The sequence below is a fragment of the Sycon ciliatum genome, chromosome 4 (assembly GCF_964019385.1).
Source record: "Sycon ciliatum chromosome 4, ocSycCili1.1, whole genome shotgun sequence".
Lineage (NCBI taxonomy): Eukaryota > Metazoa > Porifera > Calcarea > Leucosolenida > Sycettidae > Sycon > Sycon ciliatum.
In genome coordinates this window covers 41771488-41843576 of record NC_088646.1, presented here as the reverse complement: position 1 = coordinate 41843576, position 72089 = coordinate 41771488, and the positions used below count along the sequence as shown (strand labels likewise).

At 46.7% G+C, this 72089-nt stretch overlaps 1 protein-coding gene and 1 long non-coding RNA gene across 2 annotated transcripts; one reads left to right on the top strand and one right to left on the bottom strand.

Annotated features, from left to right (window-relative positions):
- The first annotated feature begins 14875 nt into the window (after nucleotides 1-14875).
- Nucleotides 14876-22598, top strand: LOC135816231 (uncharacterized). The gene is made up of 4 exons (XR_010553360.1): nucleotides 14876-14972; nucleotides 16143-16283; nucleotides 16890-17137; nucleotides 21152-22598. It is a non-coding gene; the product is annotated as an uncharacterized LOC135816231 (long non-coding RNA).
- A 6321-nt stretch (nucleotides 22599-28919) lies between these two features.
- Nucleotides 28920-65418, bottom strand: LOC135813578 (uncharacterized). Its single transcript, XM_065326668.1, has 11 exons — nucleotides 65268-65418; nucleotides 64318-64747; nucleotides 57346-57350; nucleotides 56842-56864; nucleotides 54688-55015; nucleotides 53758-54123; nucleotides 49626-49937; nucleotides 39745-39843; nucleotides 37027-37233; nucleotides 33358-33705; nucleotides 28920-29076 (listed from the first exon to the last, which is right to left on the bottom strand). The coding sequence occupies exons 1-11, from the start codon at nucleotides 65416-65418 to the stop codon at nucleotides 28940-28942; spliced, it is 2406 nt and encodes an 801-aa protein (XP_065182740.1). The 3' UTR covers nucleotides 28920-28939.
- Nucleotides 65419-72089: the final 6671 nt, after the last annotated feature.

Sequence of the window (72089 nt, the reverse complement as noted above, 5' to 3'; positions counted from 1 at the left end):
GAAACATTGTCAAGGAACAAAAGTCTCTCGCAAGAGCGAGAGCTGCCGGGAGCTCAACCCGACAAACCAACACCATACCCAGAATACATACCCAGAATACATACCCCGAATACATACCCAGAATACATACCCAGAATACATACCCAGAATACATACCCAGAATAATAATAATAATAATAATAATACCACAGCACGCGTAATAATATAATTATGTGGGTATAATTATACGTTCCGCTTCTGTCCTATCTCCTATGATCAAATTCCTGTATCAAGGTAATTATTAACACGGCGCACTGATGACCTGTGACGCCAGATCATGGATTGTCGGCCAGATTTCTCCATGTAAGCTTGTCCAGAGCGATGGCCCTCACATTCCCCAGCTGACTGCTGCGCTTCAAGTCGATGTTCCTCCTCTGTAAGTCGCTTGTGATGCGCGTCGCAATGGATGTCCTTGGACGTCCACGCCCAGCCTTGGCATCTCCCGCAAAATAGCCCGTCAGCGCGATCCATGGCGGCGCATCCCTGTCCATACGGAGAATATGGCCGGTTAGCTGCCATCTTCTCCTGTCCACGATGTCAGATAGTGGTTCCGTGTTGCACCTCTCATACAGCTCAGTATTTGACATCCTGGCTGGGTAGACTATGCCAATGAGCCGTCGGAGCTGCTTCCGGTGGAAAACGTTAAGCGATTCTGCTTGTGCTGCCGTGAGCCCCCATGCGCCGCAGTTATACAAAAGAACGGGCAGAACCAGGGCATTATACAGGCGGATGCGCCTCTGCTCACTGACCTTCCCACGCCTCAGCCAGAATACATACCCAGAATACATACCCAGAATACATACCCAGAATACATACCGTATTTTTCCGGTTGTAAGTCGACCTTTTACGACTAAAAATAGTAGGAGAAAGGGTGGGGCCGACTTACAACCGGGATTCGACTTATAACCGGGAACTATCAGAATCTTACAAAAATGACCTGCCCTGCATGCATGAGCGCACCATGTGTACACAATGTTTGCCAGTTTATTGGCCTTTTTCAAGGATTGGGACGTTATACCCTCCAATAAGGAATGTATACATGATTTGTTGATGTGTTAGTAGCAGGGCGTGGTTGGTAGTGCTTCGTTGGGTGAAAACTTTAAAACGCAGAATTGAGACCTCCGGATACGGGGGTCGACCTATAACCGGGGTCGACTTACAACCCGTAAAATACGGTACCCAGAATACATACCCCGAATACATACCCCGAATACATACCCAGAATACATACCCAGAATACATACCCAGAATACATACCCAGAATACATACCCAGAATACATACCCAGAATACATACCCAGAATACATACCCAGAATACATACCCAGAATACATACCCAGAATACATACCCAGAATACATACCCAGAATACATACCCAGAATACATACCCAGAATACATACCCAGAATACATACCCAGAATACATACCCAGAATACATACCCAGAATACATACCCAGAATACATACCCAGAATACATACCCAGAATACATACCCCGAATACATACCCAGAATACATACCCAGAATACATACCCAGAATACATACCCAGAATACATACCCAGAATAATAGAATTAGCATTGACAGTAACAGTTACAGTGGTGAGGCTTCTTGCAGTTACTAAACTTTGTTTTTATTTTTTTATTTTTTTATTTCTGCACCTCGTGGCATGTCAAGAGAGCCAATTGGGCTTGAAAGTGATGACGTCAAAACGGCCAGGGAGTAGTAAGTTGACATCAGATTTCTATTTTTGGATCCACTAAGGTGTGACTTTGCTATTGCCTAAGTATGTGGGTGCATAGCAACCCACTCATGTCGCATGCAGGTGTGACTTTTATTTCGCCACCAGTTGTAACCCCGCCCCCAGTAGCCAAATCAGTCAGTTTCACTGGCTACATCACCATGCTGTGGGTAAGACCGCTTGAAATGTGCTTGGATCCATACAAAAACTGGATCCAAGTGGATCCAGTTTTTGAATTTTTGAAATTGTTGCTATGCTGTGACGTAGCACTTTCAAGCCCTATTGAATAGACCAATCCCGAAAAGATTGTCTGGGTTCGTGAAAGGGGGCATGCGTGCAAGCCAGAATGTGTGAAGTGCATCGTTTTGTATTCAGTTTGTGTGTGTCAGCTCATGGCGGAGGAGAGAGAGGCTTTTGCTCGCCGAGCTGAAGCGAAAGGATTTGATGGAGTCCTGCCAGCAGCTAGTCAAAGGACCTTCGGTACCTTAGGCAGACCCTGACGGAGTTTGGAGGCCAGCTAGCTCTCGGTGAGGAGAGAAACATTCGCGTGGCGATCGACTCTCCGTAAAAAATGCAAGCTACATAGCGCCGACATACTGCCGCGGCAACAGCTACGATTTCAGCTAACTTCTCGATCTGCTGCTTCACAAAGTTCAACTATTTACAAGTCCTGACTGTTGTAGTCTGAAGCTGGAGTCTCATCGCCCACCTACAGGTAGCTTTTGGAGCTGATGGATTTCCCGACTTGGACTCCTTCCGCAAACTCTCGCAACATTACTACAGTTTATGCAGTGTTTCCGCACGCTCGTGTCGACATGTCACCTATACTGTACATGTACCGGGTCGCGGAGGAGCTTGACGACCTCCGCTGACTCCAGGTTTTCGGAATACTGCCGTCGTCTTCGTTGATGTCGCTGGTGACATTCTCCCCTTGCAGGACGTGCGCATAGTTGTCGTCCCGGGGGTAAAGACTATGATTGTTGTCTTTCGAAATAGTTCTTCATCAAGCTCGTGCGAATGATGTTTCTCATCATGAACTCGTTCCGACGGTGTGACACGGCGATGGTCTTTGGTGGGGCACTGGCTTGGCGAAAACGATATCTTCTTGTGTAATATAACATTGATCGGCTGCAGATGAGTACAGTCACTTCGTGGTTGATCCTATAGGAGGGCAGCGGCCAGGAAAGAGGCAGGACTCATCGAAAACGAAGCGCTCGCAACAAACAATAGCACTCGAAATATCTCGTAAGATTTAGGGCCTATCGCTTTGAGCCACAGCGCTCACAGCCTTGCCTACTTCATCAAAGTGAGCTCTACATGTTCGTTATCCTCTTCACACTACCCAGAAGAGCGAAACAAGGATTATGTCTTAGCATTTCAACTCCAACAGTGTTGTAGTAGATATATTATGACTAACTTGCATACACAACAACTGCCCCCTTTCAAGAATGTTCCAGGGAATATTCTACCACAATTAAATACCTCAAAATCGTTGAAGCAACACATAAAATAAGTTCATCAATCCACCGTACATGAATTCTTAAACTTTGACACAGCACTACAATTACATAATCTGACGCAGGAATCCGTCAGTCAATATTAGCAATACCAAGGATCTTGCACACTATTGTACATGGTAATAATTACTAGTTCGCTTAACAGTCCAGCAATGACATATCAGGGAACGGCTCAAAACTGTTCAATCAGTCTATCCGGACGAACACTACGCCGAGACGAACGTCTAACAGTGGTTTCACAGGGAGTATTCTCGACCTGTGGTAAACCAACTTCAGGAGCAGACTGCTCACAAGGAGGTCTCGCCACAGTCTGCTACTGTACAAGTTGAGGCGGATCCTCCTTGTGAGCAGTCTGCTCCTGAAGTTGGTTTACCACAGGTCGAGAATACTCCCTGTGAAACCACTGTTAGACGTTCGTCTCGGCGTAGTGTTCGTCCGGATAGACTGATTGAACAGTTTTGACCCGTTCCCTGATATGTCATTGCTGGACTGTTTAGCGAACTAGTAATTATTACCATGTACAATAGTGTGCAAGATCCTTGGTATTGCTAATATTGACTGACGGATTCCTGCGTCAGATTATGTAATTGTAGTGCTGTGTCAAAGTTTAAGAATTCACGTACGGTGGATTGATGAACTTATTTTATGTGTTGCTTCAACGATTTTGAGGTATTTAATTGTGGTAGAATATTCCCTGGAACATTCTTGAAAGGGGGCAGTTGTTGTGTATGCAAGTTAGTCATAATATATCTACTACACCGTTTGCTACTGTATTGCACATGCTCGCATATTGTTGTTGTTGTTGCTTTACCTGACCAAGAGTAATGTCTTCCAAATGCTAGTGTTTGTGTGTGTCAGTGAGAATGCATGAGTGTAATGGAATGTTAGTCCGCAAGGGGACATAACAAACAGCAGACCATTACCAGTGCGAGAGAGAAAACTACAAAGGGCTTTGCTTTCTGTCGCATCGTCTCTTTTGCATGCAACTAACGAGAAAACCGTGTACTTACCCTCGCATTCACACGCGAACTATCAAACACGTCTTGTGCCGGATGCTGATCAGGTAGTGCCATTTATGTGTTGTACAGTGTACTCTCAGGTGACATGCCCCCTTTCGAACCCAGACAATCTTTTCGGGATTGGTCTATTGAGGAGAGGGTGAGACCAACCACGGAAGAAGAGAAAAAAGAAAATGAAGAGCACGTACACAAAGTGGGAAGGGATTAGCAACTTACAAAGCAATGGGATGCTCAGCGAGCTATGCAGCGGAAGTGGTGACTGTGACTTTGTTTGCTGGGAGATACTGAAGTGCTGTCTGACGAGGGTATGGAATTTGGGCACTGATATCTGGAGCTTGTCTAACACTGGGAGGCAGTTGGAGCCACGTGGAGCAGGAGGAAAAGAAAGGGGAATTCACGAATAGGGTAGACCTAGCTAGGGGAGACCCTTTTGAATTTTCGGTGAGCTATAACGGCTTTGAAAATTGAGATACAGAAATGGATACTTGGAATCAAGAGTACATAATAGTCCATCAGCCAAGAACTCAGAAGTCGTCAAATTCAAGCACCCTGTTGCACTAAGAAATCGAATACTTGATTTTGGCCCCAATGGGGAGTTTAGGTACCCTGCACACCGAATCCGCAAAGAAAAAGAGTAAACGACTTGCACGCTCTGCAGGGGGAAGCCGACAAAGTGACCTTTTTTGGCATTTCATCGACAGCCATTGTTGTGACCTAAACCCAATCTCCAATCAGTGCCATGCGCGTTTCAGGAGTGAACTTTTGATTTTTGTGAATTACGGGGAAATTCTTGCAAATCGAGAAGATTTTCTGTATAAACCATTGCAGATTCCGTATTACACGTGTGCCTGGATTCAAATTACAATAAAATTGTTGTTCGCCTACTTGTAGAGTGTTGTTCCATTACACATCTCTTTCACTGTTCTATTTAATTGAGCATCCGAATACATACCTTCAGGAAGATTACAATGAGCTAGTATTGAACATCATCCACCTTTGGGTTTCCGAAGTATGCACCCCGAGTCATGTCAAGTAGGTTTGAAGCGTAGTTTTTACTGTTTGGCAAAAGTGATCTACGCTTCCACCCTGAATGGAATGGAATGTCCTGATCCCTGGAAAAATAAGGAACTGGAGAGCTAAAAGTAAGGAATCTGCGGCAATGGATGTTGTACATCGAGTGAGTGCCCTGCAGTTCTCTTCTCCATTACGACCAACTAGCAAACGCCATGGCTCTGGGTGCTGACAGTAAACAGTTGAAATAAAGGCAAGGCTGCTTTGAGCTTGTTGCAACCAGGTAGTAGTGCAGTTACAGTTGTACTACTATCTACTTTAGGCCTTGACAGATTATGCTAGTATTTTCGTGAAATTATGCTTTTCGCATTGCTGAAAAAATTGCAGAATTATGCTATTTTTATGCTAAAAGTTATCATTATTATGCTGCAGTATGCTCACATATGCTGCTAATGTATAATGGTTCTGTGCAAAATAACAGGGGAATTTTTTTGTAGAGGGCGTTGTACTGTAGTAGCAAAAGTTCAACGGCGTCAAAGCACCGTCCGACCTAGCTACGACCGCAACTGATTGTCGTGGACTGGACATGTTATCAAGGGAGTCGTAAACCTACGACTTCCTGGTGCATCTACTTGTACTTGTACTTGTAGAACATGTACAACTGTATGGAATTTGATGCGAACAGGCGGATTATTCCAGTTTTATGCGGTTCGTATGCAATTTGCCTCGAATTATGCGATTATTCGATTTTGGTAGGAATTATGCGAAAAATTATGCTAGCATAATCTGTCAAGGCCTAATCTACTTCGTAGTTGCAACGTTGAGATTCTATATTAGGGAGGTTTCGCTCTACGGAATTACGTATGAAAATAACGTATGAACTGCACGGAATTTTCATACGTAAAAATCAGAGCTGTTGGGTTTCGCTCTACGTGATTTCTCCACAACTGCTAAACATGCGTTGTTGCTTTGGAGACGCGTTGGCTGCATGCGCCCACCGCATGCACCGTGAACCGAAACCGCGTTTTCCATTATATTTTGCATGTGGTGTACGGTGTGTGTACCTTGTGTTTCGCGCGGCTTGAATGTTGCCATGGACAAATGCGGAAAATGCGAAAAAATATTTCAAAAAGTCCTACGGAGGACCCAACGTAGCAGGCGATGCGCCGTTTTGCGAAAAGTCGACGTTTAGAGGTAGTTTTATTATCCCAAAAGCCGAAGCGCGGGAAAATTCAAATGCAAACAGCTGCATTTTGGAGACGTATTTTTTATCGACAGTCAGGCAGTCAATGCCAATTTTCTCAAGATGAAAAGTAGTTAGAGGTATCGTTGCACGTTTTCCGTAGATAATATAAGTATGCCCCAGTAATTGCATGAGCGACAGTCCTGATTTTGCCAAAACGTCCGCGCGACGGGAGGGTTTGTAAGAAGAAAGGCTTCAGCCATTGAAAAGTAAGGAGAAGCCTGTCATTTCGTGCCATTTGAGTTAGCAGTGGAACCGGACAATACTGGCACGTGTCTGTGGCAGCAAACATAGTGTACTATTGGATCAAGAACAGCCACAATGTGTGTCACTGCGGAAACGGGCTGCAGAGGAGCATTTACAAAATCTGCCTAATTTCGTTGTCTTTTCATGCTCAGGGCACGTATCATGCCCTGGGCATGGACGACAACACGAAAGCCTCAGTGGGACGCCACCCTAATGCACTAAATATCCACCCACAATCTCCATGTGGGCCCGAGTGTATCTGCTGCGGATGCGAGCCGCCCGGTAAGCGGTTTACCCACCCATGTGTTCTCGATGACTGGGAATACATCAAGAATACACCATGGGCATTGGAAACCTATCCAGTCGTATCCACATTAGACCACACTGCCTGTATCTGTTGGAGATGCATAAAGGCATTCCGTCGAAATGTTAACAAACAAAAAAAGGGAAAAGATGTAACGGAAATGAAAGAATGTAACACAGAAGACGATTCTGAACAAGCAAAAGAAGGTATGGGGGAAGAAGAGCGCTGTGGCTGGTGTAGAAAGCATTTCCGCAATTACGAGGCTAAACGGAAGTGTCCAAATTATATGGTTGTTGAGCATCTCCTCCGAGTCGATAAAGGGATAAGAATCAGAGACACAGACACATTTTGTCGAAGCTGCTACTTCAAGCAGCTTATGATGGTTGAAGAGGAAGGCAGTCACACCACAGACCATCAGCTCCGGGTAATGATTGCACGCTTCAAACAATCTGCAGCAACCGAAAACAAAACACAGGACAAAGCAGTTCAATGCCAGGCAGAATGTGAAGTGATTGCCGGAGTAGCAGATGAACTGTTACACAATGGAGCAACGCTATTTGTTAAATGGTATGAATACTACATTCATCTATACCAGACACATGACGTTCCCCCAACGAAAACAAGCAAATCTCTGCTGTTACTGATCCAGGAAGAGCTAGGAGCACACATTCAAATTGTACACCCCAAAGCCAAGAAGGGTGGCATCATGCTCATGCGAACCGGCTGTGACACCACCCAAGCTCTGCACCAAGCGCTGTCCAGGGAGCGATCCCGGTGCCTGCACACAGCCCCAGAGGACGAATGCAACCCAAACACACACGATGTAAGTGGGGCGTCCATAGGCACAGCTGCCCGAGTTATCCACCAAATTGTCTTAGAGCAGGCAAGTACATACGCTGGACGAGAGTACCAGAGTTCCGAGGAACTAAGGAAGTTGGATTTGCTGTCGGTCTGTCAGACTATCGACACCAACCTATGGTCATGGGTGTGGACAATGTTGTATGGTGACAATTCCAGCTCACCCTCATTCGATCCCCAGGATAAAGCTTCACACACAAAGTACCTGCGCTGCCTGCAAGTAGTGTCGACAGTCCTTCACATAAGTCATCCAGCTTGCACTTACCCGCTTCAGTTGGTGCTTGCAGACGTGTTAGACACATACAGCCAGTCAAGTACACTTGCAGGGATCTTTTCTCAGCTGGGAATAACGGCGGGCCGTGACACCTACAATAGATACAGGATGACAATGGTGGAAATAGCAAAAGAGAATGGCATTCAGAACCTACAACTAGACAAGCTGAGTGTGGTGTCTGTGGACAATATCGACAAAGAGGCGCCCTGGAAACGTATGTATTGCCAGGATGCTAGCAGAGGGTTACATGGCACATCGGTCCAGCATGTGAACCCACTGCCATTGAGTGGTGACATCAGTCCACTTGATGCAAATGCTACAGTCGGAGTTTCACAGCCATTTGTCTGCCATGTGCCTACCACGACAAGCACTGGCGAGGAAACTAAGACGAAGCGGCGTCGAAGTAGAACACTGCATGAACAGCCAGGTTCCAGTCACACAACGCCAATAAATGAAGTGGGAAATGAAACTGACCAACTGGCCGACATATGTATTTGCGACGAAATCACACTATGGCAGGAAGACACAGAAGGTACTACTAACTTTAGTGGGACTACGGAATCTGTCAACGAGCAGTCAGGACGACAAGCTACAGCAGATGCACTGTCCGACACACTGCAGAAACAAGTGGACGACACAGAACCAATGGTTGACACAGAAGCAGAAATCACCCAGCCTGTTGGTGCAGAGGCCAGAGAAGAAACCGCAGCTGCATGCGATCTTTGGTATGATCAGACACACGCAACAATGGAACACTTCCTACCCACTGAGAAAGATGAAGAGCTATTCAATACACTGAGAACGGATCTACATGAGATACATACAAGCACGGATGGCAAGAGTGACTTGAGAACTCACTTGAAGGACCGGCAAGATCTCTGCAGCCCAGAGGTGGCCAATGTTGTTTACCTCGGTTTGTTGGACAAACCGGCAGACAGCAAAGAGACTATCAAATTGGTATTGGACCAGCTGTATGTTACGTATGGAATAGGCAAACAGCTACAATGGCTTCTGGTTGTGGGTGATGGAAAGACCTATGACTTGTTGCTGAAGTTGCAGAATGAATATGGCAGTGAGCTTGCATGGCTTGTGCCCTTTCCTGGCGACTGGCACACCCTGAAAGCCATACAGCCTTGCCTACTGAAGGTATACTGGGATGCTGGTTTGAAATCGATGGCAAAGGCCATGGGCTACAAGGGTGAAGGACTGACATCTCTAGAACGCTGTTCAAACTTTCGTAAATGCCACGAATTCCTCTTGCTGACGCATGAAGCCATTGGAAGAGAAATCCAGACGGCATATGCAATGGCAAATGGCAACACCAAATCCGGGACTTTTCAGGAAGTAAAGGAATTTGCAGAAAGTCAGGATGATGATCTGTGGCTCTTCTGGCGAAATTTCTACTACCGTGATGCGCCGAGCTATATATCACTTTGGGTGGCAATTCGGACTGGCAACTGGGATATGCGGATAATGGCTCTGAAACTCGTGGCACCCATGTTCCATAGCTTGGACAGAACCAACTACCTTCGCCTTGTGCCCCAGCATCTGGCTCACTTGGCTTCAATGCCCAGTACTATCCTGGAGCCTTTACGTCGTGGTGGCTTTTCTGTGAGCTTGACAGGGTCCTATTTCAACTCAGTGGCTTTTGATGAAGCACACGAGATGTGTATAAATAGAGACATGAAAATGGCAATGGTAAAGACAGACTCTGCATACGTGGACCGCATGACATTCTACCTACCACACCGTGCGCACATGCTGAGCAACTTCCAAGAGCAATTACGCTTTGCAGCAGATGAGGATGAACCCACCACAGAGCCTAGCAGAACGGACAGCACAAAGGACAGGATTCGAAAGGAAAATGTTGAGGCAATAATGGCATTAGTCCAAAAGGCTGGCGTGTTCAACATCACAAGTAACAACCGAGGTCTCCAAAACATCTTTACTGGAATAGTGGCAACCAATGAGCAGCGCGTAGACATGCTGTCATTCTATGAAACAGGTACAACGGAACTGACGGCATATGTGAAGTCTCGAATAATGCACGTACCTATGTCAGCACCTCCTCGTAGACAGCAGCGCCTTCGAACCTTCGCGCCGGCTACCAAACGAAAACGACCTATCAGCCAGAAAGAGAGGGATCACAAATTGGTGACTACTTGTTTAAAACGCAGACTGGCATGGTCACAGTTTCAAGGGCAGTACGCAAGTGGTGTTGGAGAACAATTGTTACTCGCGCCACGCGCACTGACAGAGGACGGCATCACTCCTAGAAAAGGTGTCAAGAGCACAATCACAAAGGTGTACGAAGAACGGTGGGATGGTATTGTCAGCAATGCTCTACCACAGGACTTCTGCAAGCCAACTTCTGTGGTAATCTACGATGCAATGTTTCTCATAAACACTTCACCACTAGCATCACAGCGGACCTTCGGTGACTACGCGGCCTTTCTTGTGCATCGATGGGTAGCACCATGGTTTATGCGGAAGGTTGGAAGCATCCACTTTGTATTCGACTCCCCGAATGTCGCTGGTCCTAGCCCGAAAGACCTACTGCGGGCAAGCAGAGATGGGTGTGTCGAAACGGAAGAGTGCCATGAGCACGTTGTGAACATTACGAACGCAACACACCTACCAAATGGATGGCGCAAGTTTTTGGCCTGCAGAGAGTGCAAGAAATCTCTAATCGAGTTTCTATGCAGTGCCTGCTTGGCACTTTCCAGGAATGCCATGGTAACTGATTTCCAGTGGTTTGTCACAGCAGGTGGACACTGCAACAGGCCTAATGCTGCCATTGGCGTGCAGGCAACCACCAGCCAGGCATACATACTACCAAATCTGCAGTCGAATGCGGAGGAAGCAGATTCCCGGGTATGGCTGCATGCCAGGATTTTCGAAAATGTTCTGGTGTTCAGCCCGGATACCGACACGTATCACGTCGGCATGACTCGGCCGGAAAATAATGAAGCAACTCGGAGGGTCTTTGTGGAGCTGAGCGTACTAGGCTCAGCACAGCATCGCTATTTGGACCTTTGCAAGTTCACGGAGTCCATCATAAATGATCCCGATCTTGCAAAGGTCCCAGAGTCACTGCGACTTGCAGCAGTTCAAGCCATGTACGTGTCAACCGGGTGTGATTACATCTCCTTTTTCTGTGGGCTCGGCAAGACCACGTTCCTGAAAACGTTCCTGCAATATGCCAGTTTCATCACTGGTGGCAGCGATGCTGCAGGTAGTCTCACAATGGATAGTTGCTCATTATTGGCCTTCTGCCGTCTGGTTGGAGCAGCGTATTTCAAAAAGCACAACGCAGGTTTCGATGCGAATGGTCCGCATGGACTATATAAACAGAAAGGCAACCCGTCAGTCACGGACATGGAGCATCATGTCATCTGGCTCCAAGCCATACGAGATACTGTTTGGCAAAGGACAGATACCGAAGATGATGCTGTGCCATCTACAACTGCACTGGAACTGCACTGGAAACGATGCCTGTGGGTTATCGCTGTTTGGAATCAAGCCACAAAGTGTACTATAATCTACCCACCTCTTCAAGATCATGGATGGTCAACAACCAATAACTTGGCCGTGGTGTGGGACACTGACGAACATCTAGCAACAGTCAGCCAGCGTGTTGCAGGCCTAACAAAAGGCTGTGGGTGTAAGTCTGGCTGCAAGACCAAACAATGCAAGTGCAGAAAGGCAAATCAGCCATGTGGGCCCGGGTGCAAATGCCATACTTGCAACAATACCTCTGAAAGCTCTAATGCTTCTCCATTGACAAGTAATCCGGCTGGGCAGGACCTGCAGAATCCAGAAAACACACGTCAAGACAGGGAAGAATGCGACAGCTCCAGTGATTCATGCAAAGATAATGAAGAGCAAGAATCCAGCAATGACTCGGACCAAGAATGAACCAATGCCTGCACGAATGGAGCTTCTGTGCAATTTTTTTACTAGACTTCTGGAATATTGAATGGAAACCTGGAATACACTACCAAATTCTGGCATGAAATACACAAAATACACACATTTTCTAAGCTTAATTGGACATGGAAACATCAGAAAGACAATACTTCCACTGGAAACGCGAGAATACCGGGAACACAATCCATCTATTGACATATAGGTAAGCTACTGGTGTAACCTGTGGTATATTAGAACATAGTTGTGATGAAATACCTTTTTTGTCAATTTTGCACGTATCACAAAAAAATTCTTTCATTTCGTGCCATTTGAGTTAGCAGTAGGTCTGGACATAGACATGACTAAATCCTTACACAGGTTGGTTAGGACTATCTTTCTGCTATCTCGGATATTGTGTAAGATTTGATGGAGTCCATTACTGGCTGAACACCAAAGGAGGGAGGAAATTTCTACGACTGTACTGTAAGAAAACGACAACACGAAACTTCCCAATGGCTCAATAGCTGACCCCAAAAATATTACGGATCACTTTAGTACTTACTCAAGTCACATCGAATTCCTTATCGGCGGGCTCCAGGCTGTGGAACGCCTCCAGTGGGTCTGAATGTTCGACAACGTCAGCCATTACTTCTTCACGGAATCGTCATCTTCACCTCTGTACAAAATGAGCTGACCGGGATAATAAAAAAGGGCTTTTTTTCGCTCTGGCGCATCGACTGGTAGGAAAGAGCTTTCCTACGGAAATCCGTAGAGAGATTTACGTATGAAAGTTGCCCTCGCTCCCCGGCGCGTACGACATACGGATTTTCATACGTAATTACGTAGAGCGAAACCTCCCTATTGATACCATTGTAGTTGCAAACAAGTTACTACAACAATTGCAGTACAACAGTCATGTAGTTTTTTGAAAAAGGAATGAGTTTGCTCCCACACTGGAGCTCGCGCTATTCCGCCGACTTGACTTGACACTTGACTGACTCACGACTGCCATCCAGAGCACCCGAGAAGTCCATCGAACCTTCAACTCATCGCCGAAGTCGCAACCACTATTTCGACTCGTACTGTTTTTTGAATATATTATTAGTTGTTTGAAAATGGCGAGCATCTTCATCTTCTTCCCGGTGCGCATGTACGCATATTATTTAGGCACCCAGGATGGCAGAGGTCGTATCTGTTCACGGGGGAGACAGATGAATCCCGGGACATACCACCCTGGGGCCTAATAAATTACAACTCCGAGGAGAGGGCAACTTTGTCTAGTTGTTGTTGTTTATTTTAGAGCAAAGAGGAAGAAATGTGTCATGCGCATGCGCATATCTGGTGAGGGAGCTGACGTCATGCAGCGAGGTCGCTACAGTACTCCCCCACCAGAGAACAAGCGGAGCGCAGAGAACGACAGAGAAAAAAACAAGGAAATAGAAAGAGCGCTGCATGTGGCGTACCCAATGTTTGTTAACGAGGCTAACAATGGCCGAAACAGAGGAGAAAAATGCAGAAAGCGAAAAGAGATGCATCACGTCGGGGTCACCAATTTAGGCACCCAGGATGGCAGAGGTCGTATCTGTTCACGGGGGAGACAGATGAATCCCGGGACATACCACCCTGGGGCCTAATAAATTACAACTCCGAGGAGAGGGCAACTTTGTCTAGTTGTTGTTGTTTATTTTAGAGCAAAGAGGAAGAAATGTGTCATGCGCATGCGCATATCTGGTGAGGGAGCTGACGTCATGCAGCGAGGTCGCTACAATTATTTGAATCTGTACGTGCTCCAAGCCTACTCACCTCTGCTCAAATTGACGGCGATTTATTTCGCGATTTTAGGTCGATCGCCACGGAAAACCACACCAAACGTTGACAAAACTCCACGTTTTTCACTGAAGACGCATTGGATGTCCTAATAAAACGGATGGAAAACCTCGTAATGGCTGATGAAGAAGAAGAAATTTGTCGAACTTCTAAGGCGCACTGCAAAAGGAGTGCAAGAGTTTCGCCAGGGAAAGTAGGCAGGTCGGATTCAGTGATGCTTTTGCTGTCGATTGATGTCAGTTCCAGGTGTTCGATTTTTAAGTGCAACAGGAGACTCACTTTGGCACCACTGGCTGATGGACTATAACCCTCCAGAGTGTGCAACGCCTGATCCAGCTCTGCTTAAGGTCTTGGTCGAGCGTAGTCGGATCTTCTGATGTCATGCGTACATTCCACACCAGCGCAAGGCCGGTCTCGACGCAGGGCACCGTTGTTTTTGATCCGAGAGTACCCGCGACTCCCCGGGTTCCCCTCAGATGTGTACGGTATTATGACGCAAAGATCCGATTACGCTCGACCAAGACCCTATGCAGAGCTGGATCAGGCGTTGGACACTCTGGGAGGTTATGTACTCTTGTTGGAATGTATCCACTCCTGCTCTGCTATGCCGTGCCGTGCTGTACTGAATTACATTGCACAGTGCTGTCTGTACTTTAATGTTACTGTGTTGTGTTGTGTTGTGATGTGTTGACTGTTGTGTTGTGTTGTGTTGTGATGTGATGTGATGTGATGTGATGTCGTGTGTGGTGTTTTATGGTGTTGTGTTGTTTCGAGAATGTGATGTGATGTACTGTGATGTGTTGTGTTGTGTTGTGTTGTGATTTTCTGATTAACTATGCAGACTCAGGTGTTCTTCCTGGATGGGACAATTAAATGCTGCCAAGAAAAGCATCTCATCTTTGGCATCATTGCCATCCTCATCCTTGCATTCTTGGTGTTGCCAGTACCAATTATTACATTTCTTGTAGCAATTGGAAAGGCACCAACAGTAAGTGGATGTTTAAAATCTTCTTTCTCTTATCCAGTTTAACTTGAGTGTTAGGCGGCTTGGTCAGTCTTGTCGTCTAGGAAACGAGCAATCAGCGTCATTCCCGCAAGTGGGCCTTACCTGTGTTAAAAGCCAGCGCACCGCGTACATGACACAGGTCCGTGTCATCCTGCCTCGTTGTGAATATGGCACATTGTCTTTCTGGTGGCAATTCGTGACCTGATGTCCACCACTTTCTGAACGAATTGTCTTTCTGGTGGCAATTACCTGATCTCGGCACGCAATAAGGAAGCCTTCTGCTGTTTCGGGCTGCGGATTCTGAGACCTGAAAGACGAAAACAAAAGCTGTGTGTTCAGGATGCCATCAATATGAGTCCAATAGCGGCCATGAAGAGGCACCTGCCGGAGTTGTTGGCAGCTGCGGCTGTCAGTGAATACCTGCTTGACGGTGTGTTTGTTGGTTGTGTCGAGCGGCTGGTCAGGTGTGGAGGCATGATGTGCGTGGTGGGCGCAGCTAGCAGACAGTGCCATTCTTGCCGTCCTTGTCATCCTGGCCAGCGAGATCACTTGGCCTGATTATGATTTGCTTATGTAGAGTTAGGCTTGGTCAGGTAAAGATAAATCATGAGTTGTTTCGTCTCGTACCTATGTCAGCATCGTGATGTTGAAGTGGACAGGTTGATTCTCTTCCACTAGGCTTCATTCGGCCGACTTTGCTTTGACCTCGTTGAAAAGTGATGCGGGAAAAAAAGGTCGATTCGCAAAATTATGTTGATTTTGACATGTGATTGCTGGCTATGCTCCATGTTGATTAGAAGTAATTGTGCTATGGAAGTAGAAACTTGCAGTATTATATCAGTTGTATTGAACCTTCTGTGTTGAAGTGAAATAAAATAAATCAATGTTCGTGAATGTCCCCAAAGAAACTTCTCAGTGGTAGATCATGGTAATGGGACTTGAAAAGGACCAGGGATCAATTATTTGTGAATGGTCTATGACCATATACATTAAGTTGTGACAGTATACAATATGTCCATGTGTATGTTACACTGTGCTTGAAAGTGTTATGACTGTCACGGTTAAATGAACATAGAGGAAGAGGGGTTTCAACTCACAGTTAGCGGGGTGTTTTCATGAAGGAATGCTGGTGTCCTGTCTGCCACTATGCAGAGGTTGCGTCCATTCCAAGATGTCTTGATTCTGGGCCATGGCTTTCAACCAAGGAAAGCATGGTGGTTTTCTGTTGACCTTCTACGGCGCCTCTTTGTCTCTCTTCTCTTCATATTCATCACTGACTACAAAATCAGAGTGGTAAGTCACAGAATATACAGAGTGGCAAGTCACACAATATACAGTAGATAAGAGTGGCAAGTCACACAATATACAGTAGATAAGAGTGGTAAGTCACACAATATACAGTAGATAAGAGTGGTAAGTCACACAATATACAGTAGATAAGAGTGGTAAGTCACAGAGTATATAGTAGAACCTGTAACTACACGAGTCGCAGAAAACCACGCGTCTTGATTGTCGTAACTTAAAGTTTCATGCCATATAGCAATCTTCAGACAACTGATGGTTTTCTGTGACTCGTGTGTTACTGCTCTGCTTCCGCATTGAGCACTCTATCGAACCGGAGGACTCCGCTCTCTGTAGAACCTGTAACTAAAAATGATGTACCTTCTATTTCATGCACGAGCGGTTGTTGACTGATCTGTGCATTTTTCGTTGCCTTCCCATAATCCACGTACATATACATGTACGTATGAGTCTGAGTCTGAGTGTGTGTGTGTGTGTGTGTGTGTGTGTGTGTGTGCATGTGTGTGTGCATGTGCATGTGTGTGCATGTGTGTGTGCATGTGTGGATACATGTACATGCATGTCCAATCATGTACATGCATGGTTATATTTGCACAGGTGTCACTGGAATTGGCCGCACTGTTTCTATTGACAATACATCTCTACACGCAACCCTATATTGAACGTTTAGCTAATGTAGCGGAAGCTCTGGCACTGCTTGATCTTGCACTCGTTGGATCACTGACTATTCAACAAGATGAGAGAAACACACCGACAGCTGTCTTCATCACGTTTATCCTCCTTCCCGTGGCCTACATGCTGATATATATCTCTCTGACACTCTGGTCTTCCTTTAAGCAATGGAAGTAAGTTTGTCCTTAACAACACCACATGTCAGGGATAGGGAGTAGTGTGTGTGTGTGTGGGGGGGGGGGGGGGGTCAATGATCGGCCTTGACTAAACACACCGGCTAGAGAGTGCATCAAAAGGGGATTTCCCTGGTTTCTTTCAATGGATGTTGTAATGGACGGGAAGTCCGGTGAAAAATTTAAATTTCAGGGTCGGTAGAGTTTCGGCCGCTGAGTCGAATGGTGTTGGTCCCACGTGTCTCCGACAAAGCGTTCTCGAGATATTTCCGTTTGAAAAACTGAGTTTCGGGGGCTGCGCCATGACGTCATGCGGCCGCGCCACACCCTCTGCAACGTCATAGCGTGCAGCTAGGTCAAAAGGAGTGCGTGAAAGCAATAGTGTCAGTGTTATTTCAAATGATTTGGCGACTGATATTAGGTGGTGCAAGCGACCCCGAAGACATGTAACTCCTTGCGAGAGTGAGGATGCAGCCATGGCTGACCTTCATGAGTTCGGTCTGGGGCTGAGAACCTCGGTAGTCAGCTGAAGAAATGGCCGCGCGGGCCGGTCAAGAGTGAGCGCTACTGAGTTTCCGACTGATGAAGAAGCAGCAGCTATTGCAGACGAGGCTGATGTAATTATCAGATCGCTGGAGAGCAGGGTCGCCAAAATGGAGAAGAGTGATGCGAGTGCTCTAAATGTTGTTCCATACCGATTTGATTCGCTTAGACTCCAGTAGCCTGCCACATGGTGATGTTTTGGTGCGAACTGGGAATATTTCGGACTACTCAATTGGAGAACAGTGCAGGCTCTTTGAACCACGGGCACGACTCTTCGCTCGCAACGCTATAGAATCTGAAAGTTCTAGGTCCGAGAGCTGGTCGCTGTTTTGTCACTTGTCACGGTTGTGCACTCATCGCTGTAGCATAAAATAATGAGGCGCCGCGGGTGCGGAAAACTAAAATTTTCTTTCTCAAAGCACAATCACCGGCACCGGCAAGGAGAAACGCACGTTCTCTGACTACATGACTGTACAATAGTCAATACGACTGATACGAGTGTAGTACATGTACATGACAAGTCCGTGTGTTGACTAGTTTTCTGAGTCTTGTGACTTGTTGTTGTTGTGTCAGATGTGACATGAGTTTGTTGACTGCACTACTAGTACTACTACACTACAGTCTACAGCTAGATAACACACTGCACGCACTGCATGCACGCAGCGCGCGCAGAGCGCATAGACCATGTAGACCAGGTAGACGGGCTAGGCTAACGGAAAAGTCCAACTCGGAAACGGCTAAAATACGGTATAACCTCCAGGTTTACCGAGCTGAAAATCACAGGGTACGTAGTGTTTGTAACACTGAATCGAATGGTCTTGGTCCGAAGAAGCTGCGATAAACGGTTCCCCAATCGAACGCGCTCCGAATATGGCCATTTTTGTACACACCTAGATGGTGTGGCTACCTGGCTGCACGCTGTGACGTCATCACCTGGATCTGGGTGATGCGCGCTCAAATTCGCACATGTTCGATTGGGCGTATCTGACGAACCATAAGCCGCAGCCTCCTCGGACAAAGACCATTCGACTCAGCGCCCCGAACTCTACGGACTGTGAAATTTAAATTTTTCACCGGACTTCCCCTTTAAATTAAACAGGAAATAATGATTAGGGATCCAGGAGAAGAAAATCATCGCAACCAGAAGAAGAGTATGCCGAGCAACTGTTGTAGCAATATAACCACACATGGTGATATGGCGGTAAAACCACACGTGGTGATATGGCAGTGTAACACACGTGGTGATATGGCAGTGTAACACACATGACGATACTGGTGTAGGGTCCTTGCTGCTAATAGAGCTCTATGTCCAAGCAGGGGCAGAATGCACCACACAAAGGCAAAACAATGGCGATATGACAGTGAAACCACATGTGGATAATGGCGGTTAATACACATCTGCCCGCATAACGCTCTCTAAGCTGCAAACTGCAAAGTTCTGGAAAAGAGCATTCCTTCTCTTGCCGTTGCCATCAGTTTTCACCGGGTGCCCTGTCGATACATGGCTTGTTATTATCACTATACACTATACAGTGTATGGTTTGACTGTACACACATCACACGCATAGGTAATACTACACTACACTGACTCAACTTGGCTCAAATAGTGACATATGGCCAGGCGCCAGACGCACTCGGGTGATCCTCTTTTAGCCCTTGGCGGATTATGACGCCATAATATTTGGCATAATCTTGGGATTTCGTCAAAAACTTATGCTCCGGCATAATATACGGATTCCAACGTGTAAGGTCGGCGTAATCTTTCGGTTTAGACAAAACATTATGTTTAGGGCATAATACAGCTTTGTCAGAAAGCCAGCAGATGTTTTTTTTTTAATACCCCAGTTACGACTCCTTGTCATAGCCCTTGGCGGATTATGCCGGCATAATATTTGGCATAATCTTGGGATTTCGTCAAAAAATTATGCTCCGGCATAATATACGGATTCCAACGTGTGGGGTCGGCATAATCTTTCGGTTTAGACAAACATTGTGCTTAGGGCATGGCCGTGTGTGTATGCGTGGTTTCTCAATCCTCTATGTACAGCGTGAATACATAGTGGAACCGAGCATAATTCAGCATAATTCAGCATATTTGTTGGCATAATTGTGGTATAATCAAAAGCATAATTTGACGATTGGCCGAGCATAGTCCGCCAATGGCTATCCTCTTTGCCTTTGCCAGAACTCAGTTGTCACTTGGAGAGCATTGTGTTGGCAGGATGGTATCAGGGCCGGAGGCAGCTCCCACGGAGCGGTTCGGCCGAGTGCCCTGTTGAAGGGGGTCTGGATCCTCCCCCAAATATTTTTAGTAATTTAGAAAGCAAATCCTGCACTCTGGGTGCATTTCGGTGCATCTCCTAGCCCCTGGGTACAACTTGCAAGTCTGATGTTCCAATGCAGAACACACTAGTTTCAGACTGTGCATCTATGATAGTTCACTGTACGGAGAATGTTCCTGATGACAGTGTAGTCCGTTTTTTACGACTCCTTGTACAAAATCCTACATCAAAACTTTTTCTCCCCGGTTTTTGGACGTTCCACGTGGACAGACTTTTTGGGAAATTGGTACGTCCATGGCCGTACCGGCCACACCTGTGGTGCCGGCCCTGCGTATTTACCACCATTTCTTCACTAGCACTCTGCTAGTAATACATATATTGCATATGAGTGATTGGTTTGCAGGCCTGCCTGCAAATCATGAGGTCCCGGGTTCGAGATCCGCGCTGGTAGCAGGGAGCGTGGAAAAGACTTTTTACGCGTGGTGAACTGCGCCGACACCCACGGTCAACTGGGTACTCACGACTCGGAGTGAGGATAACAAGGATGCAGTTTACAGGGTTATGGGCCATTACACGCCCGATTGGTTGAGAGACTCATCTCCTCTCCCCTGACTCACTTGTGAGGTCTGCATTCGCCACTAAGGTGAACAGGCATAGTGGTGGTCTGCGGATGTGAAGGCTAGTCTGTGTGTTTCTGAACATTCAAGCGATGCTGACGCGGATCCCACAAATATTATTATTACTTCTGCTTTGGAGTTTTCAGCAATCTTTCTTGTCAAGCTGCGGCCGAATACATCCAAAGAAGAAGATTGCCTGATGAGTCCAGCAGGGACGAAACGTGTGTCGCAATCGAGGACATTCGGGAGTCGTAATTTTTACACTCCCCAAGCGGTGTGTATTTTGCCTGCACTTTGCATTTGGTTGAGCGTAGAACATGGCTTCATCGTGGCATGTGGGCCATGGGCTGCTATAGGGAACATCCTGTTTTGGCTGAAATGGATGCAGCTCTGCTCGCTCCTCTTTGCATGTGCATTGGCGGTGCCGGTGGAGGAGCTGAAAACCCCACTAGTTTGTTTGATTTTCGATGTGGAAGACTCTTGGCTACCCAATGTTCTATTCGCATATTGAGCCACTGAAAATGCACTAGACATTGCGTCATCTGTTGGTGTCCTTTTTCTGGTTTATTTAGGAAACAGAAGAACAAAGCTAAACAAGGTCTGTTGGATGAAATAGATGGTGACTCTGATACAGCCGGCGGCGTAGTTTCTCGAGATAGTGCTTCACTTGGCTATGCTAGACCTGTGCTACGCAAGTTGCATGCAGCAAGTGACGTCACTGGTCCATATGCAGCTGTACGCGCAAGCGCTATCGCCAGGCTACCCGACAGTGATGACCCAGATTCAGCTGCACAAAGATCTGATAACACACCCACACACATCAACAGTGGTACTGGCAACAGTGGCGCTGGCAGCAATGGTGGCGGCAACTCTACAAGTCACAGCCTGCGTAGGAGTTCAAAGTCTCGGCGTACGTCTTGGCGCCGTAAAGGCAAACCACCAGCCAATGGGATGACAGCAGATGCTGGATCAAGGGATGAATTTCTGTCAATGAGTGTTGATGTGGATTCTAAAAGAGAGCATCTGTCATCGAAAAATGTCGGAACAAATAGTTCAAGGGTGTCCATGGAGGATAGAGGGGATCGGCATGAACTCCGTCAAGTAAGAAGGCAATTAAAAACACCACTCCTGGGACAACAGACACATACATATGCAACACCTCCTTCACATTCTTCAGGCGACAGTGACTAACGTTAAGGTTATGTTGATAGCGTCAGTGTTCACTGTTACAACTAGTCATTCAGCTAGTGCCTCCTCATACTGGATACATGTAGTTCAAAATGCTAACGCTTCATACTGGATGTGTAGTGCATTACGCTAGCGCTTCACACTGGATGCATTCTTAGTGTGTGACAAACAGCCTATCAACAATAGCAGCAAGGGGAGGACTTCATAACCGTCCTCAAATGAATGCAGGATTGCGAACGCCTTTTACGCTAGAGCCTGAGCTTCACTAGTAGTATCCTTGATCACATTTTTATCCTTTCGCTATATGTAGTCCTAGCCAGGTACAAAACAAATTATTAATTTCACAAAGTACTTCTTTGATAGAATATAAATGTAGTTGGCATGTGCGTCCATCACAGCATGCACTTGATGAAACTGATACTGTAAGGAGAAGTAAAGGCATTCGGGATATCCTCTTATCAACATAACTAAGATTAAATTTCAAGTTTTTGTGGTTCTAGGTGTTTAGTTGAGCATGAATCATACTTTTCTGGGTGAGCAGAGTCCGCACCGCAGCTTGAATCGTAATATTATTATTTGAGAACAGGAATGTTTTAACTACTTACTGAAATACATGTACTACTTACTCAATCTGCGGACAGCATGCTGTTTCGTTCTTTGTGAACTCCTCAGCGCAGCACAGAGAAACTACTTCTGTGCTCTGAGACTAACATACTATAGTCATGTCTAGTGATAGTGCTGTTACTCATGCTCCACTTGCCGCTGCATTCTATGATCTAGCCATGCTGCTGCCTATCTGCGAGGTAATCTGTAAAATAATATCACCCGTCACCATGGTGACCAGTGTGCTAGTGAGTGTGGTACGTGCCTGTTTACACAACCGTATTTGGCATTCAGGAGGATGGGTATGTACCTGAGTGGAGTTGGGGGCTGTAACCGATGAACCGTGGCTAGAACCATACTTGACAGACTGGTAACGCATCCCGTGCCAGATGTATGTCTGTTGTTAGCTGACCTCTCACCTGCAGCTTCCAGAGCTCCTGCATTGAACACACACACACACACACACACACACACACACACACACACACACACACACACGCACACGCACACACACCAACAATTAAGACAACACATAAACACAAAGCCAGACGCACGCACATAGACACGCATGCACAAGGTTCTAGTACTGCTGAGTCACCTCTGCAATAGCAAAGAAGACGTGGTTGCAAGTGACCGTTGGCTTGTGCATAGTGTGCATAGTGTGCATATGCATACTCAGTGTGTCTTTGTGGTCCACTTTCACGACAATAACACACACAGAAGTCTCTGCTGTGAGCACGGTGGCTCGGCAATGGCTTTATTTATTGATATTAGATCCTCAGAACCAACGCATATGGCCGATTGGTTAGCAGGCCTGCCTGCGAATCATGAGGTCCCGAGTTCAAGACCCGCGCTGGTAGCAGGGAGCGTGTAAAAAGACTTATTACGCGTGCTGAACTGCGCGGTCAACTGGGTACTCACAGCTCGGAGTGAGAATAACAAGGATGCAGTTTACAGGGTTATGGGCCGTTACACGCCCGATTGGTTGAGAGACTAACCTCCTCTCCCCTGACTCACTTGTGAGGTCTGCATTCGCCACTAAGGTGAACAGGCATAGTGGTGGCCTGCGGGTGCGAAGGCTAGTTTGTGTGTTTCTGAACATTCAAGCGATGCCGACGCGGGTCCCGCGAATAATATTATTAGGGACGTTTTAATAGCAATGCGAAAATTCGAACTTTTGGTGGTGGCGATATTTCGCGAAAATCTATTTCGAAAAAGAAAACTTGTGAGGTTTAGCAATGCGAAACGACTTTTTCTCGAAGCTATTTGAATCTTATAGTACCGTACCGTATACATGGTATATGCAGTTCAGTCTCAAGCAGGGGGCTGTAAAATTACTACTCCCTGTAGTGAAATGCGTACCGAGAAAAGAGAAAGTTAGGCTGTGTTTACATGAGAAATTTCAACCCGGGTCGAGTTCAGCCCGGGTTGAAAGTCTGTACGATAGACAAAAGAGGTGAGCGTTTACATGAAGACAGTTGACCCGGGTCAAATACTGATATGCCGCCAAAAGTTCACTTCTACAGTTCCGTATAGTCACGTGAATCCTTTCGCGCGAAATTTGCATCTGCAGCGCTGTTCAAACCTGGCGCGAGATACGCACAGAAGTACGTTTGTACGATTTTCTTGACCCGGGTTGATTTCAACCCTCCCCTTGGGGGGAGGGTTGAAATCAACCCGGGGCGAGATTTCAACCCGGGTCAAGCGCAATGCGTCATGTAAACGCGCCATTCACTTTGTGCACATGGCGGGTTGAAATCTGACCCGGGTCGAACTCAACCCGGGTTGAAACGCTTCATGTAAACACAGCCTTACTTTCGCAAATCACTGCAACTTCGCGTCCAAGTTTTCGAAGTTTCGACCTTTGTTTCTGTACTCATTCCCAGACTCGAATTTTCTTTCGAACTTTCGCGTTGCTAAGGGCCTGGTCAGACTGCGGCAAAATCGAAATAATCCTAGGATTATAATCCGAATCTCCATAGTAACTTGCCGCCAGAGCGGCAAAAGCGAGAGTTGACGCTCCAAAAAAAAAGCAAGAACGGACCACGCTTTTCCGCTCCAAACAGGATTTGACGCTGATACGCCATTGACGCTGATAATCACTGATTTTTTCATCTCGATATCGAAGAGCTAATTGGCCACGGACAACAACAAAACTCATAAGGATGGTTGCAAGGATTGCACTGAAGGTGTTGGCGATCCCCAAGGTGAAGGAATTTGACGTCGTTCGTGGAGATTACCACTTGACGCTCGAAATGAAGTTTGAATTTTCACTCTCCCCACATGTGTAGTGTGATCGCGATTCAAATTCTGGACGCTGTTCTGTTTTCGTCAGGCAACCAAAATTTGCCGCAGTCTGACCAGGCCCTAAGGGCCTGGTCAGACTGCGGCAAATTTTGGTTGCCTGACGCAAGAGTACATGAAAACCCGGTTTTCATGTACTCTTGCCTGACGAAAACAGAACAGCGTCCAGAATTTGAATCGCGATCACACTACACATGTGGGGAGAGTGAAAATTCAAACTTCATTTCGAGCGTCAAGTGGTAATCTCCACGAACGACGTCAAATTCCTTCACCTTGGGGATCGCCAAGACGCCAACACCTTCAGTGCAATCCTTGCAACCATCCTTATGAGTTTTGTTGTTGTCCGTGGCCAATTAGCTCCTCGATATCGAGATGAAAAAATCAGTGATTATCAGCGTCAATGGCGTATCAGCGTCAAATCCTGTTTGGAGCGGAAAAGCGTGGTCCGTTCTTGCTTTTTTTTTGGAGCGTCAACTCTCGCTTTTGCCGCTCTGGCGGCAAGTTACTATGGAGATTCGGCTTATAATCCTAGGATTATTTCGATTTTGCCGCAGTCTGACCAGGCCCTTAGCCCTTAGAGTGAGAGTGAGAATAACAAGGATGCAGTTTACAGGGTTATCAAGTTCAACTTATGGGCCGTTACACGCCCGATTGGTTGAGACTCAACTTGAGAGACTAACCTCCTCTCCCCTGGCTCACTTGTGAGGTCTGCATTTGCCACTAAGGTGAACAGGCATAGTGGTGGCCTGCGGATGCGAAGGCTAGTTTGTGTGTTTCTGAACAGTCAAGCGATGCCGACGCGGATCCCGCGAATATTATTATTATATTATCCTCTTCCTGATTTTTTTAATTTTTTAAATAATTGTATGCATAGAGATAAGAAAAAATAAGCACAAGATACACTGCTGCCAGTCGCACAGCAAAGCCCACAGAAAACGACAAGATGTTACAATGAATGTAACAACACCCGTCCAAGCTAAAGGACCGACATCCCTGCAGCAGGACGGTATCTTGAAAACCCCACACACTCACCACACGGTCATCATCCAGCTTCAGTTCAATCACAACACAGTAGTATTCTTCCCATGCAACTCCCCTGGCACTAGCCATACAATCTGAAGCTGTACGTAACCATACAAAGGCCCGCGACGCACACACCACCCCTACGTTTTTTAACTACAAAAGAAAAGCAGTCGTAACAGCCACAGTCACATGGCCAATAAGAAAGCCAATAAGATTATTGATAAACACACACCCAGAAGTCAGGAGTGGGAGGGTGGGATACAAACTGCACCAACGAAAAGCCACTGCGAAGTGACAGGAATGCGGTTAAGGAGGCTCCAACCCTTTGGGGGTGATTTTTTTTCTTCATAAACCCTCTCCTTTTTGTGGATGAGTGTGCTCTATATCATCCCATGTTACTCCACAAAAAAATTCAGGGGGTGTTTCCGCGGAGATAAGGCTGTTTGAGGTGTATTTCTAGGGGTGGGTGTATTTATCGATTTCAGCCTAAATTTGCTTGTTTTGGGGTCATATTTCAGATTTACCAGTTGTCTGGCTTCTCTTTGTGATTGCAAGTCCTTTCACACATCACAGTGAAGCATTTGAGCAAGAAAATCTGGCAATCAGCATTGACTACTCAGAAAAATAGTAATTTTGGTACAAAAATGAACTTCGCAGAAATGCCCGTCCGCAAAGTACAATTGGGTGCACAGCTTCATATTTTCTTCATGGACATGCCCTTTTTATTTTATTTTTGGGATCCTCATACTTCATAGAAACTAGAAATATATAATTTTAGGGGGGTTACCGTGCATTTTAGACCTCCAAAAATAAAAATAGGACCGAAAATTGGCCGATTTTCCACCATTCTTGGAATTGCTATTTTTCAGGTAAGGTGATCATTCTATGCATTCCTTGTCGTATTACTCCAATTTTTTGTGTCAAAAGCATTGAATGGTCCCCCAGACTGTTATAGTATACATGGAGACTAGATGAGGCCATGGTTCCTGGGCTTTTTAGCCCTTGATCTGGATATCGGCATGATCCATGCACAACGTTATTCATGATCCAGGCCAAGGCCTACTGACCCTGAGCACAGTTCAGACCAGCTTTGCATCACAACTCTTGCAATAGTTCACTCCTAGTATTTCTCATAAAGCAACAGGCAAAGAGCTTGAGGAGGATAACAATTATTATTATATTCTGGGGGGGGGGGGGGGCAGTTTCATGTTTGTAGTACATGTACAATGTAGATGCAGGTTCAACTCAATATTGGCAATGAACGACTGCTAGTAATCAGTGTAGCACCCATTAGGTATAATCATACACTATTCCCAATAACATGGAACAACCACAAGTGTATGTGGGTGCATGCGCATTGCACACATTGATACATACATGTACGCTTACATGCACATGCTCACAAACAAGTACCCCTTGCACACACAAATACACGTACGTCATATACGCGCACTCGCAATAGCATACACCCACATGCAAAATGCATGCTCTTGAGCTTAGTTACCATATTCTGCTGTCCATGCACTTGTGCACGCGTGCGCGCGCACACACAACATGCACTGCGCGCGCGCGCGCGCACACACAAACAACATTTAGGCTCACACGCGTGCCTGCGTATGTGCATGCACATAGTGCTTATGGGTAGAGGTGCATGCATTCATCATAATAGAACTGGTGCGAGTAGTGTAGGAATATTTTCAAATCACTGGTGCTGTACAACACAACATTTACAAAATACTTCACACTCTGACAATAGAGAATAGTACTGCAAAACAACATACTCAATTTTCAGTGCTGTATTTTATTCAAGTGGACGCAGGTGATGACTTACTGCTGGCGACGTTGGCAGCTGACAGGTCACAGCTTTCGTAAATAGCCCAAGTCACTGAGCAGTAGCTCACCAACGATTTACCACTCACTCAAGACTGCAATGTTTTCAGCGTAGGAATATATTTCGCCACTTGAGAATTAGAAGTGGATCCACTTACCAGAGTCTGTGCACCCACTTCAGTCTCTCTCTCCAAAACGCGCTTACAGTAGGTTTTGGTCCCTGGTGTTACACAGCCATCGAGACGCTTGGCTCCGTTCTCCTTGTTCATTTTTTCGTCAAGCAAAATTATTCAGGATCTCGAGAAATCGAGCTGTAAAGTCAACTTCTTGCTCACACCAGCGATGCTTTTGAAAACATGCCCTGATACCCACTGACACAACGGAGGAAAAAACAACAGGAACCTCGATGGGGCCCAGGGAAGACTACAGGTGAAGAATGAAACAATATTCTCTGATAAGACTGTCGATCGCGGAGTTCAAATTTTAGTAAGTTGAGATGGGAATTTCCCAACTTTTCGCACTTATCGGCAAAAACAAGACTTTTGCCTGCAAAAAACAGAGCGCCAGACCGGCTGCGCAGCGCAGAAGGTTGGAGCCTCCTTAAGCACAACATTTTTGCTGAAGCAAAAAGTCGCAGGGAAATCCCAAAATCAGTGCGATTTTACATGAGCCCCAAATGTTCAAGTTACCCACAAAGACACAAGCTTTCCAACTCTCATGGCCGTTGGAAAGCGTACCATCCATCCCGGTGCTTACTCACCTGATCTATGATGCTGGTGACTAACTCCATCTGTTCAGGGCAATACGGACAACCCAAGTCACGACCACATATCGAAAACTTCTGCTCGCTTGAAGACTGTATAAAGTGTATTGACTGTATTCACAAACAACAAAAACTGAAAACTGAAAACTCTCAAAAAGAAACTAAACAAGTGGTTGGACTCACCCTCCCTTTCTTGTATTGGCTATGTATTACTATGTGCCATGAAGTGGAGACGATAAAATAATAAATAAATAAAGTGTATATAGTACCCAGCTGGTTACAGTGATGGAGAGTTACTCTTAACTCGTACCCATATGTCCATTGCCTTTCTACGAATAAATAATAAAAAAGAAGAAAGACTAAAAAAAAGAGTAGAGAAGTTTAGAGAAGTACAAGAACGAAGAAATGGAAAAGAGAAAAGTTCTTGAGATGAAGAGCAGAGAGAAGAGCAGAGAGACAGACTGGAAAGAAGTTCTACAGAAGATATGAGAGAGAGAAGAAACGTGAGAGAATAGACAGAACGAAAATAGCAAAGACAAAGTCCACAACGAATTCAAACAATGTCGATCTTGTTCACAAGTCAACCATCAGGCAGGAACACCATCCTTCTTATGACGTACCACCACCACCACCACCACCAGGCAGACCGTTATGAGAACAAGTGCTGCCAATAGCACTGCACCACCAATGCCAATGTACAGACCAACCATGCTGGCTTTTGGGTAACATCAGTTCCGCTCGGCGAGGAACTGACCACCGATGGCATACCGTCTGACGATGAAGAAGCTATATAAGGAAAACAGTGACACACAGCAGCGTGTAAATAAGCGATGAGGTGATAACTGTTTCAGAATTACGAACAAGAGATGAATCGACACGTGTAACGGCTTTACCGTACATGGAAGAAAAATGAATCAAGCAAGTTAACTTAGGCTGTGACGGACAATCAAAAAATCAGTGCATCACAGCCTAAGTTTACTTGCATGATTGGTTTGTTCTTCCATGTACAGTAAAGCAATCACACACACGCACGCACGCGCACGCACGCACGCGCACGCACGCTCGCGCGCGCGCGCCCGCCCGCGCGCGCACGCACGCACGCACACACACACACACACACCGTGACATGCGAATTCAGCTCGTCCTTTTGTTCGCAATTCTGCGCCAGCAGCGTTGTCACTAAACCTGTCACACTGACACATGGTCACATGATCACTTGCTTAGAAAGTTCCAATACCGGAGTATTTATATGTCACACATGCCAGTAGCTAGCTTGCATTACACATCACATTGCACATCACATTACACATCACGTGGATGTGGTCAGGAGAACAACCACCTGATAGCAACACCACGTAGGAGGGGATTGTAGGTGGTATTCAAACATTGCCTGTAATGACATTTTCCACACGGTTTCGCGCACTATTTGGTGCGCAAGCTACCGGATTTACGAACATTTCCGGATCAGAACAAAGTGGGCTGGAATTACCGGCGCATACCGCCACATCTCCCACCATCATGCCTTCGGGAGCTTCTCTTTTCAGACATTGCATTTAGACAGCTGGAGCGGTGCAACAGCCAATAGTGCCACCACATACACCCCCCCCCCCCCCCCCCCCCTCCGCTCCCTCTCCGCTTTCAGGACATTCTCCTTTGCATCACCGCTGCACACTAGCTGTGTGTATTTGAATTAACCCAGACCTTAGCCGAATTCGAGGGAGTCTCCGTCAACAGCTTATGAAGAAGAAGCCAAAAAGATAGTAAAAAACAGAAAATGATAGAAAAGACACGGGGTGATAGCAATTTAACCCAGCGCTCTACGACAAGGCTTCTCCCAGTAGAATGAATCGTAACACCTGCCGAGCTGCCTGTCAGCCTATATGTGAGTGAGTATATGGGCAATACTGGCTCTGTTACACGTCACCATGGAAACGCAATTTGAATATCTACCAGCTGGTATTGTCCTTCAACGCTCATTGCCGCCAAACACCTTCTTCACAGGCGGTAGCCATAACAGTTAGTATGCTACGCATTTACAATTAACATTCACGTGCTCTGTGACTGCCTTGTATTCACGGTTACTTCCCTGTGTTCATTGTAAGTGCATGTACATGCATATTGTACTGTACATACATTCTGACTGCAGTGTCTATTATACTGTACATACATTCTGACTGCAGTGTCTATTGTACTGTACATACATTCTGACTACAGTGTCTATTGTACTGTACATACATTCTGACTACAGTGTCTATTATACTGTACATACATTCTGACTACAGTGTCTATTGTACTGTACATACATTCTGACTGCAGTGTCTATTGTACTGTACATACATTCTGACTACAGTGTCTATTATACTGTACATACATTCTGACTACAGTGTCTATTGTACTGTACATACATTCTGACTACAGTGTCTATTGTACTGTACATACATTCTGACTGCAGTGTCTATTGTACTGTACATACATTCTGACTACAGTGTCTATTATACTGTACATACATTCTGACTGCAGTGTCTATTGTACTGTACATACATTCTGACTGCAGTGTCTATTGTACTGTACATACATTCTGACTGCAGTGTCTATTATACTGTACATACATTCTGACTACAGTGTCTATTGTACTGTACATACATTCTGACTACAGTGTCTATTGTACTGTACATACATTCTTTTTTTTTTTTTTTTTTTGAAAGTTAAAATAGAATTTTATTCAAGTACAAAACATTGGGAAACTCCAAGAAATTCCACGTAAAACGGACGGAATTCAGTTTTCAATGGCCGATGCCTACACCAGCACCATCCTGCGTCGACAGGCCTGTCAGGCGCCTTCTAGACCCGCGTAGCCGGAGGTCGACTGCATGGATCACTGCAAATTGGCTGCGAACTCGCACCCAAGCCATGATGATAGAAAATGGCTTGTCCCACTTGAGGGCGAGGCGACCAGCAAGTCGCTTCTGATAGCTGGCGTATTCGCGATGTAGCACCCCATCCGTGGAACAAACCAGTGGTGTGAACGACCCACGGAGGTCCTCGGAGGCCTGACGATACTTCTTTTTCTTCGCGTTAGCAGCGCGGTTGGAAGTAGCTTCCCAGGATGAATGGGAGTAACTGGGTGCGTTGGCATCAATGATGCGATTATCAAAAAACGCCACCCTGTTATCCTCCCACACACCCCGGGCAAGCCAATCTGCCCGAAGAGCAGGCTGCCCCGTCCGATCACCCTCCGGCACCATGATCGGCTCGACGACAACACCACCGAATGCCATATCAGCTAGCTTTGCATCGCTATCACGCAGATCATTGTGGCCTCGCTTGATAAGTCCACCTTTCGGGCAGTCAAGGCCATGCTGGAGAGAGAAAGGCTTCCCGCAACCATCACATTGCGCTGGCAGGGCAAGCGGCTGCCGACCATAGCGGATGGCAAGTTGATCGCGGAATTCTGTACTCGACAGATCATATCCCTCGCGCTTCAGGGGCAACACCGTAAGCCATCCGGAGGCATTTCCCCGTACGATGCGGGAGAGGGTGCGCTCCTCAAGCTGTGGCAGGTCACTGAGAATTGATTGGCTGATTTCAGCGGAAATCACATCTCGTTCCCTGCTGATTTGGCTTGTGATGCGGCGACAGTGAGCGCTGTGGTCATTTACGTTTACGGGGTTACCAGATTGGATTGAGTTGCGCAGGATGTCAGTAGCGTTTCTCGAATTCTGGTAAGCCTGGGGTGCTGTGTGGACAGGATCGGCCAAAGCCAAGCCACCATACTTGACTGGCAGGGTGAGGAGCTGGTGTTCCCGAGGAAGAACCTCCCGCCCAAGGATGGCTGGGGCAAATTGCTCCAGGATGACGTCTCGAAGCGGAGCAAACTCCTCCTCAAGACCCTGGACAACACGCTGCAGGTATGACCACTCACATGAGAGCGAGCGATTCAACGCACAATACGCCGACTGGGGGTATTTCCTGGCAGCAGCGGCAAGGCAATTGACACTGCTCACCCACGTCTCCACTCTCTCCTTGACAAACGATCTCACTCCGTCAGGTTCACCGATACAGCCTCCTAGGAAACGGGCGGATGTAGCTACTTGGATGTTCAGATCCCCAAAGATATCATTAGCTTGCTGAACGAGATCCGGGGAAACAATAATGATACTCTTTGTCGGCTCAACTTGGTAGCCGAAAGCTTCACCCTGATCGATAAGGCGGTCTAGCCACTACATACATTCTGACTACAGTGTCTATTGTACTATACATACATTCTGACTACAGTGTCTATTGTACTGTACATACATTCTGACTGCAGTGTCTATTGTACTGTACATACATTCTGACTACAGTGTCTATTGTACTGTACATACATTCTGACTACAGTGTCTATTATACTGTACATACATTCTGACTGCAGTGTCTATTATACTGTACATACATTCTGACTGCAGTGTCTATTGTACTGTACATACATTCTGACTACAGTGTCTATTGTACTGTACATACATTCTGACTGCAGTGTCTATTGTACTGTACATACATTCTGACTGCAGTGTCTATTGTACTGTACATACATTCTGACTGCAGTGTCTATTGTACTGTACATACATTCTGACTACAGTGTCTATTGTACTGTACATACATTCTGACTACAGTGTCTATTGTACTGTACATACATTCTGACTGCAGTGTCTATTGTACTGTACATACATTCTGACTACAGTGTCTATTGTACTGTACATACATTCTGACTACAGTGTCTATTGTACTGTACATGCACTCTCGGACTACACTGCTACTTCTGCAGAGGCGTTCTGACAGCAATAAATCTACTCCAAGTGTTGTATATGTACTCCGAGTGCTGTATATGTATCCCAGAGAGCCATATCTCTTGTATACACATTGTGCCCTCCGTAAATACACCATGTCTGTTGTAAATATATCGCATCCTCTCTGTTATTACATCACATGTGTGATATGCACCTGTCTCACATTCATTGGTACTGGGATATGTAGAGAAGTACGGTAGACAGAAAGGCATATTAGCTAAACATAAACACACTGAATACTTACCATTGTTACCAGGCATGCTGGACATCGGAGGTACAGTGGTAGTTGGTCTTGGGTAAACTGTGTATAGAACAGGTATACTAAGTAGTGTAGAGTTGTGTGGAGACAGGGCAAACTCGTACAGGCCATCCTTGAACGGGACTGACTCATTGAACACACTGTAACTACAGGTGTCTGACTGGTTTGTACTAGGAATGTTAACGCACTCAACTTTGTACGGCCGAAACCAAACACTTAAGTTGACCAGGTAGTTACGAAGATGGGCTGAGGGCAGAAGTATATCACTTGTACCGGCATTCACGATGAAGAATTGGGAGTGATTCTTGGCCAGCTCTGCAGCAACAGTGTCAGCTGTAGTGCGAGAGAAAGAGAGACAGAGAGAGAGAGAGAGAGAGAGAGAGAGAGAGAGAGAGAGAGAGAGAGAGAGAGAGAGGGGTTGGCTGTGAGGGGGTTAGTTATTCAACATGGTTGGACAGAAGATTTGTTAACTCTCTGCACTATTTGTTGCTTGCATCGAGAGTCCTTGGGAATCACACAATTGCGTCGATGGGTGAAGTAGAATAGTTCTCCTCTTTCACCACAAGTAAAATGATACCATAATACACAACTATTCATTGCTTTGGATTATAGATTTGAATCTGTACGTCGGGTTCTTCGTTTGACACTTTGCTTACCGTTCTGTTCTTCTATCTATACTCTGCATTTTCCACGCCTGCTCTGCTCCTTTTTCTCTTGCTAGTACCATGTTTCCTTTTCTCTGACTCGCTGATTGTCAATTTGTCTAGTTTCAAATTATTTCATCGTCTGCCAGATCGCAGAGATAGTTTCCTGCATCATAGCTAACTGTTACTTTTCGAACACATTTTTGCATAGGCATTTTCACGAGTTATGTTGACTTCATACCCTATTAGGTATACACCATAATTGCGTGTATGCACACTGCTTCTGCCTTATTTGCCGTATTTGCATGCTGCGCTTGTTGTTTGTTTATTTAGAGTCGAAGAACAAACAGGCAAATTTGCCTAATTACGTGATATCGACTAAAAAGAAGAATAAAGTATAAAGGCCAGTGAAGGTGATTGTTGTAATCCTGACTTTACTCCGGTCAGAGATAAACAAATTTAAACAGAGAACACAACACATAGTTGCAATGGATCCAAGCTTATATTATCATGAGCCTTAAAGGCTTAGCTAGAGTGGTTGAAGGATGATTAGAATGAAGAGAATCAAGCGCTTAGAATCACTTCTAGAAGCGGGACAATAGAAGCGCGACAATAGTAGCGCAATAATAATGAAAAGCAAAAAGGACAAAGGAACTACAAGTTACACTATAATGTCCACTAACACCACCAGTTACTAAACAATCAGCTCATGCAATAACATTGCACGACACTGACCGACGGTACTGACGTTCTACAACTAACTGTCTAACAGCTCTAGCACATCTTGGATGCGCACTCCAACAGCCTTCCAACTTGGAAGGTTCTAAGTTATAGAAATAACATAAGGAGGGGAAGGTGAGCGCAACCAAGATAAGCATGAGCTGTAATAGCGGGACAATAGTAGCGGGACAATAGTATTGTACCGCGCATGCGAACATCATTATTTTACACAGTATGGTAAGAGAAGCTTAGTGATCCAGAAGCTCTGTTGGTAAAATTATGTGTCAGAATCTCAAGTACGCCTGCTCAGAATTCAGTTCGTCGTCAGAATGTAGCAGAATGTAGCAGAATGTAGCAGAATGTAGCATACAATGTAGCATACAATGTAGCATACAATGTAGCATACAATGTAGCATACAATGTAGCATGCAATGTAGCATACAATGTAGCATACAATGTAGCATACAATGTAGCATGCAATGTAGCATACAATGTAGCATACAATGTAGCATGCAATGTAGCATACAATGTAGCATGCAATGTAGCATACAATGTAGCATGCAATGTAGCATGCAATGTAGCATACAATGTAGCATGCAATGTAGCATACAATGTAGCATGCAATGTAGCATGCAATGTAGCATGCAATGTAGCATACAATGTAGCATACAATGTAGCATACAATGTAGCATACAATGTAGCATGCAATGTAGCATGCAATGTAGCATGCAATGTAGCATACAATGTAGCATACAATGTAGCATACAATGTAGCATACAATGTAGCATGCAATGTAGCATACAATGTAGCATGCAATGTAGCATGCAATGTAGCATGCAATGTAGCATACAATGTAGCATACAATGTAGCATACAATGTAGCATACAATGTAGCATGCAATGTAGCATGCAATGTAGCATGCAATGTAGCATGCAATGTAGCATACAATGTAGCATACAATGTAGCATACAATGTAGCATGCAATGTAGCATACAATGTAGCATACAATGTAGCATGCAATGTAGCATACAATGTAGCATGCAATGTAGCATGCAATGTAGCATGCAATGTAGCATGCAATGTAGCATGCAATGTAGCATGCAGTAACTTCGAAATAATTTATGTACGAAAAGCATTTCATGTGAACGAAGAAGTTTTCTAGATTAGAGCATTACGGAGGAATATGTAAGCAGCTGCAGATGGACAAGGCATTCAGAGCACTGCTAGACTGAAAGCATTTTCCATTTGTTGAATACTACAAGACTTACTGGAACTAGAAGGCAAGCAATAATTGTTGTGGTCGTAAAATATGTGTGAAACTATTTCTATTGGCAAATTTACAACAGTGATAATACTGAATAGAGCTCTTGCTGCACAGGTTAGCATCCCCAAGCTTCCTGGCCGAAGCCACATTGACCGCGCCGCGTGTGTACTCACACACACACACACACACACACACACACACACACACACACACACACACACACACACACACACACATGACGTCAGCCGGGCTTCTCCATGCTCCTTTCCTCGTCCCCGCCGGTTCTGTTGTGAGTTCCGGTTTTTCTTCTGGTGTTAATTAGCTCTCCCAAGATTGAGTTCGATTGTTGATTTCTCTATATCCTTATCTGCCCAATTCATTTGCAAGTACCAGTCCTTTTATTTACATTACTGTCAGAGTCTGTCGTTGTGAGTGTTGTGTGTGGAGTACATGTAACCGTTATACCTTCTTCTGCCTTCCTATCACTTCACACCTTGTACACGCCTATCACTGCACACCTTGTACACGCCTATCACTGCACACCTTGTACACGCCTATCACTGCACACCTTGTACACGCCTATCACTGCACACCTTGTACGCGCCTATCACTTCACACCTTGTACGCGCCTATCACTTCACACCTTGTACACGCCTATCACTGCACACCTTGTACACGCCTATCACTTCACACCTTGTACGCGCCTATCACTGCACACCTTGTACACGCCTATCACTTCACACCTTGTACACGCCTATCACTGCACACCTTGTACGCGCCTTTCAGTTGCACAGCTTGTACGCGCCTTTCAGTTGCACAGCTTGTGCGCGCCTATCAGTTGCACAGCTTGTGCGCGCCTATCAGTTGCACAGCTTGTGCGCGCCTATCAGTTGCTCAGCTTGTGCGCGCCTTTCAGTTGCTCAGCTTGTGCGCGCCTTTCAGTTGCACAGCTTGTGTGTATTTTTGTGTAATTGTTGTGTGTACGTTACACAACACACGGGGCTATAGAAACATACAATATCCTACCTTGCCGTGGAGAAGTGTAGATGATCCGTTCAGCAGATCTGATGGCAAGTCTCCCTTCTGGTAAGGAGAAATTAGCCAGCTGGTGTAGTGTATTCTGTGTGTAGACACTGTGCACCCTCCACTCTGATTTTAACCAGATGAACACTGTGATGTTTGAACTCTGCCCTGCTTGTCCAGTAGAACGAAATAGCTCGACAATTGATTCACCTGTACACAGGGCAGTGCAGCACATTCCACTCAGTCACATGACATGGTGAATATTACATACACATAGTTGTACGTCAGCACCGTTATCAAGCAGACACAAAGCTCCAACATCCTAATTGACGTATTTATGTCTATGACACTGGAGATCTACATGCAGGACCATCCCTGCCCGCACCACTGTCAATATGCAGGACCATTCCTGCCCGCACCACTATCTACGGCTGAAGACAAAGGGCATACATCTTGCTCGTTTGCTTCTGGTCATTCCTGACTACGGGTACATGCAGACCAACACTATCACATAGAGCATGCCAGTATGGTCAAGTACTGCCATCACTTTACATACATCTACGAATGTGCAAGTACTGCCATCACCTACTTTACATACATCTACGGATGTGCAAGTACTGCCATCACTTTACATACATCTACGAATGTGCAAGTACTGCCATCACTTCACATACATCTACGGATGTGCAAGTACTGCCATCACTTTACATACATCTACGGATGTCAGGGGCGTCACAGGGCTGTTTGGAGTGGTACGACCGGGGTGTCCCCCGGAGAAAAAATTCGGATTTTTCGGCCAACAGGGCACGTTTTAGCACTCTACAGCCGCAAAGGAGGGTTCCCCTATAGCATTAGACAACCCACTCCAACTAAAAAAAAACGCTTCTCATGGATTTTTTTGTATTTTCTGCATATCATCATATGATCATGCATAGGTGACCAAGGCAAAAATGAAGCTATTGCCCTCGAAAAAATTGCAAAATCCGAAGTACAGTCCTAGCGCCAGCCGCTGTGCAAAAACGTATGTCATGTCCTGCGAAAGTGTGCCGCGCCGCACGGCCGGCCCGCGGACAGTCGCGAAGTACAGTACGTCATGTAATGAATTATGTTAGTTGCATTTTTTATACAGAGAGAAGAAGATCCTTTTTTTGTTCGTTGGGATTGAAAGATCTGCCAGTGGACTGGAGAGCTACAACACTGGAAGCAGAAGAAAGGGCTTGCGGAATCTTCTCTGTCTTCATGGCAACAGGACTTTAGTTTGCGAGAGGCTTTCGTCCTGTCGTCGCGGACGCAATTCTTGTTGCTGATACCAGAAAATTCGAACGAAACGATCTTATGTCGTTTGGTGGAGCGGGTCGTGTCGGTGAACAGCTGCAGAATGTTCTGCCGCCGTAGAGCAGCAGTCCAAACACTTTTCAACCTCGGAGAATGAAGCGCTTCCCTAATTCGTTGACAAGCACGGCGTTCGCGGGTGTAGATCATGTAATGTATTTTCGCATCAGCTTGCAGTAGATCGTCAGGAGCCAGAGGTAGGTCTACTAGGTAGGTGTCGTTGTGGAAAGAATATGTTGTTGTAGCTGACAAGTAACACGTTAGTTGTAGTGTCTCTTGACCGTGCTGATCGCCATTGTAACATGGTAGATCTTGGACATTTTTAGTTCTGGACCCAGTGATCGCCGCCAGCACTGTTTCCGTCAAGTTCGCAGTGAATGCGTCCGTGAGGAATCCATCATCTGGTTGTCTCTACCCGTGACTCCAACCGCCTATCGCAATGGATAGCCGCCTGGAGTCTTGGGGTGCTAGCTGCTAGGCATCAAGTCTGAACCTAATAATTGTATGCTCCTTGCAATGAAAGTTGTGATGTTTCGTACAAGTCCGAAGATCCTTGAATTTTTTTATTGCTTTTTTGGATGAATTGGGTGGACCATCCTGGACGAAAAGTGGTACGACCATGGTCGTAGTGGTCGTACCGTGTGTGACGCCCCTGGATGTGCAAGTACTGCCATCACTTTACATACATCTACGGATGTGCAAGTACTGCCATCACTTTACATACATCTACGGATGTGCAAGTACTGCCAACACTTTACATACATCTACGGATGTGCAAGTACTGCCATCACTTTACATACATCTACGGATGTGCAAGTACTGCCATCACTTTACATACATCTACGAATGTGCAAGTACTGCCATCACTTTACATACATCTACGGATGTGCAAGTACTGCCATCACTTTACATACATCTACGGATGTGCAAGTACTGCCATCACTTTACATACATCTACGAATGTGCAAGTACTGCCATCACTTTACATACATCTACGGATGTGCAAGTACTGCCATCACTTTACATACATCTACGGATGTGCAAGTACTGCCATCACTTTACATACATCTACGAATGTGCAAGTACTGCCATCACTTTACATACATCTACGGATGTGCAAGTACTGCCATCACTTTACATACATCTACGGATGTGCTAAACCAGCAACAATCAAGAACTGTACAAGACACAGTACTAACTGTAGCAAAGGCGGCAGATCAACACCCAAACAACATGCCCATGCACCGAAAAAAGAAATAATACAGAACCAAACATCGTATTCTGTGTTGTGTGATCTCTGAAGCCCATGTCCAGGCCTTCAAAAAGTCCCATGAAAAGCTCCTCATCGTTCAGCTAGCAGGGATGTCAGTAGGGAACATTATAACTTACACTTGTGTGCGGTTGTGTGGTTGTTGATATACCCACGTTTGCACACACACCGGTCTTCGTTAGGCACTGCCACCAAATTGTCACTGCTATTGCAGTACCCTGTAGCAATGAACACAGAAATACATTACATTGTAACAATGAACACAGAAATACATTACATTGTAACAATGAACACAATGCACTGTCTTTCCACTCTAATGGCTGGCACAGTGGTAACTCAAATTGAGTAGTGCTTGGATTGAATATGTACATGTGTTTTGACGACTAAGATGAGCCATACGAATGCAAAAATGTTGCCTTTAGCCTACTCCGTACGAAGTGCAGATCTTTGGAACAGAACAGCAAAAAGCCATACAGTCATTAGGGTGCCCCTGGGTGGTTTGGCTGATCTTCACACAGGTGCTGTACATGTGGCTGCGCTTGTAGCTCATCATTGTACATGTGGCTGCGCTTGTAGCTCATCATTGTACATGTGACTGCGCGTGTAGCTCTTTGTCGAATATGCTGCTGCATTTGTGTCTGATTGTCGTACCTGCTGCTGCGTTTGTGTTTCTGGGTCGTACATGCTGCTGACCCGTGGTACACCCTGCTGCGCTGTCTTTGAATGCTTGGTACATGCGGCTGCACCGTCTTCTGTCCCCTCCGTACGCACTCGTTCTTGTCTTGTCCCCGTTGTATACGCATTTTCTCATCTTGTCTCCTTTGTATTCGTCCGGTAGCCGTCTTGTCTCCGTCGTATTTGATCGTTTGCCGTCTGTCTCCCTTCCCGTTCGGGACTAGTTGTATCACACACGAGCGCCAATTTCGCCTCCACCGCCCCACATTTTCCCACGTCTTTATAATATATTCCCTTGCCTTGTCTTGTCTCGTCATCTCATGAGAATAAGAACAGAAAACTCTCTCTGTGTACGGAGAATAACTTGGTCTTTGGCTGTGTGGCGTGGTGCGATCACGCTTAAGGAAAAGTTCGTCGGCAGTCTAAGACGACATTCGGCGCCCATAATATATTCCCTTGTCTTGTCTCGTCGTCTCATGAAAGTAAAAAGAGATAATTCTCTCTCTGTAACCGAGAATAACTTGGTCTTTGGCTGTGTGGCGTGACGCGGTTGCGCTAGAGGAGAACAGTTCGTCCCAATCGTTGACGACATTTGGCGCCCAACGTGGGGCTCGAACCCAAGACCCTGAGTTTAAGAGTCTCCTGCTCTACCGACTGAGCTAGCCAATGTTGCGTGTTGAGGAACCTGATCCCTGGTCAAGTAATCACGCAATTAGCATGTAATTCCATGCCTGTGTTCAAGGGCAAGCTGTCAATTATCACGCCAATGTGCATACATAATAGTATGTCGTCTATGCCCAGTTTTACGCTGATAGGCCGACATGCCTATCCCCGCGGTCACGGTGTACAGTAGATGAGTTGTGCAAAATAAATCCTGATACAAGTTCAAATCAAAACTGGGGTAGAGTCAATCAGACTGCCTTGCTCTGTTCATCACTCGGTCAGTACCTTGCTGAAATCCTGAGCAGAACTGGTCACACCAAGAGTACATAAAACCAGAGTGTGCAACTCGGGATGGTTCCTGTGGGAGCGTAAATTCGTGCAGTACGTCATTTCTGACGGCATGGTAACTTAGTAAGCCACAGGTACGGTGAAAAGTTGCGTAACCAGTCACGGTGGTGCAAGTCACTGAGTTTGTCCTAATTTCGGGTTTTTTGATACGGATAGCCTGGTGAATTTACTTGCCAGCGGATGTACGCAACGCACGCAGTCACACAAAAGCACCGAAATCCTAAAACAGGACCTCTAAAATCTTGGTTGATTTCCGAGCTGTGGAACACGAAAATTTGAGCTGTACGCAAATCGCGGCTTGGCTGACCTCATCAGGGTGATGTAGTGCACGAACTGGGCTGTTTCAGATCTGATATGTACAGTCGCACACTCTGATTTATGTACTCTTGGTTGCACATATACAGTCGAGTTTTGTTTGTTTGTTTGTATTCTTTATTTAGAGTGGGAAGTCCAAAACAGGCCCTAGCCTTATAACAATGGTCCCACTAGTGAGGGAATGCTGTATATCTGTGCATAAGAATTAGTGAGTGTAACAGTGTAACAGTGAGTGTAGTGATTGTAGGTTTATTTTATAACTCTTTGCATGCTGGGCACTTTTCACCTGTCCACTGGCATTCAAGTGCATTGAACCAGCTGGTGGAGTTTGTGCGCACAGCATTTCTGGTTACCTTGATGGATTTTCATCATACTGGGCTTGTTGGAAAGATCCGGACCACGGAAGTAAGAGAATCCATACTGGTAGCTCTCAGCTCCATAGGCACATATCAGTGTCACTTCCACGTCCTCTCTAACTACTTCACACGCCTCGGAATGGCACAACAACTCGACCTCACCTTCTTGTTCGTCACCTTACTCAACTTAAACCGGGTTTTCACAATTCAAACTGAGCTGCAAAGATGAGATCTGTTATAGACTGCATTCACTTCGTATTGCCGTCGCTGCATGCTGCTCTCTTGCTGCCTCTTCGTACGATCTTATCTCCTTTCGCTTCGTACAATCTTCTCCATTCGCGCATGTGTACAGTATTCTCTCATCATGGCTGCTGGCCCTTACCTGGTTGCTCTGGGCATGCTCGGGCCATTCTCTTGCTTACCTTCATAATGATAACTACTTCAAAGTACCAACAATAATTACTCCTCGTGTTGCTTGTGACTGTCGTGTGCCACAAGCATGCAGAAACGAAGTGTAAGTTACAACAATTGGCGACGAAAAATGGCTAGTAGTTTCAATCTCCACGAGGGTCAGTCCAATCATCTACCTACGTTCGACTCGTCAGGTACTCATGCGGAGGTTGGCCAACGCTGGAAGAAAGGGTTCCGCAGCTTTGAATACACGGCGGAAGGAATGGGTAGTTCTGACACTAAGCGTTTTGAGATCTCTTTTACTACATTCCGCAGCCCCAACAATTCAAGATTTATTTGACGATCTCACCGATCCTGCAGCAAATCCTCCGGCGGATGACGAGTTCAAGAAAGCGTCACGCATGCTGAGTCACCACTTCAAGGTCGAGCCAAACCCTATCTACGAGCGAGCGACACTTGTTTCAACAGCTCGCCCCCAAAGCCGGTGAGAGTATCAGTCAGTTTGTTGTATGTTTACGGCAACAAGCTAGATTTTGTGATTTTGGTGATGTCACCAATGGTATGATCCGGGACCATGTGGTGGCAACTATGCGAAATGTGGAACTAAAAAAGAAATTGCTTCAAGAATCGAAATTGACATTGGCCACTTGCTTAGAGATTTGTGCAATTTTCGAGTCAACCCAACGTCAAGCATCAGCTATGGGTTCTGAACAAACATTGCCGCCGGTGAACGCCATCGCAAGTAAGGCCTCGTCTGCGTCTGGATCTCGTCCTGGGAGTTCTCCTCATTTTGTGAATCGTTCTAACCCTATGAATCGTTCTTCTGTTTCTGATGATCGAGCGTCGTATTAGCACTTGTGTTATAGGTGTAACCGACCCAATCATCTCGGAAACCACCCTCAATGTCCTGCTCGTGGCAAGAGATGTACCAAATGCAAGAAAGTTGGTCACCTCGTGTCATGCTGTACGTCCCGAGCAACTAACAACATCGACATCGACGTCGAACCTGAGGATACAAGAGAGTCTTTTGCGATTGGTGCTATTGGTGAGTAAGTACAGAAAGACCCACAGATTACCATTGATGTCACCATTAACGATATTCCGTACACGATGGAGGTGGATGCTGGTGCTGGATCTCTATTCTCCCTGAATCTGTTTGGAAAGAGAGGTTTTCCCATTTCTCTTTAGAACAGAGCTCTGCTTCTTTGCATGCTTATGGTGGACATCCCCTAGTCGTTAAGGGAGAGTGTACCGTTTCTGTCTGTCATGAGTCTCATTCGTTCAAAGATCGTATCATTGTCACGGTGCGTAAGAAGAACAACTCTATCCGTCTACTAGTATGTGCTGATTTCAAGGTTACGATAAACAAGCACATAGAACCTAACCAGCACCCAATTCCGAATCCTACCGACCTATTGTCTGAATTGTCTGGGGGATCGGTCTTCTCAAAGCTAGATCGTAGTCAGGCTTATGCTCAGTTACCTTTGGATGAACAAAGCCAGTCTTATTGTGTTATCTGCACGCACAAGAGATTGTTTGCGTTTACTCGATTGCCTTTCGGTGTCAGTTCTGCTCCGTCTATTTTCCAGAAGACCATCGAACAGATCTTAAGTGGCATTCCTGGTGTCGTCCTCTACTTCGACGATATCTTGATTTCCGGCGAGTCACAACAAGATCATGATGACCGTCTCCGTACCGTTCTACAGCGCTTTCAACAAGCAGGCCTTCGTTTGAGCCGCGAGAAATGCGCCGTCTCTCAGCAGCAGGTTAGTTACCTTGGCTTCACTGTTAGTCAGCAAGGCATACAACCCACGAACAATAAGGTTCTTGCAATCATGATGCCCCTAGGCCAACTGATGTTTCTGCTCTATGTTCTTTCCTGAGGTTCGTTAACTTCTTCGGGAGGTTCATCCCCAACTGCTCCACACTGCTAAGCCCTCCCAATTCTCTCATGAAGAAAGATGCTCCATTTGTGTAGTCTGACGATTGTGAAACCGCATTCTGCAAAGTCAAGCAGTTCCTTGCCACCACTCCGGCCATGGCTCACTATGACCCTACGGTCCCACTGGTGCTGGAGTGTGACGTGTCACCTACAGGTATCGGGGGCTGCCCTTGTGCACATCATGCCTGACCAATCTATCCGTCCTATTGTGTATGTGTCACAAGCACTGTCACAAGCCGAGAATCACTACAGTCAAATAGAGCGCGAAGTTCTTGCGATTGTCTTTGCTGTTCGTCGCCTTCACCAGTATCTGTATGGCCGGCGATTCATCCTTCGAACGGATCATAAGCCATTGGTTAAGAGCTTCGGACCACATGAATCCCTCGGCAAGACATCTGCGTCCCGTCTACAGCGCTGGGCCGTAATCTTGGCTGAATATGATTACACGATTGAACACTTGGCTGGCAAAGATAATGTTATTGCCGATTGTCTCTCTCGATTACCATTGCCCCTGGCTGCTTCTGAAGAACGTGCTGTTGTGCATGCAGTATCTAGCCATTCTTTTGATGCATGTGAGTTAATACCCATTCGAAAGTAGTTTGACCCTACCCAGGCTGTATGGGTCCACAACGCCTGGCCGGGCAGTAAGCCCAAGTGGTTGGAAGGTATTGTTGAGAAGCGGCTAGGCCCAATTACCTATCTTGTGTCTGTGTGTGGTATGTTGCACCAAGTCCATATTGATCACCTTCGCGCCCATATGCCTACCTGTCTTGCTGACACTAGCACACCCCCATTGATGATTCTGAATCTAGTACTTGTTTGCCCGCTCCTACTAATCCACCTGCGTCATGTTCTCTGTCTCCGTCTGCTGCTTCTGTGCCTGTTAGCCCGGTTGTACCTGCTCATGCTACACCAGAGGTGTCTCATGCATCTGCCGAAACTACGGCTGAAATGCCTGCTGTGCTTTTCCCTCCAAGTTCAGACACTGTAGCTGACTATGTCGCGGTCCCTGCATTATCTGTTGAGCCTGCTCTCACTTCTGCCTCCCGCTACCCTGCCTCCCACTACCCTGCCTCCCGCTACCCTGCCTCCCGCTACCCTGCCTCCCGCTACCCTGTCACCCGCTACCCTGTCTCCCGCTACCCTGTCTCCCGCTACCCTGCCTCCCGCTACCCTGCCTCCCGCTACCCTGTCTCCCGCTACCCTGTCTCCCGCTACCCTGTCTCCCGCTACCCTGTCTCCCGCTACCCTGTCTCCCGCTACCCTGTCTCCCGCTACCCTGTCTCCCGCTACCCTGTCTCCCGCTACCCTGTCTCCCGCTACCCTGTCTCCCGCTACCCTGTCTCCCGCTACCCTGTCTCCCGCTACAAACCTGTCAGAACTAGACGTGATCCAGACCAGTTGGATTTGTGAGTTGTTTGCCGCTGCAGTGCTCACATTATTATTATTATTATTATTTATTTTGAAACTACAATAGAATTTATACACTTGGAGTGGAACAGCGAGGGTACAAGCATAGTAAGAAAAATAGCACAAACCTAGGAACAATTTGCACAGGTAATAAACTATAGGTGAGGTGAGAAATGATAGGAAATTCAGCAAGTGCAGTGTGACAATGGACATGCATGTGCAAGTGTGTGTGAGTGCGAATTTACTGGAATAGCGTAAGTGCGGTGACATTTTCTTTTTGCTTACAAAGATTTGGATCACGAATACGGATGTAGACTGCTTCTAGAACTTTCAACTGCTTGAAACTACTTATTTATTTTATTTTTATTTATTTTTCTTAAGGGGGAAGGATTGTTATAGACTGCATTTACATGCCGTCGCTGCATGCTGCTCTCTCGCTGCCTCTTCGTACGATATTATCTCCATTCGCGCATGTCTACGGTATTCTCTCATCATGGCTGCTGGGCCTTACCTGGTTGCTCTGGGCATGCTCGGGCCATTCTCTTGCTTACCTTCGTAATGATAACTACCAACAATAATTACTCCTGGTGTTGCTTGTGACTGTCGTGTGCCACAAGCATGCAGTAACGAAGTGTAAGTTACAACAGTGGTGAGAAGGAGAGCTCCGTCATGCGAAATTACGCATCTATGAGCGACATCCACAGAACCTCGGTTGGCTGCCGCTCAGCCCATTCAGGATGGCGATAGTTCTGTAGTTCGTGCTCTGCTGACTCAGTCCGAGACCATGACCACGGTAGACTGTGTTTTGTACCGTGACACGTTGCCATCGCTTGCCCGCCAGTTAGTGGTTCCGGTGGTTTTGCGCCCCCAATTTTTTGGCCGAGGCGCACGCTGGTCAAACATCTGGCCATTTTGGTTCAGACCGCACATTGGCTCGGCTTCGTAAAGTCGCATACTGGCCGGGAATGTCGGTCGATGTCTCGGTGTTCTGTAAATGTTGTACAGTGTGCGAGCGTGGCAAAGATCCGCCTAGGGCTGCAAAAGCCCCGCTCGGCACTGTGCGTGTGGGTGCCCCGTTTGAGGTCATCGCCATGGATATCATGGGACCCCTACCTCTCACTGCTCGTGGTAATAAATATATCCTAGTGGTTTGGGACTATTTTTCTAAATGGGTTGAAATTCTTCCCCTGCAGGACATGAGAGCTGAGACGGTGGCGCACCTTTTGGTAGAACTGGTATTTATGAAGTTTGGTGTCCCTAGCCAGTTGCACTCGGATCAGGGCCCAAATTTTGAGAGCCGTCTTATGTCATGCCTGTGTCAGTTGTTGGGGGGGTGTAAAACTCGCACGACCCCATACCGGCCTCAATCCGATGGCTTGGTAGAGCGGGCCAATCGCACTATTCAGGTGGCTCTTCGGGCGTACGTTGAGGGTGATCAGGCCTCGTGGGACAAACATCTTTCCCTGGTGCAATTTGCCTACAATACAGGGGTCCACCGCTCTACCGGGTTTACTCCCCATTGTGTCCTGTTTGGGAGGGAGGCCCGTCTACCCTTGGACTTGTTCTTACCTCCACCTAATACCCCCGTGGAAGCCCCTTTGCCTGTGTACGTGTCCAATCTTCGGTCGTCTTTGGGTCGGGCTTTTGGCGTTGTACGTGACCGCCTCGGTGTAGCCCACAGAGTGGCTAAGGCAGCGTACGATCGCCGAGCTAAACTGCCCACGGTACAACCTGGGGACTATGTTTGGCTCCATGCTGTTCTGCCCCCTGGGTCCAGCCCTAAGCTGTTCCGCCCCTGGACTGGCCCCTGGCAGGTGGAAGTGGTGAAGGGAGTTGTGTGTGCTATTGTCCGGGTGGGTCCTCCTCCTTCACCCCGACATGCTAAGCACCTGACTGTGCATGAGGATAGGTTGCGGGTGGTGCAGGGTAAGATGGTTGCTCCCCCAGGGGTTCCAGCATGCCTGAAAGACCGGCGGTTGCCTCCATGGGTGGGCCTGCTCTGTTTCTGCCGGCCCCATTTGCTAGGTCGGTCCCAGGGTTGGTTCAGCCCCCGGGTTACCTCCCCCATCTCCGATTGTTGCGCCCCCTGCTGGTGCTCAGGGTTCCCCTCCCTTGGTGGGTAGTCCCCGGATACCCCTGCCCCGAGTCCTCCTGATTCTCCTCGCCTGGATTCCTCTTCCTCGCCGGGTAGTCCATTGGTGACCCCGACGCAAAGCCTTCCGGTTTCTCCCACCCATCCTACTCCGCCCGGGACACCACGTCCTCGGTGGAGGTATGCCCTGCCACCGGGTGGCTATGCTGCCCTTGAGGAGGGTCAGTTAGACCTCTCGTGGCGGGGTTGGTAATGTAAATATTGTATACCATGGATACTCCCAGTTGTTTTTTTCTTCTTCTTTTTTTTTGCTCAGTGTTGCCCTCGCCGACCCGGCCATGGTGTTGGACCTAATCGAGGAGTGGAAGTCGTTTTTCGATTGGCTTCCCGAAGACCTGCGTCCGACTTCCCTTCTGATCGCTCCGTCGCCGGTGATGTCTGCAGCGCCAGTTGTGCCTCGCCGCCGACGGTCTCGCCGCTCTCGCCGGAGGCGCCGGGCCCACCGAGCGGCGCAGCGTCGCGCCGCCCTCGCTGCTCCGTCGCAGGCTGGTAGCGTGCCGGACAGTGCGCCTTCCCCTCCCACTGTGGGGTCGGAACTGGTCTCCCTCGTTGAGGTCCATTGTGTTAACGAATTTGAATAATTTTTCCTCATTCTGTATTTTTTGTTCGTCGTTTCCTTTGGGTGAGTGGTGTCCTAGGTTGGTGCTGTTCTGGAAAAGATCCCTACAAGGATAGGACATAAACAGATGGAGCAGCTCGCCAGCCGGGGTCCTCTTTGAAACTGTTGCTTGCATATTCCTTCATTGTTGCACAGTTTCGCGGGGCTCCCGGCTGGTGTCAACCCTCCTAGCCTACTCGTCACTTGCCCAACGGTCTCGCCTGTGCCTCTTTTGTTTATATATTCGCCTATCCATGTTGTGCATGTTTCATTTCTTTCTTCTTCCTGTCTTCTTCTCCTGTCTGTCTTCTCGTTTTGTTTTTCTTCTTTCCCATCCTCAGGAGAGGATTCTTTTTTTTTATGTGGACGTATGTTGTCCCTGCCCTTTTGGAGGGTTTGTGCCCCTTTGGCACGTGTGTGCTGGGTCCGCGTGGTCGATGTGCGGACCGCGCATGGACTGCGCAGGTTGCGCATTCCTGCATATTATTGTACGCATTCTTGTTGTTTGTTGCCTTCTCCTTGAGACTCTCTTTGGAGTAACGACAATAATCAGTCCTCTGAGTGTCGTGTACGTGTGATGTAAGACTAAGAGAGTAATCGGAAGGGCTATCGTTGAGGCATAAAAAACCCCGACGACACTTCTATTGACGAAATTCTACAGTCAGTGATGTTGTGCAAAGCAGACCATGATATCTGTTTGAGTACACACACAGAGTCAATACTATTGTTTTTTAGGAGTCAGTGAAATGGTTTTTTGTCGTCCCTGAAACGAACATCGTTCATTTGAGGGCAAGTGGTTTCAGCTAAAATCTCAAGTCGACTGACAACGTTCATACATATTAACAAGAGTACATAACATAACAAGAGTTATGTACTCTTGATATTAATTAACATGCTATTTTCGTTGTCCAGCATAGCAAGCTGCGTTCATTTTGGAGGGTGGGGAGGGGGTCAGAGTACAAAATGAACCATATTCGTTTCAAGGATGACTAAAAACTATTACTCTGATCAATGTGATAGAAAACAACTGCTGAGATCGCTGAGTCCATTGTGTGTTGAAATCCTGTGCAGAATTTATCACACGCATACATAGAGTACGCCACTTGATGCTAGCAGAGCGGGGCACTTACGAGACACGCAGATTGTGGGACGTGCTGCGGTGCAGGAGTCTTGACCTTCTGTGTTGGTTGATGGTTGGTAGGTAGTGCAATGAGACCCATTAGTGGCGTTGGTATATACCGGTATGTAGCTGACGTTGTTGTCATGCAAGACTTGCGATGTGTTCAGCAGTTTTGAGGCACAGCTGAGTTCCTGCCCGTCTGTAGACAATGGACGCCCACCATATTGTTGATAGCACGTCTGGTTTGCATGATCTGCTGAGAATGAGATGCTATGGTATGTATACGTGTGTGAGTCACACACTATAGAAGCTGCTTGTGTATCTACAGCCACAAACAACAGTAGAACGGATATACAATCATGTCATCTCAGACAGTGCTATACTTTACGCAGAGGTATGGTTTCTGCCAAGAGTTTGTATAACACTTGTTCAAACCTGAGACACTTTATAAAACCCGTTGTACATAAGTACATAAAGTGGGGAATCCAAGCAAAGACGAACTGTCGCAAAGTGTACGCTTCTCGTTGGCTGAGGATTCGAAAGAAACGAGAAGCAATGTTCTCTCAAAGTTGGAATATTTGCGAAGCTTGTTTTTTGCTAACTGTATGATTTTTGTTGTGGCACGCAGTGCAGGTTGACGTCACTGTAGTGACGTAATCGTTGTTGAGCGAGCGCTGTCAAACAGCGCTTGCAATTTGTCTTGCAATGTAGCTGTCTGCAGCCGACCCTGCACTGTGGTTTTGCTGTTGCAAATGTGAAGTGTGAGAGAGAACCGAAAGTCAATATCTTACTAAAGTCCACGTTTCGCTTGGCTTCCCTCATTATGTGCTTTACATACCTTTGAGCGTCCAAGTTGAGTGGTCTGTTGCCTTGCGTCATCCAGTTGTAGTGAGACTGGTGTATCCAATGTTCTTACTAGTCTCATCATCATCATCATCATCCCGTAACGTTCTACATTCTTTGTAGCCAAGGGACACAGCTCGTGCACATCTTCGTGGCGAATCCCTTCCCCTCATTGGAACTTTCCGCACCTGAGCCTTCCAAGTTGGAAGGTTGTTGGTTTGCGCTTCGTAGATGTGTTAGAGCTAGGTGTCAGGTCGTCGAATGTCTCAATGTTCTTGTCAGTGTTGTGCCTTGTTGTCGCACTATCTGACTGTTAACCCTTTACCGTTTTAGGTATTTGTACAGCAAAAACCGACCGTCATTGTTCATGCCGTAACATTTTTATTTTTCACTTTTATTATGTACAAAATGGGGTGATTCTGAAAGTAAAAACCCTCAGGAATGCGATGCAACAACTTTCAAGTCCAGAAAACGAACACAGATTTCACTATTTAGCACTAATAATTATTTGGGTTTATTGCCGATCGGTCAAACTGTTGCAATATGCAATAAATCAGATCCTTGCACTGGAGTGGCTCCCTCAGGTAAGTGGATACCGGGTTCGTTCTCTGGGTGGAATGCAGGAGTGTTACCAGTCACAGCGGTGTCAGCATTGTCCCAAGTATTGCAAATATCGACTAGTGCAGGTTGCACCGCTGGCTGTATATAGTACCTGTGCACCACGACCTCTAACGTGACGACGACCTATTCCACGGCCGAATCCTCTCTCTCTGCCACGTCCCCCTTCCACCATTAGTGGCACTCATCTCAGCGACACTGTCGTTGTCTGTGACATCCATGTCACTCTCACTGGCGCTGCTTTCTCTCGCCATGTCATCGTCGCGGTCATCGTCAGAATAAATATTTTCAACAGGATTGTCTGGCTCAACAAACTCATCTTCGCTGGATGAGGCAGCAACAGAGTCGTCAGGAAGGGTCTCCAGAAGCGAAAGAGCTTGCTCCGCGTCCATGGCTTGCACAGCAGGGCAGACAGTCGTGAGGCCAGCTCAAGCAAAAGTCGAAATAATCTGCAGGCAATACCAAAAGTCGTAGGGTACGCACTTTTCCCAAAGCGCAAAAGTCGAAATAATCTGCAGGCAATACCAAAAGTCGCAGGGTACGCACTTTTCCCAAAGAGCATTTTTCAAGTCGCGATTTTCACGTTTTTTTATATTGCAACACAAAAAAAATTCTCGGCACCCTCTGCGCGTACATCTGGCTACCAGTAGGAAAAATCCCAGCTCTCTGCGGTGAACCAGTCCAGCGCTGTGCGCATAGAAGTCATCGACCGCGAGCGGTCAAAATTTGTACGTACAAACGGTAAAGGGTTAATTATCTCGTTACCTTGGTGGAGCTGCATCTGCGTCGTGATCCACAGAGGGTGGTGGCGTCCCTACAGCCATGGCTCATTGGAAAGATCATTTTATCAAATCAAGCTCTCCGTAACGTTTTCAGCACAATAAGCATGTCAGGGCTACTTCCATATCCTCTCCAAGCTTCCCTACGATGCCTCAGATTCCCACAACTTCATCTCACCCTTTCGTTCACCTCCTTTCTCAAACTCGACGGATTTACACGATTCAAAGTGCATTGGAAAGCAGAGATCCAAGCTCTCATTTCCCCACCCATTACACATGTACTGGGACCATGGGAGATCCAAAGGCACCTGAAGAGCCGCTCCATAAAAATCTGGTCGATCGCCAGAGAGCATATTTTCTAGTTTCTTCTTGTGTTGCATTCTTTCAAACTTTGCCCTATGGCAAAAAAACTTGGCATTTGGCCCCTTAGTATGCCTTACTAATCTGTAGAAAGGTCATGTCCACCTGCCTCTGGAACATGCCACCTCAGCCTGGCCCTACATGTATATCCTTACCAAAGCTGAACTGGAGCGTTGAGATAATTTTATCTTGAAAGGTAGCAGGGATGTTTTTGACGAGTAAGAAAGTAACCGTGATTAGATAGATATGAAACAAAGTCACAATCAAGTGACCTCTGTGACCTTGAGTTCTTACATTTTTTTTCACAAATCTCCTCTTTAGTTACATTACATTGAACCTTCCTTCATGTCTGTGTCTTTGAGTCCCAGAAAACCGAACAAACTGAATGTTCTTAACTACTGTCATGTATGTGTTTTCCCCTCTGGTTTTCCACAAAGCCAGCATCGGCTATGGAACTGCTTACCGCCAGTTTTCACTTCTATAATCTGTCTCCCCGAATTCAAACATCCCCTCTTCCAGTACTTTTGCCCATACATTCACTACACTGATGGCATACCAGCCCCTGATTTTCGCAATCATTGGATGTGCTCCTTTGCTTTGTTTCCTTTCTTTGTAACTTTGTACTCTTCTCTAAACACATGACATTTCTTTCAGTAGTAGATCACCTCGACATGCCTAGAGCACTATTCTCCACATATATTGAGTTCAGTAGAGAAAGGGTTATCACTTAAAAATCATTATTATAATCATGACCGTATGTCAGCAGCGCCTTTAAAGCCATGGCCTTATATTCGAAATACCACTGCTTTCCTAGCTATGTAGATGGAAAATGACTCACCCACTACGCCATGCCATAAAAGTCAAAGTCCACACAGAAACTGCAATCTAAATCCACCTGTTCACCCTTCCTCCTGGGCTGTAAGTTTGTTAGCATAGTACGTATTCCTACATTTATTCAAAACATATGTCATTTCATTTACGAAGCCTATGGCTTTATACCTGAGACTGGTTTTATAATCGAATATAAGTCCATGGCTTTATAACTGAGACTGGTTTTATAATCGAATATAAGTCCATGGCTTTATAACTGAGACTGGTTTTATAATCGAATATAAGTCCATGGCTTTTTAACTGAGACTGGTTTTATAATCGAATATAAGTCCATGGTTTTATAACTGAGACTTGTTTTATAATCGAATATAAGTCCATGGCTTTATAACTGAGACTGGTTTTATAATCGAATATAACTCCATGGCTTTATAACTGAGACTGGTTTTATAATCGAATATAAGTCCATGGCTTTATAACTGAGACTGGTTTTATAATCGAATATAAGCCCATGGCTTTATAACTGAGACTGGTTTTATAATCGAATATAAGTCCATGGCTTTATAACTGAGACTGGTTTTATAATCGAATATAAGCCCATGGCTTTATAACTGAGACTGGTTTTATAATCGAATATAACTCCATGGATTTTTAAAAAGGTGCGGACATACGGTATTAGTATCTTTCTCACAACACCAATTATTAGTATCTTACTGGTATTCCTTCCGCAAACGATAGCAAGCGGTGTCATGCAATGCGCGTCCTGTGGCTGTGAATTATCCCCAAGATATTGACTGGAACAATCATTCAAGTCTTGATAGATAGTAACGGTGTTGTCAGAAACTTTTAAATTGTTTCCAACATTGCGGAAGTGAAGTTTATCGAGCAATCTTGTGTAGCTGATATGGACTGTCACCTTTCCAAGTATTCCCACTAGCATAGCTTTGCAGGCTGTAACTTGAGGAGAACTGACCAGGTGGCTGCCGAGTGTCTGGCAGAACTCTTCACCGCCATCCCAGGTTTTGGAGGTACTTGTAACGAACACTTCACCTTCATTGCCACAATCCACCCACGTGTCCACTGTATTAACACATAGAAAATTGATGAACAGCAATGAACACACCAGCAATAAATAACAAGATATGCACACTCCTGTAACAAAACAAAGTAGCAAAGTAGGTTTGGTTCCAGAACGTTTTCTTCCACAAAATAAATGGTATACTCTGTGTGTGTGTGTGTGTGTGTCTGCACGTGTGCGTGTGTGTGTGCGTGAGGCCGAATTTGATAGCAATGAAAAATAAATTTTCCAAAGCCAGATTTAAACCAGGCCCGAACGTACCTTGCCAGAGTGCTCAAATTGACAAGTCAGTGAGCTCTGCATCACGCAAACAGCAAAGGCACTACCCCACACAAGAGCAGGAGCGAAATACTCGATCTATCTGAAGTTAAATGTAGTTAGATAGATAGGACTTTGCTCTGGGCATGAAAAATTCTGTCGTTATTCGCGAACTGTCGTTATATCCCTAGTCGTTATTAGCAAAGTTTACTGTCTGCAAGGGGTATTCGCGGTGGTTCCTTCTTCGAGGGAAGCCATCTGACTTTCCGAGAGATCATTTTTCTTTCATACTGATGGGCCCAGGATACGCCTCAAGATGTTGCCATCCAGGAGCTTGGCATGTCCAACCATACTGTAGTCGACAGTGACCTCGCCACCCAGGACATCGTCAACAATCCCCAGCAGCTCGGCGGCGTGGACGATAATGGTGAATCCGTCATCGTCGAGATCGATGAAAGCAAGTACTTCCATTGCAAGTATCATCGCGGCGCCTGACATGAAGGGCACTGGGTGTTCGGGGGCATCGAGTGACACTCTGGCTGATGCATGATCAAGGTTAGCAGCATTATTGCGGAAGAAAACACCGCTGGCTCCCTGCTCCGCAGCATTCACCGGCAGTACCCAGTCTGATCCGTTCTGATGAAAATAAAGTCCATGTCACCAGATACTGTGTTTTTGATCTTGGTTGGCAAGGTTCCTGGGGTTCATGTACTCTCAAGTACGCGTGGCAGTTCACAGAATACCAGGAAAGTTCGGAATAATTGTGGGACCCTAAACTGCATGATTACAGAATGAACTACTGTAAAAGCAGAAATTTTCGGTGTTGAAATTTTTTCAGTATTCTCCAAAATCGGCGGTTAGTGGAGGGAATTTTTCGGTAAACCCGTTTCACAGGTACGTGTACTACAGAGGAGATCGGATATAACGACCTTGGATATAACGACAAATCGGGTTTAGCGACAAGTTTTTGTTGCCCAAATCCTTAAGCAAGCCCTTCCTGTACATTATAGATTGGGTATGACGACCTCGAAAATAACGACAGATCGAATTTACTTACACTTTATTGGTGCTTGAAGACCTGAAAATGCATCAAATACAGTCAGTATCGCCTATAGTGTTGGTCTTTGATTTTGAGCATTTCATCACTATAAGCAATATAATTATTACTATGACCGATACCGGCTGCATGATTGTACTACGGTATGTGAGTGTGGTATGAAAAGACTCAGCTTGCCGTACACATACACACTGCATACTAGTAGTTGATTGCAGTGTACTGTACATGCTGTGTACTCATACTGTGAGAAATCAACACCCTATCATCAGATCATGCCTGTGCAGACAAGGCTACTGACACACAACATCAGCATATCCTCATCAAGGAGGCAATTTGGACAGCACCACTGAGGACTACTGAAAGTAGAATAGAAGCAAATGAAATGTTGGGCTCTTATTGCCAGCTTCATTCTTATTCATAGCTTGTGGAGCTATTTAGGGGCTTTGAGAGCCCCTTTCTGGTACCTAGAATGACTGATCTTTGGTTTTTATAGGGTTCCGCCACCTGTTGACAAAGGAATATCGTACAGATGAAAGAGTATGGGAGGCAAAAAACCGAACACGCTTCTGAAATGCGTAACTTTTAGTAGTACACCATACATTTTATGCAGAGTTCATTATCTGCACCGTACTATAATGCATACAGGAAGTTGTACGCACCAGTTTAGAGTATATTCGGCGGGCTTTAAACTAATCCAAGGCTCTCAACGCGTCCTCAAGAATAGCAAAATTAAGATTGAGCGGGCGTTAAACTCTGATAAGGCCCTTGGCCGGAATGTCGCTGATTGGTCGTTTCCTGGACAACGAGACAGACCTCGTTCTCAACTTAGTTATGGCAAATGAAAATGAATTTGAGAAGTTGATCACTATAACCGCCAACCTTATAGGCGATACGTACTGTATAACAAATTTCCTCTTGTATCAGCCGGGCTGAGTGCCGGCATGCATGACACATGTCTGTGTCACATGCCCAGACCTCTGGGCTACTCCACGCGTGCTGGTCATTGCACATTGTAGCCGCATTGCGGCGGTGTAGTTGCGATGCACGACCTTTGTTTTGAACTATGCATGCAAGAAACATGCACATACACATCTGGAATCCATATGCATTATATTATGCACAGGCATATCTGCAATGCATTTCTGTCATTTTTATATACATGTACATATTGCATACTATTAAATTTTGTGAATTTCTGCTTTTACAGTACAGTGTTGCTCCATGAATCCAGTCGCGTCACTCAAGTACGCGCTGAGCGTTCCGCAGCCCTAGACTTGAGAATACTGGGCTGCGAAATGATGCAAGGCGCAAACCTGAGGGACGTAACTGGATTTCATTGAGCAGCACTATACATGATTGTATTACTAATGCAGAGCTACATGTATCTCACCAGATATTCTCTTACCATTCTGCTGCTGGGCCGTACACCTGCCAGCATATAACACGTACAACAGCAGCTGAATCAGAACTTTTGCCGATGCGTCCAAGCGCCATCGTTGTTGACCATTTGCACTGCCACTGGTCACACGTAGCATTCTGAATTCTGGTACTTGACGTTCCACTGTCAAGATGAGCTCTTCCAGTTCCACTTCACCACCAATAGTAAAAAATACTTCTAGTTCTAGCTCTCAGCAAGGCTGCCTATGAGTCAATCGACTAGAATGTGTTAGATTTGGTGGACGGATCCAAAACTACCTGATACGATACGTGTACACTGACTGTTGCACTACTGTAGGCGACAACCACCTCCGTGGTTTGCAAAGAATAAGATTTCGCTGAATCAGATTTTACTCAAAGGGTGACCAAAACCTGTCTCACTAGTTGTTCGTCTTGGCCCTGTCAGGCCTTCACCTCTAGACTAATCTATAGAGACTGCACTCTCTCTCGTTTAGGATGAGAAAAAGCTCACCGGTCCTGCGAAACAATCCACACGAAGTGGAACATATACTATACGTATAGCCTTGCAGCGTACGGCAAACCGTAGTTATCGCGGACAGCCGAGCAGCAGGCAAAAGCCACGCGCGTGGCTAGGCGCGCAACAATGGGGGTGTCTGGCATGCAACGGCGGGCAACCGTACTAGGGAAAGCCCAGGTTGCACCATGAGCACTATACTATAGTGTACGCCTGCACAGGCGAGACTACCCCATATTTGCATGAAGGTTGTAGTGCTAGTATTGATGCAAGAATGACAGGGCTCATGCATGGTGCCTACAGGCTGTGTTTACATGAGAAATTTCAACCCGGGTCGAGTTCAGCCCGGGTTGAAAGTCTGTACGATAGACAAAAGAGGTGAGCGTTTACATGAAGACAGTTGACCCGGGTCAAATACTGATATGCCGCCAAAAGTCCACTTCTACAGTCCTGTATGGTCACGTGAATCCGTTCGCGCGAAATTTGCATCTGCAGTGCCGTTCAAACCTGGCGCGAGATACGCACAGAAGTACGTTTGTACGATTTTCTTGACCCGGGTTGATTTCAACCCTCCCCTTGGGGGGAGGGTTGAAATCAACCCGGGGCGAAATTTCAACCCGGGTCAAGCGCAATGCGTCATGTAAACGCGCCATTCATTTTATGCACATGGCGGGTTGAAAGCTGACCCGGGTCGAACTCAACCCGGGTTGAAACGCCTCATGTAAACACCGCCTAAGGAAGCAGGTCCTTTCGTGGCACGAAAGGGCTCCAGCTGCAGCGCGCGTACTTCAGCCGAGCGGCAATGCACAGTACATTTCTGCCATGTGAACACAATAATAGAAAAGCTGACAGGATCGCTTTTCTAAATGAAACCGAGCATGCAAGATAAACTGCAACAAGGCGGTACGGGGAAGAGGTCGAGGCGGTACGGGGAAAGGACTAGTACAGTGCCAGGCAGAGACAGGCTAGGCGGTTTGGCAAGCGTACACCGTACTCGAACAGTTGGCTCGATGAAATGAAAATCCGCCATATATGGCGGATTTTCATTTCATCGAGCCAACTGTTCGATGTACGGTGCACGCTTGCCTTCTGAACTCGGACACTCAATGTGTATACGTAATCGTTGTACACAATGATTAATGAGAACGCCAAAAAGGGACAAAATAAACAAAAGTCGACAGCAGTTTGTCGCACTGGTACTTCCTCCACGGCGGTATGGCGGAGAAATGCTTATCACGTATGGAAAAGGCGAAGTCCCCGGTACGCGGTGGCCATCGGACCCACGATAACAGACACCACCATGGAAAATAAGGCGCGAGAGCTCACCAGGTAATTGGGCCGCGCGCGGCCGCGGGCAGGAAGACAGAAAATAGAGGACCCAGCATGGGCCGCATAAGCGCGTGGCAAGCGCAAAATAATGGTGTTAGACATAGGCTGTGTTTACATGAGAAATTTCAACCCGGGTCGAGTTCAGCCCGGGTTGAAAGTCTGTACGACAAACAAAAGAGGTGAGCGTTTACATGAAGACAGTTGACCCGGGTCAAATACTGATATGCCGCCAAAAGTCCACTTCTACAGTCCTGTATGGTCACGTGAATCCGTTCGCGCGAAATTTGCATCTGCAGTGCTGTTCAAACCTGGCGCGAGATACGCACAGAAGTACGTTTGTACGATTTTCTTGACCCGGGTTGATTTCAACCCTCCCCTTGGGGGGAGGGTTGAAATCAACCCGGGGCGAAATTTCAACCCGGGTCAAGCGCAATGCGTCATGTAAACGCGCCATTCACTTTGTGCACATGGCGGGTTGAAATCTGACCCGGGTCGAACTCAACCCGGGTTGAAACGCTTCATGTAAACACAGCCATACTCACGAATTGCGAAGGCCACCACCACGCGAGAGTGCGGCATGCGGCTGTGTACGAGAGTACGATGCCGGGGCAACGCAGGGTGGACCAAGCTGTGGTGGTGCTACACAGCCTACAGGCAAGAAGAACCTGACCTCAGCAGTTGGAGGTGGCGATCGCAGTGTCATCATCAGTTCTGGCAGCTAGCTAGCAGTAGCAGATGATCGATGGGCTTGATTTTTTTACAATACTACCGGTATCAACGAGGAGCAGCAGGCAACCCTCGTTTCACAATGGTGATTGCATAATCACATGGCAAAACAACAAAAATGCAACCCCATTCTACAGTGCTTTGATGTGTGTGTCTCGGGGGAGGGGCGATAACCGTAAAATCCCGCCAGAGCGCCCCTACCTCCTCGACGCTTCGAGTATTTTCAGGTGGGGAGGGCCAAGGGCCTAGGGGTGGATGGGCGAGTTCTACTTGCTGCATTCAGTACGCACGTTACATGACAAAGTCACCCTACGAAAACTGTTCGTGCATCTCGTAGTGACTCGTACACCGACCAAATACATGTAAGTCCATAATTAGGCCATCATGTTTTATTTAGAAAAGCGATCCTGTCAGCTTTTCTATTGTTCACATGGCAAGAAAAACCACACCGCTATTCTACGTAAGGTGCTCGGTATTTCACTTAGGGTGCGTTTGGTTGGTACGATCTAGAACAGGATCGAACAGCTGGTGCACATGGAGCAGCCTCATGCCAACCAAACGGTACTCCAGAAACAGAGCACATTTTTGTGGAAAAATGTGCCAAACTTGGTGCATTTTTCAAAATGTGTGTGGGTCACCATGGTCACTTTGTACGGTACGACGAGTCCAACCCAAAAGCGTATGCACGTGATCATTTGGGACCGAAATCGTTCCCGCCAGGTTTCTTTTTTTTTCTTTTTTTTCACTCTTTGAGCCTCTTGTACGGGCAAAATAACACATTTTGTGAAGAATCAACACATAAAACGAACCATCAGATACAGTATTTATAGAGTCTGTCACTCAGTAGGATCACTGCACTATGCAGGTTCACTGGATACGTGCCTCCGCCGCCACTAGCACAGCAGGGGACTCAGGCACGGCAGGAGCAAACATGCTCCTTGAGCCACGCAGGCACATAGCACCACAACGCACCAGGGCAAACCCAAGGCGGCAGCGCAGCAAGGAGATAATCTGCCCGTATGGCTCCTTACTCTTCTCAGCCAGGAGAGAGGCGATCCGCGTGAAAAGAGCATTGGCATGCTTGCCATACCCACCAGAGGCAGAAAGCACAACGGGCACGAAAGAGGCATGCTCAACTTCACGTACTCGCTCCTCGTACTTCCGGCGCTTTTCCTGTTCATGGCGTCTGTAAGTAGCAGCGAGGGAGGTGGCACGATTCGAAGACGCAAAAGGGTTGAACACCCGTACATCAATAAAGATGCGCTCGAATCGGCCACCCCACACACCACTAGCCGCAATGTCCAGCCCGTGACAGCTGTGCGATGGCGGAAGGCCTTTTTATATTTATTTTTTATTATATACTATGTGCACATCCCTACAAAGTAATAGGGGTAATAAAAGAGACAAAGACAACAAAGAAGTAGTAGGTGCTACAAGAGCTGTGCTGGTCAGGCGCAGTGCACTCCTCCGACCATTTCGGTCTCGGCCTCTCCGGTGACGGGCTGGAGGTGGGGTTCCACTGTCACGTTGTGAGCGACCTGCCTTAGAGCTCTGGCGGTGATGTCCCTCACCTCGTTATGTCGCAGCGTCGGGAAGCCACCAAACGGGCGCGACAGGGCGAGACTCACATTCAGCGGCTTACTGCACACGCAGAGGCTTGGGAGCCGAGGAGGTGTCCAGCCGTACCGGAGGCACAGGCCATCCCGGAAATCTCCCTTGCTGAGTGTGAAACCATGGCGGCTGAGGGGGCGGCAGGTCAGCCAGCTGGATGCACCCTTTTCTGAGGCCAGGTCGAGAACAGGGGCCAGCTCCCGGTGATCCGAGCGAAGAGCGTCAGCCATAGACTTGAACGCGCTCCGCTTCTCGGCCCGAACCGTCGCCTTGAACGTCCGGAGCTGAGTCAGAGAGTCGCCAAGAGACGACTCCTGCTCCAGCAGGCGAGACACGAGGCTAGCCGTGATCCTTCGGGATGAGGTGTACTGTTCAGCCACTGAACAAGGGTCTGCCATACCCAGTCCCCCAAGCCGGCAAGGCAGAGAGAGTAGGGAGCGAACAGTTGTCCCAGGTGGAGCCTGACCCGTGATGGCCGGGATGAGCCGACCGCTGATTGCGTGTTCCAGCGGTTCAAGCAGGGACGGCGGGATGGAGGAGGTCCGGCAGAGGAAGGACCACTTGTTTTGCAGGCCCTGTGTGAAGGCGGAGTAGGCGGCCTGTGGCTGCGATGCAGCGATGGTTTCACTGTGAAAAAGTGAAACTGCTCAGTCTGCTCCGGCCTCGAGGCCGGAGCAAGCAGAACATGTTCTGGCCGACCCAGAACAGGTGCAGTCCCAACCAAACGCGCTGTTCTGGTGAATCCTGTTCTAGTTCGTACCAACCAAACGCGCCCTTACGTAGTGTTGCTTTTTAATTTTAATCTTGCCCGTAAAACGTCTCGGCTTCCTCCGGAAAGCCTCACGAGTGCTGGACTCCAGGTGCCGTGGAGTGATCTACAAGGGCTTTGTCCGCCCGGTTTTGGAGCACGGCATGCTCGTGTGGATGAGCGCTGCACCCACCACTCTGGCTCGCCTCACTGCCATCCAACGCCGTGGCCTTCACCTAATCGGTGATGGAGCCTACCTCCCTAGCTTGGACATCCGCAGAATGGTCGGAGCACTCTGCTTTCTCTACAAGCTCCACTTTTCAACTGGCCCAGACATGCTTGTTGTTGTAGAAGTTTATTTAACGTCGCACCACAAACAGGCGATTTCGCCTCCTTTGATACATGTGGACGACAGAAGGAATGAGAGAGAGAGAGGGGGGGGGGACAGAAGTATGGAGAGAGGAAGGGTAGAAATAAATAAGCAATCAACCTCAGGGCTACACCAAAGCAAAAACGGAATGGGAACATACTATATACAAAATAGCTTCATACATATATTGCAAAACACGTTTACTATTCTTCAGTCCGCTATACCACAGAAACACACTAGCCGAAAAGCATTTAAACGGAGCCATGATGCGCTTTTAGCAGGGCACAGAACTTAAGGTGGCTGGGCTCGGAACGGAGATCAGGCGGGAGCTGGTTCCACAGGACTGCGCCGATGAACTGCATGGTCGCTCGACCCGCAGGACCGGGCCAAAATGGTACTCGAACGAGGTGTTGTGCTGCTCCCCGAGTGCGGTCACCAGTAACTCTCACGAAGAAGCTGGTGAAGAGGGAGCTTAGTCGGGAGAACAGACAACGACGGACAAAGATGAGGAGCTTAATGTTAAACATGTCCTCCAGGGTGGTGAGGCGGAGCTGTTCAAAGATCGGGCTCGTGCGCGACCACGGTGGCAGACCGAAGAAGCCGCGGATAGCGCACTTCGTTAGACGTGTGAGGGGCTCCATGTTGCCAATTTGAAGTGACGGATAAAAGGCGTTGGAAGCGTACGACAACCTACCCTGGATCATCGACCTGTAAAACAGGATCTTTGACGCCAGGGTGAGGCTTCGGCGGCTCCGCCACAGCGCACCTACTGACTTCCGCACCTGCTGGATTTTGTGATTGACGTGAGGCTCCCAGGAGAGCTGCCCATCTACCATTACGCCCAGGTACCGCGCTTGTTCCACAACTGCAAGGGCTGCATTCCCACAGCGAATTCGAATGTTATCTGTGTCAGGGGCTGGGCCTCTTGGGGTAATCAACAGAGCTTGCGTTTTCTTTTGGTTCAGCATTAGTCCGCGGTCCTCCAACCACTGCGACAGGCCAGTGATGGCTGTGCTTAGAGAAGAGCACACTTGTTCGCAACTGCACGAGGCTTCAATTGCAATGTCGTCTGCAAATTCCTGGTTTGTGACCTGCTGGGGCAAGCAGCATCGAAGGTTACGGATGTATAGTGTGAACAGGAGGGGGCCGAGGACGGATCCTTGCGGCACCCCTCGACTGCATGCGACGTATTCCGAGCAATTTCCGCCCACGACTACGCGTTGAAGCCGCTCACTCAGGTAACTAGTGAACCATAGCTGGACAGTACCGCCGACCCCAATGTCGGATAGCTCCTGTGCCAAGATGGTGTGTTTGACACAGTCGAAAGCCTTCGACATATCCACGAATATCACACCTGTGAGTTTGCGCTCATACTTCGCTTTCAGCCAGCGATTGACAGCTAGCACAAGAGCGTCCTCCGTACTGTGGTTCTTCCTGTACGCGAACTGCGAGTCAGGGAGAATACTGTGATCGGTCAAGTAGAGAAATAGGTCGATACGCAGTAGGCTGACAAGGGTCAAGGCCGCCACCTTTGAATAGCGGCGACACATTAGCAATTTTAAACTGACGGGGAACACACCCCTGACATAACGAAGTATTGAAAATGATGCTGAGCGAGGGAGCCAGTATTGATGCCGAGTTTCTAAGGACAATACCCGGCAAGTCATCATGTCCAGTTGCTTTTGACGCGTCAACGGACTGGAGAAGGGCCTTAATGTCCTCCGTCGAAACAGGCGCAAATTCCGTGAATGCTGATGCTTCACGTTCGGCTGGTGCGTTGGCGCACAGCGCGTCTGGTCGTCCAGGGTCATGTACAACTTCGCCAAAAGTTCGGGAGAGGATTCCAACAGGTACTTGTGGTGGGCTTGAACTTTTCGCTCGTCCAGTCACCACGTTTATCGTATTCCAGAGCTTCCGTCCATCCTTTCCGGCCGACTGTAGGCGAGCTTGAAAATACTGATCCCTTAGCCTCCGATCTAGCTTGCGCGCGGCTGCGCGGAGAGTGCGGTGTTGCTCTCGCAGGCGGACATCGTTTGGAGAGCGTGAAAGAAGTCGGTGGGCCTTGTTTCGTTGACGCACAGCAGATACAAGTTCAGGACACAACCATGGGCAAGGTCGGCGCCTCGGCTTACGAGGAGGTTGTAAGGGGGCGTGACGATCTAGAGCAGTAAAACCCTTTGCGTACCATTCGCTTATCATTGCATCAACATCATTCGACTTGCTGAAAATCTCAAGATTGCAGTCCTGCAAGTCAGCGTTAAAATGCTCCCAGTTTATCCTCCACACTCGCCTCTTTCGAGATGCGACTCGTTCGGACTGCCGGGTGGCGACGATAATGTTGGCCACAAATGCGTAGTGGTCGCTGATGTCACACTTGATGACCGTGCATGTTCCAACTAGAGAGTTAGGAGCGAGGAGCAGATCTATTAGGGTGGAAGTTGATGCCGTTACTCTTGTCGGTGTCCGGATGTGGTTTTCCAGATCAAACCGCTGGAGCATGGTGTGCATCCGGCTGTGTCCCGAGCACATGTCCACATTGAAGTCACCAATGGCGACCACGCGGTTGTTTCGTCGCAAGGTTAGATTGTTCAGACTGATTTCTAGGTATTGCCATACTGCAGCAGTAGTGGAAGGCGGAAGGTAGAACGTAGCGAGGATGATGGGTTCACCGGATTCTGTCTTCAAGGTGAGTATCAGATTTTCGATTGTGTCACTCTCGAGTTCAGCGTGTCTGGAAACAGCCAGGGTATCTCGACTGTATACAGCTATACCGCCACCAGGTCTGTGCCCGCGATCGCGCCTAAAGAGTCTATAATGAGGTATATGAATGGATGAGTCAGAAATCGAACAATCAAGCCAAGTTTCAGCAAAGCCGAAGATATCTACATTGTGGTAGTTTATGAAGTTTTGGATTTCGCCTAACTTCTTTCTAAGGCTGCATACATTCAGAAAAGCAAGTTTACAAGACTTCTGTCGACCGACAGTAGCTCTATGTAATTGTGGATTCATTTAATAGATCTATAAGGAAGAACTACATCTAGAAACTAATCCAAAACCTAAAACAAAAATACACAGGCAGTTCAAGCATACTATTTCAAGGTGCAGTTCACTGCACCACTTCATGACGGCTCCTACCGCGGCCGTCGTCACCCTCACACTCTTCCTCCCAGTCCGACCCAGTACCATATAAGTCGTCTGTCTTGGTGGTCGGGCAGACAGCCTTCGCGGACAAGTCGGCACTGGATGATGCGTCACTCCTGGCTCCTCGCTTACGCTTCCTCTCCATGGAGTGCTCCAGCGCACTAAAGCGGTTCGCGACAGAGGGAAAAGCGGAGGCGGTTTGTTGCAAGATTATTGGAGAAAAAGTAGAACACTTTCCACCTGCTACGTGCCAATCTTGCACCGGGGTAGGGACAGAAGATCCAGGAGCTGGAGTGGAAGTTACAGCAGCGGTTACATGTACTGCATTTGTATTGGACGCAAGGCTATTGTTGTGTTGCGCGTGGTCGTTAGAAGATGCAGCCACAAAAGGTTTCTGGGGAGTTGTGTTGTCTCCTTTAGGGCGCGCTCACACTGCGACCAAAACCAGCGTCCATGCGGCCATGCGGCCAAGTTGCATGGCAACGGCATGAACTTGACCAAAACGTCGCGGCCACGTTTCAAATCGTGACCGCGACCTCCGGAGGGGGGTGCCACGACTTGGCGGCAACATGATCGTAGACGTGAAGCGTATTTGTGTACAACCTGGCCTGAAGTATGTTCAATTTCTCAAATTCCGGTGTGTTGATTCATGAAAATCGGCGGTTGTCGATGTCACCTCGACATTTGCACATTTTTTAAATGTTGTAGTTGTGGTCCTGCACGCACGCACCGCCATAATGCATTCTTTGCCCTTTTTGGACGATATCGAATTTGTTTTTGTAGTTGCTTCGTTGTGATCGGGTCAGTGACCAATTTCTACAGTGTACTCGTTCAATACGATGGCAGCTTGGTCCGGCTTTTCGGTTTCGGAAATCATCTTTCTCTACTTTTCTGCGATGATGGAATGCCATACCTCAAGACATTTCAGTTACATATCATCGGAAACTACAGTTCTCATCTCGGCAACAGACGAAAGAAACCACTGCCAATAAAAACAAAACAAAAACTACCGGAATTTCCACTGCACTGGCACTTGCTCTGACCACGAGGTCAGGAAAGCGAAAGCGCTTGGATGTCAGCGGCAGTCCCTCAAGAGTCCAAACCAGGGAGTCGTCAAATACGGTATTTGACGACTCCCTGGTCCAAACCTACCTGATTGTATGAATTATTTTCGTCGACTTCAAGAATACGAGCCACGAGGCACTTCCTCCAACGTGCAACATGCGAAAAATTACATCCAAAACGGGCCACAACTTTACTAGGAAACGCATGAACTCTTTTGGATACGAACTGCAATTCGTAAAGTTTGTGTGACAACTTCACGTCTACGCGTGTACGAGGCCTAGTGTGAGCACGACTCCCACGTTTCTGCGTTTTGCTGACGCATGGACGCGTGCTCATGGTCGCAGTGTGAGCGCGCCCTTACCACCGGGTTCAGTTACGTGTCCCGCGGCAGGTGGGACTGGTACGGCTGTGTCATGGTGTTCTGAAGCTCGTACGAGGTGATTCGTCATTATTTAACACGAAAGTAAAAAAGCCTTCCGTAGGGTTCGAGGTGCGAATCTTTCCATTTCTTCCTCTAAAAATGTAATACTGATGTCCTTGGATTGCAATGTTGGGTTTCTCATTCACATAATCCTTGGTGTTGGGAAGCAGGTGGCAGTTGAAAAATGGCAATTTTTCCTCATATTATTTGTTGTGGTCATTTCTTAACATCATGGTAAAATAGGCCTTAGCAGCATAATTTCAAGTCAGTTTTCAATAGAAAGAGACCCTACGTATCCAGGATGGTCCAGCAAGACTGGATCAAGATCATGTTCATCCAAATACAAGCCATTCAAGCTTGCATAGCAATAGGTGTATCACCCTGATTTCATGTGCAATTGTGATCAACATCTGTTAGCAAATTCAGTGATTGCCAATGTTTGGCCATTACCAGGGCCAACACACCGACATTCCTCCTTCCCAGGCGTCGTTTCCAGTATGTAGCTATCATATGCTTCCTCTACAGCTAAATATGTTGTCACTGGAGGTTGAAACCAGCGGCTATGACTCTCTTATACTCTATTTTACCGTAAACATCGCGCACATGCAGACTGAAAACTCTTGCAATGTCACTTCCTGAAGGAGTATCAGTCTCAATTTTGGAGGCGAACTTGACAGAACATTGGCAATGGCAATGGCAAAAAGAAATTTGACGTGACTTTTTGCAGGCGCTGGCAATGAGATATTTTACCGATTTGTTAAGAAATGACTCAATGTTAAAAAATTCCGAATCACCTCGTACTGTCACTGCCTCAGGTACCTGGATGACGTCCTCCGTGCTTGGGCCCGCAGTAGCACTGGCCATACTCAGCGTAGATGTAGGTTGCTGTGCTTTTGTGCGTGTAGTGGGTATGCTAGATACACTGTCACCGTGCTGGGATGTGTTGGAGTTCACTTCAGAGTTCGAACCTACGCAATTCGTACGGGTACTCCCACGTTCGCAGGTCAACTGAGGTACAGAATCTGAAGGTTCAGAACTAGAGTTACTAGAGAGGTTTTGCATTCCGAATTTCGGAATGATTTTCGACTGTGCTTTTCCGAAAAAAGCGCGTTCCGAAAAACGGTATTTTCAGTGTTTTGCATTCCGAAAATCTGATTCGACTTCGTTTCCAAGGGTTGCCATGCAAAACAAAATGGAGAGCGTCGAAGTGGTTGAGCAGGATCAAATCCATGTGCGCAGGTCAAACTGAATTTGGGTGCGGTTCGAAGACGAGGACGGACTGATGGTGGACCAAGTGATCCAACAGCTGAAGACGAGGTTGGCGAACTACTGTCTTGTACTGTTAGTAGGCTCCAGGGCAAAGGAAGATAGAGTGTGATGAAGTGTGAGAAGATTAGTCAACATGGCGAGATCAGCGAGAGCAGCAAAACCAGCAAAAATCAAAACTACATACGTGGAAATTTTTTCAAATAAGCGAGAGCAGCAGAAAGCAAAAATACAAACATGAAAAATACACTTTTTTGTATTCAAATATGCACTCCCAAACATGAAAGAGCCGAAAATCCATTTTCGGAAAACCATGCACTTTCGCCACCACACTTCCGAAAGTTCGACTACTCTACTGTACTTTTTCGACTGCTGCCGCCACATTCCGAAAATAATTCCGAAATTCGGAATGCAAAACCTCTCTACTGTTAGTACGACGTAGACAATCATAGAGGTCTGGCAGGACTTTACGGCTGAATCAAGGCCGAGTGCGTACGGCCAAGGGCGCAGGCCAAGGGAGGTATATTATGCTCGGCAGGCCGCGAAAGAGAGCCCGTTACCTGGACCCCTACTCGCGCGGGTAGAGCGAAACTGAGCACCCTGGGATGCGAGCAGCTTTTTAGTACTCCCGGGTCCAAAATCTCACCACCAGGCCGGGATGATCAAAACGTCTGCCGGGTCTGCAGCCTACAAACGTGGATCTGCCGACACTGTGCTGTCGACGACATGTCCGGCAAGGCACCTCCTTGCGTGAAAGCAAGGAACGCTTTTTTTTTAGAAAGGAAGCTTCTTCTCCAAAATTTAAAATTTTTGAAAATTATTCCTTCTGAAAATATCATCGCGTTCTTGACCTCGAAGCTGACTGCTGAATGCGATTAGGAAAGAAGATTCCTGAAGATACACCAGACTGATTCTGGCAAGCCGTCTGTCGTCTAGATATGCAGTTATTCGTCATGCATGGTCAGCAATCTTCCTCGTTCGTCCTTTCGTTTTCCTGACCACGATGATGACAAGCAGCTCTCATGCTCAGGTTAGTGCTGTACTTGTATGTCTGGGCACACAACACATCTGAGATTCACCCACTGACGTTATCGAACTGAAGAATGCAGCAAGGGTTCCTCGGATTCTCTTGATTTCGGAACAAATTTCCTTCACTTTCACCCTCTCAGTCTCTTCCCCATGCCCTCCATGCATGCACAATCGAGTTTGCATTTCAAATGTTGTTTTTACTTTGGCAGTGCGTTCGATAACGTTAGGACAGTCTAAGTTAGGTGTTCTTCTCTTCAGGCTTATTGGACGTGTACAAATTCTAAAAAATAGCTTCCATATGCTAAACGCAGATCCCTGTGAATACGGTTCTGCTGGGCAATGATGTTTACACCAATCTACACTCTATGCTGTCACAGCATCCACAACTGATCCTCTCTCTCTGAATTAACTATTTGATAAAGCCAATCTTTAAATCGCTGTTGCATAAGATCTCGGGTGGGAAGAAGCGATGAATCGATACATGGCATTGTGAAGAAAAGAAGAACAAATTCACATTGCACGTGAGACTCGGTTAGAAAGACTGAGTTTCTGCATTCATAAGAATGTCACACCCCGGGGATCATGATAAAGAAAACATATGTCATGAAAATGACTGAAAGAACCAAAGAAGTATTTGATCTTCTAGCCAGCTTAGCCTGGTACTACCATACTAGCAGTGCTACCAAGTACCAGCCCTCCATATTTTCTGTATTTGTACGGAAAATCACTCCTTGTGCGCACTACAGAAATTGAGCAAATGGTATAGAAAATCGGAGAGGATCAATCAGCTGTGTAGAAGCATTGCAAGTGTAAGCTGAGTGATGAATAGTCTTGTACCAAAGCGAGTGCATGCCGTACCACAACAACATGTACATGTAGCACAAAAATAATAATGTCGTGAGTGCAAGTCACACATGTTTTACACTACCAAATGCAGCCACCGACATGCATGTGCGTGTCAAAAAACATTACAGTGCAAGTATGCATGCAATGTACACGGCAGTACGCAAAACACTGCAAGATACGGAAAATCAGAAGTCTGAGTACGCAAAACAGACTCAATTGGTGGGCAGCTCTGTACTGGCCTGTACGGAGGGAGTGAATCTCAATGTGTGCAATGCACGCACTTTGGCCGACAGTGAAAACTATGCAAGTCGTGTTGGTTTGCAGGATGAATGTGAGTCCTTTTAGACAAGCGCCTTAGTGGAGTAGCCCACCGAAAGAAGAGTACTTGACACCGCGAAGTGGAGTCTGCGCATACAACAGTGAGGGGGTAAAATTAGCTATGACTGATTCTGCATGTGTTCTGCATGTGTGTCACATTACACTAGCAGATAGGCACACCTGTTGTTCCAAAAAGATGCTTATGTCAGTGTCTGAATATGTCGTGTACCAGGTAATATTGTTGCCAGGATCTCACGGTGAGAGTCAGACTTGAATATGGTATCAATAGATTATCAATATCATACATCACCATGTACCACCCAAAGTATAATAGCCGAAGGACCCGTTTGTGTGGTGGTGTATGATTTCGTGAGCAAGATGAAGTGGCTACAGATGTGTCTTATATAACACCCTAAGAAAAGATCATCAATTCTGGGGAAAGTGATTCTGGTAGCATGTTGTATCCAGTGTGGCATGACAAAGACTCCCTCGATTTACCCTGTGGAGAATCCGTAAATACATAAATACAATACATACAGGCATCGCAACCTTCGGATTATATGCTCTTTTGCTTGCCTCCTGGAGTGTGGTTGTACCTTGGTTCACTGTATTAGAATAATAGTAGACTTTGTTTTTCGAATTCGTTTCTATAACATTAGGTTTCTTTCTGTTGCTGCTATGTCTTTTCATGTGTTTTACAGGATTGCCATCTGTTGATGAATACCACTCTGAGGCACTCTCACGAGCGAAGGTGTTTGAAAATCCATGTCGGAATGATGGTCATGTTGGCCTAAAGGTGCATTACATTGCCGATACTCGCCACCTCCACCCTGGAACATGTTCAATTTCTGTTTCTCGTATGGAAGGACCGAACAGGTTGTTTTCCTGTCTCAGTGGACCACTCAAGACTGAACAGCACTGATGGAAGAAGACTTGCCGTGAATCTCGTTCACATAATCAGCCTGTTTAATTGCTGTACTGAGGTGACTGCTTCATAACAATGACCATGCAGCATTAATTTTGGATAGTATTGCAGTGCCCCTAAAATTGGAGAATATCGAATTTCTCTGATAGCATTGTGATTCATTTGTGAATAAACATCACTACTCTTTTTGAGTAGCATAGCAATGACAGAGTTGGTTTAATGTATGACAAAATGGAGCCGCTTTTTAACTTAAACCTGTACTATAATCAGTACCGCCGGAAGCAGTTTTTGATTGGTCCGGTAGTTTCATGGCGGGTACACACGTCCTCCACGGTAGGAAACGTTTGTTGGTGGCCAACAAGTTGGTCTGGTGATAACCTGACCAACCAGACCGGCGGGCCTGATAATTGTGGGGCTCATGAGCAGCTCAAGTACTTAGTATGGTTTTGGACATGTCCCCAGTTAACCAATGAGAATAACCGGAAAACAAGGGGGGCTTTAGATACCGGGCTGACTTAACAAGAGGCAGGATAAGCGCGTTACGGGTTGAGCTTGTCGAAAACCAATTGTACTTCATTATGTGTGAAGGGGTTTTATGAAGAAATATTTTATGAACCAGTGTACAGAGATGGTGCTTATGACGAAAGGAGAGAGGAGAAGTGTGTGAAAGTCAATAAAGGGCATCCGAAGGAACACATCGATCCTTGTTGTAAAGAATATTAAGTATAAATCTATGGTTGAAACCTACTTCCCCAAGCGTTCTCTGTTAAGTATAAATCTATGGTTGAACCCGACTTCCCCAAGCGTTCTCTGAGGGGACCGAGGTCTACTCTATCAGTTCATGTATTCTGTGAAGTGACATGACCATTCGTGGGGACCTTGCTCATAACTGCAAAAGTCCTCGTCTGATTTTTCCGCATCAATTGAACGTTATACATGTGCATGT

Excerpts from the sequence above, each read along its gene's own strand:
- LOC135813578 (XM_065326668.1), bottom strand. The coding sequence starts at position 65,418 with ATGGAGAGGAAGCGTAAGCGAGGAGCCAGGAGTGACGCATCATCCAGT. Across the intron at positions 54,124-54,687 it reads GGATGGCAACATCTTGAGGC|TGGACACGTGGGTGGATTGT; the intron begins GTATCCTGGGCC and ends GTGTTAATACAG. Across the intron at positions 39,844-49,625 it reads TCCCACAATCTGCGTGTCTC|GGTACTGCAATAGCAGTGAC; the intron begins GTAAGTGCCCCG and ends TCATTGCTACAG.